The sequence below is a fragment of the Equus asinus genome, chromosome 15 (genome assembly GCF_041296235.1).
Source record: "Equus asinus isolate D_3611 breed Donkey chromosome 15, EquAss-T2T_v2, whole genome shotgun sequence".
Classification (NCBI taxonomy): domain Eukaryota; kingdom Metazoa; phylum Chordata; class Mammalia; order Perissodactyla; family Equidae; genus Equus; species Equus asinus.
Genome location: NC_091804.1, coordinates 23,143,446 through 23,196,626, shown reverse-complemented (window position 1 = coordinate 23,196,626; position 53,181 = coordinate 23,143,446). Strand labels below are relative to the sequence as shown.

At 49.4% G+C, this 53,181-nt stretch overlaps 1 protein-coding gene and 1 long non-coding RNA gene across 12 annotated transcripts; one reads left to right on the top strand and one right to left on the bottom strand.

The window, feature by feature from the left end:
* The first annotated feature begins 5,340 nt into the window (after positions 1-5,340).
* BCL2L1 (BCL2 like 1) lies at positions 5,341-51,682 on the top strand. 11 transcript variants are annotated; one of them, XM_070485713.1, is made up of 4 exons: positions 5,361-5,590; positions 6,588-6,706; positions 6,980-7,673; positions 50,025-51,682. In XM_070485713.1, the coding sequence occupies exons 3-4, from the start codon at positions 7,110-7,112 to the stop codon at positions 50,160-50,162; spliced, it is 702 nt and encodes a 233-aa protein (XP_070341814.1). In that variant the 5' UTR covers positions 5,361-5,590; positions 6,588-6,706; positions 6,980-7,109; the 3' UTR covers positions 50,163-51,682. The 11 variants fall into 11 exon arrangements, with proteins under 11 accessions (XP_070341818.1, XP_070341819.1, XP_044604699.1 ...); XM_070485716.1 differs by having other exon boundaries at positions 5,366-5,476; positions 6,998-7,673; XM_070485715.1 differs by having other exon boundaries at positions 5,376-5,590; positions 6,998-7,673.
* On the bottom strand, positions 37,603-43,942 carry LOC106833715 (uncharacterized). Its single transcript, XR_006514379.2, has 2 exons — positions 43,807-43,942; positions 37,603-40,970 (listed from the first exon to the last, which is right to left on the bottom strand). It is a non-coding gene; the product is annotated as an uncharacterized lncRNA (long non-coding RNA).
* Positions 51,683-53,181: the final 1,499 nt, after the last annotated feature.

Sequence of the window (53,181 nt, the reverse complement as noted above, 5' to 3'; positions counted from 1 at the left end):
TTACCACATAGGTGTATATCCCTATATTAGTTATTTATTGCTGCAGAACAGATTACCCCCAAATTTAACTTAAAATTATAAACATTTATGGGGCCAACCTGGTGGCGCAGTGGTTAAGTTCGCACGTTCTGCTTCGGCGGCCCAGGGTTCGCTAGTTCGGATCCCGGGTGTGGACATGGCACTGATTGGCAAGCCATGCTGTGGTAGGCGTCCCACATAGAACGTGGAGGAAGATGGGCATGGATGTTAGCTCAGGGCCAGTCTTCCTCAGCAAAAAGAGGAGGATTGGCAGCAGATGTTAGCTCAGGGCTAATCTTCCTCACACAAAAATAATAATAATAAACACTTATTATCTCATAAGTTTCTGAGGGTCAGGAATCCAACTTAATGGAGTGGTTCTGCCTCAGGGTCTCGAATAAGGTTGTAGTCAAGTTGTTGGCTGTACTCATCTGAAGGCTTGACTGGGGCAGCAGGAGCCTCACGTGACAGTTAGCAGGAAGCTTCATATCCTCACCACACACGGGCCTCTCCAGAGGGCTGCTCACGACGTGGTAGCTGGCTACCCCCAGAGCGAGCGATGAGAGGGAGAAAGAGAGAGGTGACCCTAGTCTTGGAAGTGACATACCATCATCTCTGCCATTTGCTATCAGTCACACAGCACAACTCTGGTACAATGTGGGAGAGGACTATACAAGGGTGTAAATACCAGGAGGCAGGGATCTGGGGGGGCATCTTGGAGAAGCTGGCTACCACAAACCCTCAACAGTATGTTGATTAGTTTTGCCTGTTTTCAAACTACATATAAATGGAATCATACTGCACTATTCTTTTGCACTTTTTTCATGCAAAGTATTTCTGAGATTCTTTCATGCTGTGTGTAGCTAAATCCACTTATTTTCTCACTATATCATATTACTGTGTATAAACATACTATTATTTGTTTAACCCTTCTGCTATAATGGACACTTGGGTAGTTTCCAAATTTTTGCTGTCACAAGTAGTAATGCTATAAACATTCTTATATCTGTGTCTTGCATGTGTGCAAGAGTTATTTTAGGGCATATATCAAAGAATAGAATTGCTGGGTCATAGGTCGTGGTCATCTTCAACTCTATTAGGTAACAATAAATTTTTTCCAAAGTTTTCACGTTCTTGGTCCACTCTTGATTTGACCAGATTTTTTCATTTTTGCCATCTGGTGCGTGTGAAATGGTATCCCACTGAGATTTTAATTTGCACTTTCCGTGATACCTAGTGAGGTTAAGGATCTTTTCAGGTTTATTAACCACTCTGGTTCTCTTCCTCTTTAGCATCTGTGCAAAGGTCTTTTCCATTTTTCTTGTGTCTTTATCATATTAATTTCCCAGCCTTTTTCCTATGCATGGTATTTAGAGTTGAGATCACATCACACATCTAACTCGTATATTTTTCTATTCTTTCTTTTCTTTTCTTCTTTTTTTTTTTTTGAGGATGATTAGCCCTGAGCTAACTACTGCCAGTCCTCCTCTTTTTGCTGAGGAAGCCTGGCCCTGAGCTCACATCCATGCCCATCTTCCTCTACTTTATATGTGGGATGCCTATCACAGCATGGCTTGCCAAACGGTGCCATGTCTGCACCCGGGATCCGAAACGGTGAACCCCGGGCCGCTGAAGCGGAACGTGTGCACTTAACTGCTACACCACTGGGCCGGCCCCATGTATACTTTTATTTTCACTTAACATTACACTATAAGCATTTCCGCATCATCTAAATCTCAGCAAATGTTTTTAAATAGTGTTTTCCAGTTTAAAAAAAATAGTCATGTTAGATGATACAGAAAAGTATAAAAAATAAAATAAAACCATTCATAATTTAACTACCCAGCAATAATCACCTTTTTGCAGTCTATAATTCCTTCTACTATATTTTGCATGTAAATGTACGTTTTTAATAAATTAGAATAATTCTCAACAAACCTATTTTTTTACAAGGTGTTATGTTTTGAGCATTTTCCCATATCATTAAATATTCCTCAATTACAATTTTAATGTGTGAATTTAACGCATGTAAACCATCACTCTATTTGTTGAACTTCTCAGTTTTAATTCTTCTTTCCTGTATTATAAATAACCTTGCACAAAACATCTCCGTGGATAAATCTTTGGCTGCATTTCACTTCTTAAATTAGATTCCAATCAAAGGCCATTTCTCAATGATCTTTTCAGAGTTGTTTTTAAGGCTCTTGATAAATATTGTAAAGTTCCTCTCCCAAAAGACTCTCTCCATCTTTCCAGAATATAAACTTCTTTACGTCCTTTCTGTACAAAAGCTTTCCTCCAGTGCCTCTTTAGTGTCCTGCACACTCAAATACACATTCACATTGTCTTCTCTGCCACACTCCCCTCTCAGCCATGCCAGTTTATTTCCAGGACACACCATGGGCTCTCACATTAAACCTCCATGCCTTTGTTCAGGTGGTGTCTTCCACCTAAAATGCCCCTTACCTCCTTTCTTTCCCAGGCAAAACCCTATTCTCCTTTTAAGGGCCAGTTCAGTAAAGCCCATGTCTCTGGGCAGAGTTGATCTGCCCTCTGCTGGGCTCCCAAAGCATGCCATAGACTTCCATAAGGGTAATTTTCACCTTCAAATAATTGTGGCACACAGCAGATCTTGTCCTGCTCCAGTTTAAAACCCTTCCATGGAACATAACAGAAAGTTCAGAAATTGACCCAAGTACACCTGGGAATGTAGATGATGATAATGGAGACGTTTCAAATGAGTTGGGAAAAGATAATAATATTCAGATAACTGGGTAGGAATTTGGAAAAATTTTTCAGATTTTGCTCTCACACCTTACACCAAAGTGAATTTATGATGGAACAAGGATTAAAATGTAAAATATGAAACCATGTAAAAACTAGTGGAAAACAGAGAATTATTTGTATAATATCAAACTGGAGAGGGTCTTCCTAAGAATGACCTAGAACCCAGAAGCCACAAAGGAAAAGACTGATAAATTAAAACATACAAAATAAAAGTTTTTCCATGGTAATAAATAATAAATTGGAAAATTGTTTACAACTTATATGTAGAAAAAAAGGATAAAAATTCCTGTAAATCAATGGGGAAAAAGTTCATCAGAAAGACCAACTGAAAAAAGGGCAAATGAAATGAACATAAAATTCACCAGGACAAAATATCCCCCCCCCAAAAAAGACTCATAAGTGTGAAAAATTGTTCAATTTCACTTTTTTTTTTTTTTTTTGGTGAGGAAGATTGTCACTGAGCTAAGATCTGTGCCCATCTTCCTCTATTTTATATGTGGGACACCATCACAGCATGGCTTGACGAGCAGTGCATAGGTCTGCAACTGGGATCTGAACTTGCAAATCCTGGGCTGCCAAAGCAGAGCGTGCAAACTTAACCACTACACCAGCAGGCTGGCCTTCAATTTCACTCTTAATAAAAAGAAATGAAAATGAAAGTGGCTCTCAGTTTTTATCTATCTGATGAGCAAGGATAAAAAGGTTTGATGACACTCTGTACCGTTCAGGATGTGGGGAAATCGGCACTCTCATATTTTATTGGTGGGAGAACAAACTGATACAACTCTTATGTAAAGCATTGTGCCAATATCCATTAAAACAAAACAAAAACAAATTCATATACTCATTTGTTGGTAATTCCACTTCCAGGGATTTACCTAACAGATAAACTCCTACATGCAAAACAACGAATGGACAAGTTATAACCTTATTTGTAATAAGAAAGGATTGGAAACTACCTAAGTGTTCCCGAATAGGGGATTGGGCCAGGAAATTATGGCATGTTCTTATAAAGTTGTGCAGTAATTTAAAAAATTGAGAGCTCAGGGAAAAAGCAAGACGTAGAAGTGTTTATAGCAAGCCACCATTTGTGTAAAACATTTATACACATAAATGTGTTGTGAATACAGCAACCATCTCTGAAAGGCTACAGAAATGATGACCTCTGTGAGGGAACTTGGGGGTGGGAAGAAGACCCACCGTTTCATCCCAGGCTCTTTGGTATATTTTTAATATTCAGTGTTCCTGTATACGTAGCTATTTTTAGTCAATTAAATTAACATAAAATAAAACACCTTTCAATGTTTAGAATCAAGTCCAACTCACTTCCATGGTCAGCTTTCCAACTTCCTCTCACACTGTATTTGCCATCCCTCACTACCTTCCAGTCACACTGCTTCTCCTTCAGCTTCTGGAACATGCCAAGGTCTTCCTGCCTCAGGACATTTGGCACAAGCTGTTCCCTCTGCCTACGCTGATGTTCTCTAGGCTCCTTCCATGAGTTGGCATTTTCTTTTCTTTAGAAATTTAAAAAAAATGTACAGCTTTTTTTTTCCCCCTTTGGCTAGGAAAGGTTCACCCTGAGCTGTTGCCAATCTTCTTCTCTCTCTTTTTTCTTGTCTTTTTTTCCTCCCCAAAGCCCCAGTATATAGTTGCATATTGTAGTTGTAAGTCCTTCTAGTTCTTCTGTGTGAGCCCCCACCGGAGCATGGCTACTGACAGATGGGTGGTGTGTTTCGGCCCCGGGGGGACCAAACCGGGGTGTATGGAAATTTAACCACTAGGCCACCAGGGCTGGGTCAAGTTGGCATTTTCTGATACTTCAAATCTTGGGTTCTACGTCATCTCTTCAAAGAGGCCATCCTTGGCTACCCTGCATAAACAACTGTTGAGAAAATGCCTCTCTCTCACTGGGCAGGGAGGGTGGGCTCACCTCCCTGACCACTCAGTCTAAAACAGCGCCTCTCCCTTCACCCTCTTCATGACAATACCCTGATCTACTTTCTTTATAGCACTAGTCACTATGTGAAATTGCCTTGTTCCTGTATCGTCTTAGTTGTTTACTGTCTCTCTCCATCTCAAGGGTTTGTCTCCATGAAAGCAGGGACCATGTCTTGTCTTGTTCCTAACTCTACCTTCAGCAACCCAAACAATACACATTTGCTGAATAAATTTATGCAGCATATACTACGGACTGTGCACTCTTCTATGGACTTTACAAATAACTCTTTTAATCCTCAAATAACCCAGTGAGGGAGGTTGGTTTTTACCCATTTTAGAATTAAGGAAACTGAGGCACACAGCAGCTGAGGAACCTGCCCAACTAGCAGAGTTGGAATCCCAGACACAAGGTGGTTAGCCACAATGCGATGCTTTTTCGACATATAAACTGACCGGTGGATGAAACTGACTGATTAAATGAATGAATGAATGGGTATGTGAATGTAAACGTGGATTTTTTTTGCGTCTCCGGAATCCCCCAGCTCTACCGCAAGGCGGCGCTCTCTCCCAGGTCTTGCCGCTGGTCCTCAAGGCGCGCACTCCCTTTGCGTCTCGGGCTCGCGCGCGCTGCCGCGGCACCGGAAGTGACTGAGCTTGCAAGTTCCCCCGGTCTCTTCAGGGGAAACTGAGGCCGGCTCGTGCGGAAGAGACAGCGCGAGTCGTCAGCCAGGTAGGCCGGCCTGGGTCCGCGGCGCGGAACTCGGCCGTGAAGAGCCCTCGCGTCTGGAAACGACTTGGCCGATGAAGGGGGGATGTGGCCCCCCACGGCTGGCGGGGCTCGCAGGTGAGAGCGCCGCCTCCCCTGTGCGTGGCAGGCGGTGCGCCCAATGGGAGCCCTGCCGTTCCGCTTCTGTGCCATCTGGGCTCGCTGATTGGCTCCGCCTGGGCGGGCCGCCGGGGGCGAGACCCCTCCTCCCAGAAAGGTCTAGGGGGCGCCCCTGAGGGAGAGCGGTTGCCTAGCAACGGGGCGGTGGCCCGGCGGGTACCCGGCCTAGCGCGCGCGCGAAGCCGCGAGGCCGCAGCCCACCCACTCCGGGCTCCGGAGAGGTGCAGCCCCCGGCCCCCGAGCCCTCCCAGGGGCGCCAGGAAGCTGCTTTGGGCCCGCTCCCAGGAAAACGTGGTCTCAGCCGTGGGGGGCCCAGAGCAGGCCTCGACCCCTCTCCCTGACCGGAGGAGAGGCCCGGCGCCTCATCCTCAGCCGGTCTTTGTGCAGGGTGCCGGCGGCCATTGTGTCCGTGCGGGGAATGGAGGACCCGGCAATCCCCCACTGCCACCGCCACGTCCAGGGCCTTTGGGGAATTCAGAGAAAACCGGCGGCGTTTCTGGGGGGTCCCCGGCCTTCAGCCTCCCAGAAAGGCCCGGCGATGGCCTTTCCGAAGTCAGACCGCAGATCCGAGGCAGCTTCCCCCTCCCTCCGTCCCTCATTGAAACCTTGAGCCCCATTGAGAAGTCCCTTCAGGGTTTCGGAAGCCTCACTCTGGGCTGGTACTTAAATAGGAAAGAAAGAAAGAAAAAACCCTAAACCCCAGACCAGCCACCTCTAGGAGAGTTCTCCTGCCTCCCAGTAGGAGGCGGAGAGCCAAGGGGCGTGCAAGAGCGAGGGGGCTGGGCTCCCTCGGGTGGCAGGAGGCCGCGGCTGCGAGCGGCCGCCCTCGATCTGGGCGATGGAGGAGGAAGCAGGCGAGGGGGCCGGTTCCTGAGCTTCGTAATTCCTGTGTCGCCTTCTGGGCTCCCTGCCTGTTGGGTCGCATGATCCTTCCAGCCGCTGCTTTTTTTGCCAGCCACCGCGAGGCCGGCTGAGTTACCGGCATCCCGGCTGCCACCTTCTCTTCCTGACCTGTGATACAAAAGATCTTCCGGGGGCTGCACCTGCCTGCCGTCGCCTGAGAGGGATTTGAATGTAGGTTGTGCGGAGGCGGGGGTGGGGGACCGACTGCCCGGGGAGTGACTTTCCGAGGAAGGCATTTCGGAGAAAAAGAGGCGGCTGGGGTTAAAAAGGCCGGTGTGATGATTCAGAGCCCGCTGGTGCTTTCAATTTGACTTCATTGAAGTCTCCTGGAAGCTAGACCCAGACCTTGATGAGAGCCACAAAGAAACCAGTTCTGGTACCTGGAGGGGGAATGGGATGTTGTAGGGTAAATGGCATGCACATTAATTTTTTTTTTCCCTGAAGCTCTTTCTCTCCCTTCAGAACCTTATCTTGGCTTTGGATCTCCGAAGAGAACCACTGAGCAGAGACCAGACTCTGTGAGTGAGCAGGTGTTTTGGACAATGGACTGGTGGAGCCCATCCCTATTATAAAAATGTCTCAGAGCAACCGGGAGCTGGTGGTTGACTTTCTCTCCTACAAGCTTTCCCAGAAAGGATACAACTGGAGTCAGTTTAGTGACGTGGAAGAGAACAGAACTGAGGCCCCAGAAGGGACTGAATCAGAGATGGAGACCCCCAGTGCCATCAATGGCAACCCATCCTGGCACCTGGCGGACAGCCCCACGGGGAATGGAGCCACTGGCCACAGCAGCAGCTTGGATGCCCGGGAAGTGATCCCCATGGCAGCAGTGAAGCAAGCGCTGAGGGAGGCAGGGGATGAGTTTGAACTGAGGTACCGGCGGGCATTCAGCGACCTGACATCCCAGCTCCACATCACCCCAGGGACAGCATATCAGAGCTTTGAGCAGGTAGTGAATGAACTCTTCCGGGATGGGGTGAACTGGGGTCGCATTGTGGCCTTTTTCTCCTTCGGTGGGGCACTGTGCGTGGAAAGCGTAGACAAGGAGATGCAGGTATTGGTGAGTCGGATCGCAACCTGGATGGCCACTTACCTGAATGACCACCTAGAGCCTTGGATCCAAGAGAACGGCGGCTGGGTAAGGACCACGCCCCTTGTGTATTCCTTTTGCTTGGCCTCTGGTCAGAGAAGTTCCCCAACAGTCTCTACCCTGTAGCTCTTTCTGTTGTGCTGGGTGATTATTGGAGATGTTGTTTCTTAAGGAGATGTGAGTGGCCTCATTGCACAGCAAGAGGTTAACTGTTCTGAAATACGGATGACCTAGATCTTGAAGGACCAGGCATCTTTCATTCTGGTCACCCTCATGACCCCACTCTTTCATACTTGTGTTCCAGTTTCTCAGCAGAGGAAAACAGCCTCTGTGTTCGTTTGGCCCAAAACCTTTGAGAGTGGGAAGTTAGTCCGGTGTTCCCCTCCCCTTGATATACAGGCCCACCATGCAAAGGGGGATGAGTATAATGCCTGGAGAAGGCAGTGAGCATCAGTGACCCACAAGCCCCTCCAGTCTTACTCCCCAGGGATGTCAGTCCTGTCCTGGGCTTCCCTCCCCCAAGTCAAGTTCCCTTTATTTCAGGGTTTGCACACAGGGTACTCTCCTCTCACAACAGGGCATGGCCAAGCAGGAGATCCCCCTGGCTTGGATGGCCGAGGATGGCCTGATTTTAGGGCAGTGTTAGCTGTGCCAGTGGGCCAGTTGTGTTTGTGCTGCACCCCTATGTTCATTTGCTGTAAAGTGTGCAACTTTCTGCATGGTTGGCCTGTTTGCGGAGCTCTTGCTGTGTCACGCATTAAGCTCGGGGACTTTGCACCTCACTGCCTGGGGTCGGTTGGGGAGCTCCAGCTGTTCCGCCTGTTGCTTTCCGGCCAGGGCCCTGGGGCCTCTTCACCAAGCACCGTTTGCTGGCAAAGCAAGAACCTGGTCTGTGGGCCTCTGTGGGACATTGAGATTCAGTCACAGACTTAGGAACCAAACTGACACACAGGTGTGAGTCACGTAACTAGCTGTGTGACCTTGGACAGGCCAGTTTACCTTAAGCCTCAGTTTCTTCCACTAAAAAAATGTGGCAAGCCCTCCTTGCCTTGCAGAGTCTTGTCAGTCTTGTTGCTAACATGAGCACAGTGACTGACACCAGCAAGTTTTGCTGTAGTAGTTGTTATTGGTCCCAGACACACTTTCTGGGCCCAAGAGTCACACCCCACCCCTTTCCCTGGGAGGGAGAGTTGTCTTGCCCGTCAGCAAGTCAGGATGAGACAGTGGTGAGAGATTCTTTGCCATGATCATTGTAGGCAATTTTTGCTCTTCTGCAGTGGACTCAGTCCTATTTCCTTGCTTATCTCCCTGCCTCCTGCCTGGGGGAGGGAGGTGCAGGGCTTATGAGAGGTATGCTGTCCCCTCAGAATACCCAGGATATCGAGCAGCATGTGGAAAATAAGTCATCTATTGAAGGAGCTGAGGTGGAAGGGGGCCATTCACCATGGACTCAGGAATGTCAAGAATGCAATTATCCATAGGCTGGGCCTAGGGTGTGGCAGGCACTTCAGTTTACCACTGAGCAAGAGACCTCCAAGTAGGCCCTGGACCCCACCCCCTGTCTTATTTCCCATTTCTTTGCAACTTTATCAACTTTTCCCGCTGCCACTTCTTGTAAGAGGGGTCAAGTCAGTAGAGGTCAGATGACTAGGGTGGGGTTGGGGGAGCTGAAGGCCCAAAGCTCTCTTGAGCTAAGGCTGACAAGATTTGAAAGCCATTCTGTAAATGAACTCCCTGGGGGGATAAATGATTAAATAGTTCCTGTTGGTTTGTGCAATGACCTCTCTTATTCCCTCCTGCTTTGATTCTCTTTGGGGGCAAATATTTGTTCAGCTGATTACAGGAGGGACAGGATTCCAGGCCTTCAGACACACCCTCTGAGGCATCTCCAAGTAGAGACTTTGGCCATTTGCCAGCTTTGCCTGACTATTGTCTTTGGCCAGTGGTCCTAATACCAAGTGGGTTGTTGCCAGCTATTAACAAAAGGCAATCTGGGAGAGGTGCCTGGTCTGCCAGCCAGCCTCTGCAGAGGGCTACCTGGACCAGAGGATTGCCCGTCACCCAGTGTTGCACGTGGAAAGAGGTTTTAGACAGCAGTGCTGGGCAAGTTCATTAGATCACTGCTGGATTGAAATTCCATCTTCTCTCTCTTTGCTCAAGAATTGTCAGAGCCCGTTGAACAACATACCATATGTTACTTCCTCTTGGTGACATAGGGAATGTGTGCAGAAGAGCCAGTTAAGTCAGAACCATTTCTGGGCACCCATTCTCCCTGAGGCCAGGAGGTAAAGAACATTTGACTTGGTATCCTTTGGGTAGAAGGTACCTGCCCACTTCCCTCTCAGGTACATTCCTGTTTGAGTTGCACAGACTGGCTCCTGCAGTGGCATCTCATAATCTTCCTGGAGGCTGTGGCTAGGGCTCTGTGGGTGTAGGAGTTATGGGCTATTCCACTGTGGAGTATGCTCTAAATTTAGCACCCCTACAGGAAAGGGAAAGGAAATGAGCCTGTTTGGAGTACATCTTATGTATGAGTCATTGAGTTAGGTTTTTTACTTATGCAACCAAAATTTACTGAGCATCTACTATGAGGCAGGCACTGTGCTTGGTGCTGGCCATAAGCCAGACATGGTACCTTCCCTCACGGAAATGATATGCTGTTTCATATATTCCACACAATAACCTTCCAAGGTAGATGGGTTTTGTCCCAGTTTACATGTGAAGCTCCTGGTAGCTAAGTGGCCCCAGGTGCCCCTCAGCCAGTTAAGTGACTGAGTGAGAATTTACACTTAGGTTGGCCTCACTCCAAAGCCTGAACTCTTTCCATCCACATCAGGTTGTCCTAGGAGTAATAAAGTGACCCAGACATACTGGCACAGAAAAGCAGAGATGCTGTTGGGCCAGGCAAAAAACGCCTGTGAAGGTGCTCACTCTGGTCTGTCATCCCGGTGTTGTTCAGATAGCTGCAGGGAGAACAGTGCCTTTGTTGGCAGTAGCAGGTTCCCAAAGGCATGTATGTAGCCTCAGATTCTGGCACTGGTGAAACTCAAGTAGGTATCAGGGTTTTGCCCAGTCAGGGTGGGTTTCTTGTTAATTTTTTCATTGTTAAAACCCTCCCTATCTTACCAATAGGTAAGAATCATTTGGGTGTGTGGTGGCCTGCCCCTAGGTATGTCTACTTAATTGTGAGTGATGCTCCAAAGACTGGAATGCCAGACTCATAGTCACACCACCCCCTGCCTGGAGTCACCTGGCAAGATGCTGAACCTGTTTGTCTCTCCTGTCCATCCTTCATTCTCACGTATAAAATGGAATAATGATAGCCACCTGCCATAGCTTGACTCTAGTAAAGGATCTAGAACAAAGGCGCTTCCGGGGCCTTAATTGCAGGGTGGAAGCGCCCCTTTTAATGAATAGGCTACTTGCCTCAGAAAATTGAACTTTACCCCGAGAGTTTCTTAAGAAACAAAGCCAGCCCCTGAGATATTTACCTAGAATCGTATATGATGTGACCCTCCTCGAAGGGACAGAGTGTTTCTGGGGCTTTCCAATGGGAATGTAGACCGTTACAGGGCAAGGACCCAGGTGGGCCAGACCATTTTGGGATCGCTGTTCTTGGGAAACCCCTCAGCTTGATGGAAACATCATCGTTGAGAGCAGTGGACAGAGTGTGGGGGAGAACACATAATTTGGCGTTTTCCAGGCTGCGTGGCTCTGTGGTCTTCTAGTTTCTGTAGGTTTCTTCTTGCCTGTTCTGGCTTCTTTGACTTGGATGTATGCTTAGCTGAAGCACCTCAGCAATCTTTGCAGATCTCAACAGCTGTTGGCAATTCTGCGGTTTTCATGGGGAAACCCCATTAGAAACCCCAAACGTGGAAATTTTTAGTAATCTCATTCAGGTCCTAAAGTGGGGTAGAAGTGTCTCAGGGGCTCCCCCCTCAAAACACCCATTTCTTCTAGATGTACATTTGAGGTTGCTCTTAAAACTCTGTCACCATCACAGGGGTTTCCAGACTTCCTAAGACTGATTTCCCCAGTAGCCCCAAAGAGCCCTCAGCTTCTGGTAGAAAATTACCCAGGTATTTTTTCAAGGGGCCCCAGCGGAACCCAGAGGGTTTTCTTGACTTTTGTGTAGGTGGTCACCAGATTTGTCTGGGCGACAGGAAGCAGCAGTTGTTAGCTGTTGCTTCCCCAGCAGGTCTCTGTCCTGAAACCAGTGAGCTTGAGCATCCTCCTCCGTGCCCAGCCTCCCTGGTTTTTCCAGTGCCCTCAGCCTTCTATCATGGGGCTTTCTTTCAGCAACTGTGGTTTTTGTCTGGGTTTAGCATGGATAGATTCGTGGGTGATTTCCAGTGAGCTGCTCTTCCGCAGAAACATAATCTCCTGCTACCTTAATTAGCAGGGCCCTGCCCCCACCCCCAACCTCCAACCTAATTCCACGGAGTCCTCCCTAAGGACTCCCTCTCTTTTCTTTGAAGGAGTACTCTGCTCTTGGATCCGCTTTTCTTCTGTCCCTCCAGCTGACAGTCTGTCTTCCCTGTTCCCAGCTGGCAGACCTGAGTCAGACAGTCCCACTGGGTCTTTTTGTTTAGCCGGGGGAAGAGAAGACCCAGGAGAGTATGCTCACTGGGTCCAAACATCTGAAGGAAGAGGGGCTAAGCCTGTTTTATTGGTACAGTGCCCAGCAGACTTGGGATCCACCAGAGGAAAATAACAGTGGTAGAGTTTAAATTAGTTTAAGGAAGACATTTCTAACACTGCCATATCTCTCCCAGGTTTAGGAGCCTCCTGAGGGTGGAGTCCACATCTTGTCTGTACTTGTTTCCTCAGCACTGAGCAGAGGTCTTGGGCATAGCAGGTACCTAATGAAAGAGACACCCACTAAATTTCTGGAGAAACAGACACTTATCAAACCAGAATGATAGTAATGAGAACTGACCTTTACCTAATCATTTATTCATTGGTTCACACAATGTTTATTGAGCTCCTACTATGTGCCAGGCTGTCTTAAGTACTAGAGGTACAGCTTTAAATAAAACTAAGTTTCTCTCCTTGTGGAGGTCACATTCTAGTGGGATGAAACAGATGATAAATATGTAATTATATATATATAATATATAACAGGTGATAGTGCTATGAAGAAAATAATGCAGCTTGAGGCATAGGGCATGCCTAGCTAGGGAAGTGGGGCTGCAATTTTCAAAGAGTGGTCAGGGAAGGCATCTCCAAAAGGTGATATTTGAGCCAAGACCTGAAGGTGAGGTGATAGATGATACAGGTACCTGTAGAAAGAGTGTTATAAGCAGAGGGCATAGACTCAGGAAGGAGTAGGCTTGGCATGTTCAGGCATGAGCAAGAAGGCCAGGGTGGCTGGAGAAGAAACAGCATGAGGGGGAGTGGTAGGAGTTAAGAGGGCAGATGGTGGGAATTGAGCCGGGAGAGGTAGCCAGAGGCCAGATCACATAGGGCATTATAGGCCGTGATGAGAACCTGGCTTTGGTCGAATGAGAGAAAGGCCAGGAGCAAGTCTGGAGCAGGGATGAAGTGATATGAATTCTGCAAGGTGGCATCCTGGGAGCCCAGTGAAGGGGCTAGTGCAACTGCCAGGTAGAAAGAAGAGTGGCTTAGATCAGGAGGTGGAGGTGGAAGTGGAAGTGGTGAAAAGGGTGTAGAGAATAAGACCAAGCTTGCACATGGTGTATTGATGTGTCCAGCCACCGTGGAAGCCACGTTTTTTAACCACTTGGAGGTCATAGAATCAAGGCTAAATAAGCTGGATGTTCTTCAGGGATGGTCCTCCTCCACTCTAGCAATATTTCTGTCTGAATAACTGCGCCATGTCTGGGTTCAGGTCCCAGCCCCCTATGTCTAGCTGTGTGACCTTGAGCAAGCTCCTTGACCTCTGAACCTTGGGGCAAATAACACCTGCTTCAACAAGGTCATGACGAAGACCTAATGAGGTGTGCCTGAGATGTGCAGAGCCTGGTGCGTGTTGGCATCGTAATTCTTGCCTTCTTCGCCACAGAACTCACATCGGACTTCCATTCACAGAATTTTCAGCAGCCATTCTCCCTTTTTTGGACTTCATATAGTGACCCTCCAGCATCCCCTAAGGGCTGGCAGGCCCTAGCAGTGTTCCTGTCATGGCAGCAGCTCCATAGTGTTCCTGTGACATGTTGATACAAGGACTGCTCTGAGAGTCGGGACCCCAGTTCTACTCTCAGCCTGCTCCAGTTACTGTCTCCCCTCGGCCGAGTCATTTCACTCCCAGGCCCCAGTTTCCCCGTCTGTGAGATGGAGAGTTGAATAGACAGTCTAGGGATCTGCTTCTCACTGGCCTTAATCCTTGTGGCAGATCCCACCATTACGGCATAGTTCACATTAATTATGTTTTAGGAGGGCTCTTTCCTATCAACAGCTGCGGCATTTGAACCGCAAAAATTAGCAAATCTCACTGTCAATGTAGGGTAGTTTATCACTAACCTCATAATAATATTCCACATTTATGTGGCACTTTACAACTTAGAAAGGGCTTTCGTATCCACCTTGCCTTTTTGATGCTCACAGCCACCCAGGGAGGTGAGCAGGAGGGAAATCAGGCCCAGAAGGGTGAAGTGACTTGCCCAAGGTTACATCAGGAGGAAGATGCAGGGTTTCAACTTTCAAATCTGGATTTTACCAGTTCCCTACCTACTGTGTGACTTTGGGCAAGTCTTTTAACTTGTAAATGGCTATAATTCGAGCACCTTGTTCTGAAGGTGCAGTGAGTTAATTCGGGTCTTAAGGCTCTCAGAATAGTGACTGTTAGTATCAGCAGCCAACAGCAGCCGCGTCCTAGGGCTCCTTCAGTCGTGTCATCTGGCTTCCCGTCTATTACATATTGATTTTTGCAGAAAGAAACTGCTTTGGGGACCTTCTGCTACTTCGTTTCATCCCTGATGAGACTCTCAGGCCAAGGCGGAGCCTTACAGCTAGCTCCAAGCTACAGTGCTTTTTGGGCAGACTCCAGAGCTCCCCTCGGAACTAGAGGTTTTTCTCTCGCTCTTCAGGAAATGCCATTGCAATGACTTCCATGGACTGCTTCCTGTCCCAGCCCTGCAGCCGGATTCCTGCTGGTGAGAGTGTAGAAGCTGGAAAGTAATGTCCCTAAAGGCTCCCCGCTACAAACTTTTTTTGGACATGTTCCCCTCCCTTTCCTCTTGTGAGTCACTTTCTTTACTCCCTCTCCCTCCACCCTTCACCTAGCTTCTCCCTCTAGCCTGTGATCATCCCTTTAAGATTTAGAAAATGTATTTCCACTTAGTTCTGTCAGACGTTTCCCCCACCTCTCACTGGGGGTTTGGTCACAACTCCTGAGTTTTCTCTGTGGTTCCATCACTCAGTAGCAGTTTCAGTCTTACACGCCCCCTAGAGGAACATTCAGCCTGTCACTTGCAGTGCCTTGTGTCATCCATTAACCCTGAGTTCCCGCAGGGGCCCCCACCCCACCCCTGCACAGGACAGAGACTCCTGAGAGATCTTAGAGGTTTGGCACATATAATTCCTGTCTCTTGGAGATTGATGACAAAGGGTAGAGTGAAGTGGAGCCTGCCACCCACTCCCCCCGGTCACCTTTCAGGAGACGGCTAGAAGGTTGAAACCTTGTTGGACAATCATCTGAGGAATGGGAGCTAGCTTGGGAGGGGATTGGAACGCACTCAACTATGCCTCAGATCCTTTGTTCCGCTCTTGAAAGGGAAACATTCCCCTCCCTGCTCCGTGGCCACACACACGTGCCTTTGTTCCCCCGAGTCAGGCAGGGCCGGCCCGGGAACACAGTGTCCCTTCCAAGGAGCCTGACTTGCCTCCCCAGAGGCTGGCCTCCTGGTCAGTAGGACTGGAATTCTTGCTCAGGAGCCCCCAGGCTCGTGTGCTGTCCGTAGAAGAGTGTCTCTCAGAGGCTGAGAACTTGCCTACAAACAGCTGCCCAGGGACTCCCCTGGAATTATTCCACGGGATGCCCATGTCCCAGGATTAAACAGTCCCTCCCTTTTATTCCACTTGGTGATTAATATTATTGTTAACATTACTATTAATAGCACCCAACATTTATCAAGTGCTTACTCTGTGCCAGGCATTGTTCAAAGTGCTTTACGTGTATTAATTTATTCCATTCGCACAGCAACACTTCTGGAGTTGGTACTGTTATTATCCCCATTTTACAAATGAAGAAACTGAGGTACAGAGAGGTTAAGCACCTTATGCAAGGTAGCACAGTTAGTAAGTGGCAAAGCCTGGGTGGCAAGCCAGGGGGTAGCTTCCAAGCTCCCACTTTTAAATACTATACTGTGCCCCTCCCCCCACTATACTAGTATCTGGATAATTGTTGGCATTTATCCAGTGCTCACTATGCGACAGGTGTTTTACCAACATCCTCTCTGTGTTACTATCCCAACAACCTTGTCATTATAGGACACTGAGCTTTGGGAGGGCTCAGTTCGCATGAGGCCGAGTCAGGATTTGAAACCAAGTCTGTCTCACTCCAAAGCCTGCGTTCTTTAATCTCTAATTCTTCTTAAAAACCCTACAAGGTAGGTGGTGTTTTATGGTTGGGAAAACAGGCTCAGAGAAAAGTGACATGTACAGGAGGACCTTGCCAGGACGACCTGGGGTTCCAACTTGAGGTGTTGGACTTCACAGCACTTTACTACCTTAGTAGTCTGTAGCGTGACGATAATTGCTTTTATGTGCGTGGTAACACTTTATAATGTCCCGGACTGCTTTGTATACATCATTTCACAGTGAGGTAAGTGAAGTGGGTATGTTCAGTCCCAAGTTAGGGAGGAAACTAAGGCAAGGGGGTTTTTCCCATAGTAAATGACAGAGTCAGACTTAAAAAATCTGTGTTCTGGCCTTTAATGCAGTGTTATTGTTGTTGCCGGCCTGCCCTGAGGCTGGACTCATTGCTCAGAGCTGTCCTCAGAGTTTTGTTTCCTTTGTTAAATCAGCAAATACTGATGAATGCTTTATATGGGCCAGGTGCTGGGGATGCTAGCTCCCATCCCTCAGTGGTCTGTTTCCATGCCCCACACCTTGGGCCTTGCTGATGTCCTTCTGTCATCTGAATCAGGCTGTGTGCATCACCCATCAGTCCCCTCACCTCCCAGCCACACCAGGCACCATTCATTATTGTTAGCATGTATTGATCACCCTCAACAAGCCCATACATAAAACTCTGGACTCAGATTTGAAGCTTAGCTTGTTTTCTTGCTGGTGGCATAACACTAGGCAGATCACCTTCAAATTCTCGCCCATTAATCTGAGAGAATAATACCAACCTCCCAGAGTAAAGCGAGGCCTAAATGAGAAAGTGAGATGCAGAAGTGTTTTTGAGTAATGATAACAGATACAATGTGTTGAGTGCTGCCCTGTGCCAGGACTATGTTTATGCCCTTGACGGAGTCATCTTGTTTGGTCCTCACAACTGCTCTGGTGTGAAGATGGAGAATCCACAGCTTCCAGAGGCTCTATAATGTGTCCACAGTAACACACCTTGTAAGAGGCAGAGCTGGGTCTTGCACTCACATGCGTCTGGTGCCAAAGCCTACCCTGAAGCCACTGTGTCATTGCTTCTTTGCAGGCCTGGACTGGCTTATTTTACCGAGTACCTGGCACAGAGCCTGGGGTTAGGCAATGGCTCCACGAGGGTCTGCTCAGTGAACATGAAGGGTTGTTATCATTAGGTGCAGGTTAGGCTACAAAAATGTCTCTGTCCTAAGGAAGCAAACTCATTTGAAGCAGTAGGAATAGACCCAAAACTCTTGACGAATGGCTCCAGGCAAACTGTGCCAAATCTGTGGTGTAGACTCCAGAATCGGAAGAGGACAGACCCACTGGCTGCATCCCACAGGTGCCCTGGACCTCTGCCAAACCAGCCCACTTCCACCATCAGCTAGTCAATTGATGACTGGGCCCAGAGGCCTCCATCCCAGCCCGTATCATCAATATGTATCTTCTCCCTTGCCAACTGTATCACCAACCCAGACCCTCTTCTGTCCTGGTAGTGGAAAGTGTCAGAAAGAGGAAAGGTCCCTAGAGGCTTGAATAATAGCCCTCTCAGCACTGTGGCTTTATGCAGTTGACACTGAGTCCTCAGTTTCCTCATCTGTAAAATGAAGATAATAGTAGTAATCTCTTTCTCATAGGCTTGCTGTGTTTCTTCTGCCTGGATCATTCTTCCCCTAGAACTGATCAAGGCTGTCTTATCATTTAGGTCTCCGCGCAAATACCACCTCTCCAAAGGCCACCCGTGTTTACATGTTTACTGTCCATCTCCAGTAAAACCTAAGTTCCCAGAGTATAGGGGCTTTGTCTCATTTTTTCCGTCATCTCTAGCATCTAGCAGAGTTGGCACGTAGGAGACACTCAGCAAATATTTGTTGAATGAGCAAGTGAGTGACTGTAGCCCACGTAGCACAGTGCCTGACATACAGGACGCTCAGTCAGTGTTAGGCATCATTATTACCTGTTAGGAAGATGTGGATCATGAAGGCTTTCATTAGGTGGAAAGAATGTGGCAAGGGCAGACTCAGTGGGTAAGAAACACCCAGCCAGATCTGGAGAGTGGAAGTGTATGAAGCATTCGGGAGACAGTGAGGAGCCAGATCTGGAGAGTGGAAGTGTATGAAGCATTCGGGAGACAGTGAGGAGCCAGATTGGCTGAAGAGGGTCTAGGTTGTCAGTCAAGCTGCTCAGGGGAAGGGAGCAGTGACTGATGGTGGAGGTCTTTGGGCAGAGGGGTGAGAATGGTTGACTGTAGGGTGGGCCCAATGGGGAGAGGCCCAGCACCAGAGGGATGCCACCAGGTCTCTGGTAATCCCCGGGAAAGAGAATCCCTCTCCAGCCGGGGCTCAGCAGGCAAAGCTGCAGGGAGATAAAAGCCAGAGGCACCTGCGACCTGCAGATCAGGTAGGCTGCCCTGGTTGTTATTTTGGGGCTCTGGGCCAGGTGCAGATTCAAAGGCTTGATTGAAGCCTTTTGGCAGCTCTGGTCCCAGCAGGGTAAACATCACCTGTCTCCTGCCACCTGTGGCAACAATGCCAGGAAGGTACCCTGGGCAGGCCCAAAGGGGCCCAGCTTTCTTGCTGCCCTCATGGAACAAGAAATACCCTCCAGGAGAGGCCACTCCTTCCCTGCTCCACAGCTCCCTTTCTGAAGGGCTCAAGTGGCAATAAGGTGCCTCCTGCCCAAAAGGCCCCCATGGTTCCGGCCCATGGAAGGCAGGGGTGGAGCATTGGGAGCCGTTGACAGCTGGGCCCAGCTGGGGGGAGGGGTCAGTTTGGGAGCAGGTGCAGATTTCGAGGAGGGCGGGGCCTGAAGGGAAGTAGGGATCTTGGTAGGCTGCAAAATTTCCCTCCCCATCCCCCATCCCGCAGCCACAGCTGGCGTCTTCAGGAACCTGATGACCTAGTTACAATGCCTAGAAATTGTTAGCTTAGTTTGCAGTTCAGGGCTGTGCCAGTCTCTCCTCTCTGAGGCTTCTTGGGTCCAAAAGGTGCCCTGGCATTCCCCCGAGGGGGTTCCTCGTGAAGGACACGCACCATATCACGTGTAGAGGCTTCTTGGCCAAGAAAGGAAAGAACCAATCAGGCTCCTTCCCTTTTTCCCTGGTGTGCCCCCCCCATCCCAAGGAGAAAAGACTCCTCTGCCCCTGCCCTCGCCCCTTTCTGTTTCTCTCTGGGGGGTTGGTGGGTGGCAAGTGGAGGTCACAAACTTCTTCCCTGGAGTTTCAGCAGAGAGGGAGAGACTCCTGTTGCCCTAGGGATAGCTTGAGCATATCTAACCATTCCCTCACCTCCCATCTCTGTGTGATGTTCAGACCTGCTGGAAGGGGATGAGAAAGAATCTCTTGGGGGCTCTGGAGGTCCCAGCCCTCCCAGGCAGCAGCTGCTCCTGATGTTCCTGGTGTCTGCCTCTCCAGTGCCTCCCTGGGAGAAATTCCATCACTGTAAGAGTCAGGTACAAAGTTTGACAAACCAATGCTGAATCCTACTTGCTCTATTGTTATCTTTGGGCAGATTTCTTAATCTCCCCCAGCTTTAGTTTCCTCACCTATAAAATGGCGATAATAATGTATAGTGCTTTTCTTGAGAGCGTGAAAATAGCTGGTAAGATACGTGGAGCACTCAGCATGGAGCCTGGCATATAGTAGTTACTGAGTATGACAGCTGCTATTACTGCTATTTGATCACTGTTGGAAATATTCTCCAAGAGCAAACTTTTAGGCTGACAGAGTATGTAGATACTCTTTGAACCAAGAGCTTGGAGATTTTGAGATTCCTGAAGCTGGGGACTGTGGCTCATAACCTTGTCCCTCGCCGCCTCCACAAGGGCCCCAAGTCATGCTGTGTACGGGTTTGACCGATGTTGCTGACTAGACTTCTGGCAATGGGGCACATTTTCTTTAGTTTTTACCAGGTGCCTCCAAGAAGGCAGGGGCTTCCTCCTCTGCTGTATTCACTGCTGTATCCCTAGGTCCTGCCACAGAACCTGGAACAGAGAAGGTGCTCAATCGCTATTGTTCACTGAGGAGGAGACTTAATAAGTCGAATACTTAAAGTGCTTAGGAGCCTGCCTAGCACACAGTAGGTGCTTGACATGTGTAAACAAGGTGTTGTAGGACTCCGGAGTTTTTCTAGGATGGCCCCACTCCTTGTTTGCACATGGCCATACGCCTCTTGCCCAAACTCTGCCTGTTGCCTCATCTGTTGAAGGAAGATAAGGCCTGCTTTGCCTCCCTCATAGGCTAGCTGCGAGGCCCGAGGAGCCGATAGATGAAAAAGCACTTTGAAGACTATAAATGTTTGGTCATGTTGCTGCTCTTTGACTGAGGTCACAGCCACAGCTGTGTCATTCATTCCATTCATTAATTCATTCAGCCAACCAGCATTTTTTGAGTGGAAACAATATCCCAGCTCTCTCACATATCTGGCTTCATGAATTTGGACAAATTACTTTACTTTACATCTCTAAGCCTGGATATCTATAAAATGGAAATAATCCTCATTTCACAGGATTTTTGGGAGAAAGACTAAGCAAGGTGCCCTGAGCTTCTTGACGGTGGAAAGTACGTCTCATTCACTGTTATCTCTTAGGTCTAGCACTCGCTGGCTGAGTGTTCAGTGACCGAGTTAACCAGCGTTTGTAACAGTGAATGGTGTGTGTAGAGTGCCCTGCGCAGGGCCTGGTGCCGAGTAAAAGCTCACCAAGTGCTGCGTCTTTCCTTTTCCTCTCACTGTGAAGTTTGGTCATTCATTGACTCAGCTATTGCTTGTGTTCTGCAGTCAAATTACCAGGCAAGGCCAGATCTCTGAGTGTGACGCAGATGAGAAGTAGAAATGAGTATTAGCTCCTAACCCCAGGATGTCCTCACCTGCCTGGGCTGGATGCTGAGTGGGAGCTCTAACCCGGCCTGGATCAGTGCTGCTAACATAAAACTGAGGCGCAACAGGCCTCACCCCACGCTCACCTCTGACTCAGAACAAGAGTGCTACCCACTCTCCATCTGCTACTCAGTGAGGAAAATTTCCCTTTGCTCACAGCACCCACATTCATATGGAACCTTAGGGGTTATCATATCAAGAAAGTCCCTAGGGAGTCACTCAGAAATGGCCCTTTGGGGCAGGGTTCAGGGAGGGAGCCCAAGTCTAAGGCTCAAGGTCTCCTGGGACTGGGTCAAGAAGCAGGTGCAGGCATGAGGCCACAGGCTGGTGGCTGAGTGATGAAACTGAGAGATATCTAGGGCCAGACAAGAAGTCACCCCAGAGGAAACTGCCCGCCTGTCCATGCAGGTGTCTGGACACCTGGGGGCAGTTTCTGGGTCTGATTTAGTGGTAGAAGTTGGGGTTCCAAATTAGTACTCCAGGCCTCAGTGAGAGGAACCCATGGAACTCCAGAGCAAGCCTACAGGTGGCACCCAGGTCAGTACCTTTGAAACTCTCTCAGACCTCTTCAGGGTGGAAGAGGCCCTTCCTCTGGGCTCCACAGCACCTATCCCTGCAAGAGCCCCAGGGCCAATGAATAATAACCAGAGCGCCCTTTATGGGGCCCCTGTGGTGTGCTGCGCACTGTGCTGGGGGCTTTTTAAGAGAAAGGGATCATTTCCTTACTGGAAGGAGGGCCTCTGGAGTTGGACAGAGCTGAGTTAGAATCTGCACTCCATCGCATACCAGCTGTTCGATCTTGGGCACACTCCTTCCCCTTTCTGAGCCTCAGTTTCCCTCTCTGAAAAATGGAGATGATACCTGCCTCCTAGGGTTTTTGTAAGGATGTCGAGCTTGGCACAGATGTTACAGTATTTTTAATAATAGCTAACATTTATTGAGCACTTACACTTAAGTGTTTCGTGTATATTAGTTCATTGAATTTTCCAAACAGCACCACTGAGGTAGGTCCTCTTCTTATTCTCGTGTTACGGAGGAGAAAGGAAGGCATAGGGAAGTTGAGGAATTTGTCCAAAGATGCACAGCTATTAAGTGGTGAAGTCATGATTTGTACTCAGGTGGTCTGGCTCCAAAGCCCACATGTTCCGCCTCTAGATGAGGAGGACCCAGCAAATGTTGCTGCTGTTACTCTTGTATCCAGCATCATAGCTCTCTGTGGTTTTTGGTCTTTCTGCTGAATTCTGAGCTCAGTGAAAGCAAGAAACCCATCTTAATCACCTTTCATCCCCAGAGACCAACAGAGGACTCATAATACTCATTAATATTTGCTTAATGGCTGACAGCATTCCCTCTCTTCATTAATCAATCAGTAGCTCTCTATCGACCTTTTCCTGTGGGCTAGATTTGAGCTAAATCCTGGGAGGAATGCAAAGTACAACTGTGCCTCTGTAAACGGAAGATTGGGTGTGTGTCTGTGGGGGTGAGCATTCCAGAGCACTGTGTCATTGACAGAAACTTCCACACAGGAGGCAGAAACAATACAGGTGGCTTGGGGATGTTTTCCAAACTGGGATTCCCACCCCTCCCTGATTGGGCCACTCCCCCTATATCCTGCAGAACAAGGTGACACAGATACCCTACTCCTGCCCAGAGCAGAAACCGCTCCTTCTCTTTGCTCCCACTCTAGTGAGGAAGATGCATCTTTCTTGCTCAGGCAACCAGTTCACGGGAGCCTAAAATGATAGGGAAAAAGTCAGAAGTTTGGAACTGGGAAGGGAGCTTAGAAAGTCACGTCTGCCCCAACACTGCAGGCAGAGTGGTCTTTTAAAAACCAAGTTCAGATCTTATCACATTCTTGCTTACAGGTCCTCCACTCACTCGGAATAAAACCCTGCATGATGTGGTACTGGCCACCTCTCCATGTTCCATCACTCCGCCCCTCCTTCTCTGCACTCAAGCTATGGGGCCCTGCTGTTCCTGCTTCCTGGCACACTTGTCCCTGCCTGAGGGCCTTTGTAGTTGCTGTTCCCTCTGCCAGGGAGGGACGCTCTGCCCTGGTGTTTGCCTTGCTGATTCTTGCAGTTGACTCAGCTCACAGGTCCCCTCCTCGCAGAGGTTTTCTCTGACCTTTGCTCTAAAGTAGCTGAGCTGCTTCTCAGTCACTCTTTAGTCTGTTACCTTTCTGTGTTTTTGTCATAGCACCAACCTCTAACTGAAATTTTCTTTTTGTTTGCTTACTTGGTTTTTGTCTGTCTCTTCTACTAGAATGTAAGCCCCATGATTATAAGGACTTTGGTTTGTTCATCATTATGTCTCTAGTGCCCAGAACTATTTCTTACAGGTAGTAAACATTCATTGAATGATTTTGGAATGAATGATTGAACAAATGAACAAACCTAAATATGCTGTTTTCATTTTACCTGTGAGTAAACTGAGGCCCAGGAAGAGAGGCTAATAAAAGTTGAGAGTGTTCTTTCAACTTACCTTTTGAATGCTCACTACCTGCCAAGCACTGAACTCAGTGATTCACATGCATTATTTTTGTCACTTATCTTTAATTGTTATAGTGACTTGTTTGGAACATCATTTTCTGTACACTATGTAACATTCAAAAGAAAACTGGACCAACTCTTATTTTTTATTGAAATCTCACTCTGTTTTACAAAGATTTGGAAGCAACTTAGCAAAATTCATATAACCAAAATGATAAAATAGTTAGGAGAGTCAGGTGAAAGGGAAGTCTGGGTAAGAAGACAAGAGCCGGAACTAAGGTTAGCTCACAGAAGTGGAGACCACACAAGTCCCTTTGAACTGAGCACAGTTTTTCTGTATTCTTTATGATTGATAACTAAATTGTGCCTGGATGCTTGAAAATGGTGATTTTTTAAAAATCCAATCACACACATGACCTGGGGATTGTCCCAGACTGCATGTGACAGTCCAGGGTTTGCCGGCTCCCTCCCTGCCTCATCAGCTGGGCCCCTTGACTGAGGCGGCGTGATCTCTGCCTCCTACTTTACCAAGGGACCAGTCGAGCAGGGAGGAACCTGGCACTCTCCCCAGCCCTCTCTGGACCCAGCCAACTTTGTTTCAAAGAGAGCCTTTTTCCCAGAAGGTTTATTAATTGAGATATCACCATTGAAGACCCAGTTCTGCTCTCAAGACACTTCCGATTGCATTAGAGAGAAAAGACATAGCGCGCATGAAAAGAAATCTTGTGAAAGCCAACAACAAATGCTAAATGCTGAATTAGAGGAGCATTTCACCAAAGAGGTGAGATTTGTGCTGGGGCTGACCATAGAGACAGGGAAAAGAGGGGCAGGTGCTCCCAGCAGGGAGTCCATGTGAGCTAAGATGTGCAAGCTGGGATAGATGCTCAAGAAGAGACCCATAAGCAGCGGCAGTCCAGTTTGGAGTATGTGTGGAAGGGTCTCTCTTGTTAGGTGACAAAGCTAGAAAGGTCAGCTGGAGCCAGAGTTGTGGGAGCCTTGAGTGGCAGGGAAAGATTCTGAGGCCCTCCCTCTGCAGCCCTGGTATCCCAAAAGATGAATCATTGCCGGGCACGGATGCCCATTCTGGCTGCCTGTCGGTCCACTGATTCCTAGGTAGAAGTAACAGCATCTGAAATGGGAGCTACGATCTTTTTTTTTTTTTTTTTTGAGGAAGATTAGCCCTAAGCTAACTACTGCCTTTTTTTTTTTGCTGCCTCCTCTTTTTGCTGAGGAGGACTGGCCCTGAGCTAACATCCATGCCCATCTTCCTCTACTTTATACATGGGTCGCCTACCACAGCATGGCTTTTGCCAAGCAGTGCCATGTCCGCACCCAGTATCCAAACTGGCGAACCCTGGGCTACCAAGAAGCAGAACATGCATACTTAACCTCTGTGCCACCAGGCTGGCCCCGGGAGCCAGGATCTTGAACTGACAGTGAGCAGAGGAGTAAGTGTGGGGCCTTTGTCAGTTTAGCCATTGGCCATCCCAGGTGCATTCATTCATTTGGTGATGTTTGTTGAGATGTCAGCACATGTTTGTTGAGCACCAAGTACATGCCAGGCCCTGTGCTAAGTGCTGAGGGTGCTATGATGAACAAGACAGTCAAGGACAGTGCTCTCATAGAATTCTTATATTAGTGGGAGAGACAGCTAGCCTGAGAAACAGACATATAAGATGATTTCAGATAGAGAGTTAAATGCTGTAAAGAAAATGAAATTGAGTAATGGAGTATCTAGGGAAGCAACTTTATACAGGGAGGTCAAGGAACGCCTCTCTGAGGAGGTGACACTTGACCTGAGAGTGGATTAAGGAGAAAGAGCCAGCCTGGGAAGATTTGAAGCAAAGATTTTGCAGACAGAAAAGCAAGGTGGGATGGAACTTGGGTCATCCAAGCTTTGGGCCCATGTAGATAGTCAGCTCTGACACTGGTGGGCCCAGTCTGGGCCTTTGTTTCCCTTTGTGTTATAGATGAAGATGATCTTTCACACCTCTCTCCCAGAGATCCAAAGGGAATGATGGTGACTACCATTTGTTGAGCACCCGTCTCATGTCAGGCACGCTGCGTGCATTTTCTCATTTAATTCTCCCACCCAGCCTGTGTGGCAGGTGGTCTGTTGGCCCCAGTTTGTTTCCAGTGAGGAAGCTGACGTTTGGAGAGATGAAGTTCCATGTCCAGGCTCTGCAGCTTGTACATGGTAGAACCTGGATTCAGACTCAGATTGGTCTGGTGACAGAGCCAGGCTTCTTTCCACTCCTCCACCCTCGGAATAAATGAAGCATTGTTAGTTCAGGATGTGCAGAAAGCTGCTTAGCAAAAGGAGAGTTGGGGAAGCATCTTAGAATGAGGGTCTTAGACGCCTACTGTCCTCCCAACTGAGAAGACTCTTTTTGCTCATCTGCAGGAGGATGCCCCCAGAGCCTGGGGTTACTGTTGGCCTTTGCCAGAGGCATGTTCAGACTTAGCCAGTTGAGTATCCCCCAGTTTCCTGCTTTTACCATCTCAGCTGCTGGTCAGGAGGTTTGGGAAGGTGACATCATCTAGCTGAATCAGCTGCTGCTTCTAGACACATTAACGGGAACTGAAAGTCATTGCCCCTTCCTTCCCACTCTGCAGTCTTTTCAGAATGAGGCTGGGGTATGGGTATCCCACCTGTCTGCTGGGTCTTGGCTGAAATAGTGCTCCTCGCTTTGAAAGAGCTAGAAGGTGCATTTTCTTGGAGAAAGCTATCCTCAAGGCTTCTCAAGCTAAGGAAACAGAGTACCGTTGCGGGACAGAAGGATTCACAGGAGGACTCCTCTCCCTCTCTTCCACCTTCAGTTAGCCCTTGGACCTTGGCAAGAACTCCTGACCCTTCTGACCTCCTTTGCTCAAGTCCAAGGCTCAGGCCCAGCACTTTAGGATGGACAAACAAAATGTTATTTGTGGGCTTTGACCTGAAGGCATTTAGAGCCTGCTCAAGGGACAAAAAGACAGCTTAGGTTTCAGAGCAGAGCAGCCACTACACTATGATCTATTGGATATCCCCCCTTGACCAATGACCAGGAAGGAAAAGAGAACAAGTGAAATACATTAAAAGAAGAAAGAAAACCAAAAGAAAGTAATGAAAAGGTGGCTCAGTGTGAGATGAGTAGGACAACAGATAGCTTACTTGCTCTGACTTTGCCTCTCTCAGCAGCACTGTTTTCACGTGTAAAATGGATGTCACCAGGGTATGTGGCTCTGTGGCTCATTGGAATATTATATAACACATGTAAAGCATTCAGCAGTGCACCTAGCACCCAGGGAGTGTGCAGTGAATGGTAGCCCTGTATCTAGGTTCTCAAAAGAGACACAGCCCATTGGGTAAGGTCAGGGCAGGCTTCCTGGAAAAGTTGGGCTTGGAACTGGACTTCGGAGCCTGGATAGGCTGTGGATGGATGCTGGCTGGAAGTAGGCTATTCAAGTGGGAAGAGGACAGACATTGGATGCTGACAGCCTGCTGTGTCATCTGTGAAGGTGACTTTACCTCTCGGAGCCTCAGTTTTCTTCTCTGTAAAATGTGGGTACTACTAGAACCCACCTCACGGGGCTGTTGAGGGAGGTAATGAGGTGCTAAGTGGATGATGGAAACCGCTGAGTAGAGTCCCCAGCGTGGGCTGTTTTGTTTCTTATTTGGCAGGGGAACCAGCCTGGTTAAAGGCTGGAAGTAGGGTGTGAGAAGGCACAGCTATTGCTCATTCCCCCCTCACCTGGACGACTCTCCCAGTTGTCTCCCTGCTTCTGCCTTTGCCCTCCTCTAGTCTGCTGTCCACATAGTACCCACTGATCCTTCTAAAATAGAAGTCAGATCCTGTCATTCTTCAGTTCAAAATCCTCCAGTGATTCTTCGTTCATGAGAATAAGCGAAAGCATAGACAGTGCAGGAACAAACGGAGGACAGTCCTCTGGAAATAAGTGTCCTGGGTTCATTTCTTCTCAGAAGCAGCCCTCTTCAGCCCCCCCGCCCCTGCGTATGTGCATGTGTGCAGGCACAAGTGGATGACACAGTGGTGACACTATGCACTCAGGATATTTCATAATAGGGAAGGACATTGACCACTGCCTTGCCTGCCAAAGGTCATCAAGGCTGAGAAAGCTAAGGGCACTCAGGCAGGCCTTCCTCCCCTCTGAATCTGAGTCATTTCCTGAGAAATGTTGGTCATTCATCCATTTGTTCATTAACAAATACTTATTGAGTGGCTGCCATGTGTTAGGCACTGAGCTATAGGTTGGGCATACAGTGTGAACAAACCAAAGTCCCTGTTTTCACTCTAGGAGCAAGGGCGGGAGCAAGAGACCAGTAAGAAGCTGGGCGGGTGATGGTGGTGGTTTGTACAAGGGTGGAGACACGGTGGCAGTGGTGAGCAGTGGTCAGAGCTTCAATATAATTTGAAGGTCAGGCCAACTGGATTTGCTGATGATTGGATAAGGGATGTGTGAGAGAGAGAGAGGAGTCCAGGTTTTTGGACCAAGCAACTGGAAGGCGCTGGCTCCCATTTAATGAGAAGAGGAATAAGTGGTGGCCAGGAGTGGTTTCTGCAAGGGCTGTGGAGTTGGACTGCTTGCATTCAAGTCCCGTTTTGCTTGCTGTTTGACTTTGGGCAAGTGTTTAACTTTACCAGGCCTCAGTTCCCTCAAATGTAAACCTACTTTCTAGGCCATGGGCAGTTGGGTGCTATGAAAATTATTTAGGGGTAATTTGTGTGAAGGGCTTAGGACAGTGCCTGGCACATAGTAAGGGCTCAGTAAGAGTTAGCTCCATCATTATTGTGGAAGGCAGGGAATCCCATGACCAAGCAGGCAGCAGGTCCCACCCCACCTCCACCACTCCTCAAGGAGCCCGCCCTCCAAGAGGCAGCTCAGACACCATCTGTCTAGCAGAGAAAAGCCACAGGGAGACAGCTTTTGGGGGGGCATTAGTTAGATGAGCCCTTCCCAAGAAACCTAATCTCATTCTCAGCAGGTGTTAATCCCAGCAGCCTCCCTTGGTATCTGAGCCCAACCCACGCAGTTCCTCCCTACCCCCACCCGTGAGTCCCAGACCCTCTTCCCCTTCTCACTAGCTCCAAGCTGCCCCCAGTACACTGCTTTACCAGCTGGAGGGGCTCCTACAGGGCGAGGCCACCATCCATCTGACAGGGCCCAGTTCCTCACATGTATCATGTCGCCAAGGGCTTCAGGTGCCACCTGTCCAGAGCCCCCCATCCCCCCACAGGTGCCAGTTCCTGGGTGTGGTGCTTGATCCAGGCAGATCCAGGCTGGAGCCAGCTGGAGCCAGGGACTCCCACTGTGCCCCAGCTGCTGCCTGCTCTCCCACCACAGGCCAAGAAACAGGCTTAACCCTTTGGACACCACACGTGTAACCAGAGTTAGTGGTTGCAGTTCTGGCTCTGAGGATTGCACTGTTCCAGCGTACTTTTTTTTTTTTTTTTAAGAAATTTATCTTAAATACAAAAGAGAATATCTAATGAGTATGTTAAATTTCAAGAATAGGAAAATGATCACCCAGTTTAAGAAATCAAACATTTATTAAAACCTTAGAGCCCCCTGTGTGCCCCTCTCCAATCACAGCCACCCCCTACCCATTCTCCTGAGATTTGTGTTTGTCATTCCCTTGCCTTTTTAGAGAAATAGCGTTAGTGCATGTATAGAGTATTCTTCTGCATGATTTTAAACTTCCTTTAAATATCATACTGTGTGTATTCGTCTGCTGTTTGCTTTTTCCATTAACGTTGTGAGATCCATCGATGTTATGTGTACAGCTGTAGTTCGTTCATTTTCATATTGCTTTGTATGATTATGTCTCAAGTTATGTATCCATTCTACTTTCAGTGGTTATTTGGGTTGCTCCTTTGTTTTTGCTATTTCAAACAATGTGGTTTTGAACATTCTCTGTGTGTCTCCTGCGCATGCACATCTTCAAGAGTTTCTCCAGGGCAGTGGTTCTGAGATTTAGCTGCTAGAATCGCTGGAGGGCTCCTTAAACCACAGATTGCTGGGCTCCACCCCCACCAGTGTTTGGTTCTGTAGGTCTGGGTTGGGGCCCTGAGAATTTGCATTTGTAACAAACTCGCAGGTGATGCTGCTGCTGCAGGCCCTGGGACCACACTTTGAGAATCATTGCTGTAGAGTTTATATCCAGGAGTGGCATTGCGTGTTGGAAGATAATGCCCGATTGTTTTCCTCTGTGTCAGTAAGAATTTATGCTGCCACCAGCAGCATATGAGTTTCTGTTGCTTTACTTCTTTGTTAATACTTGACATGGTCAGACTTTAAAATTTTTATAGAGCTGGTGGATATGAGATGCTATCTTGTGGTTTTAATTTGCATTTCTCAGATTACAAGTGGGTTGAGAACCTTTCCTCACATCCATTGACCATTTGTGTTTCCTTTTTTGTAAAATAGCTGTTCAAGTCTTTGCTCTGTTTTCTTTTGTTTTGGCTTTTTCTTATGGGTTTGTAGGAATTCTTTATATAATCAGAATCCTACGCTTTTGTCTACATGTGTTACGAATATAGGCTCTCGGTTTGTATTTTGTCTTTCACTTTTATATGTGATGTCTTTCGTTGACTAGAATTTCTTAATTTTAATCTAGTTGAGTCTTGTCTTTTATGATTTACGCCTTTCATGTTTTGTTGAAGAAATCCTTTCTTAACCTCTGGTCCCAAAGACATTTGTCTGTATTTTCTTCTGAAAGTTTTAAAGTTTGCCTTTCACATTTAAGTCCTTAATAGAACTGGAATTGACTCTCATGTCATCTTATTATTTTAGTTGGTGGAATACCTTTCTGTCAGTAGGGTTTAAATGTCTACAAATCTGAATTATTTATAACTTGAGTTGTACCTAGAGCTTATTATATACACTGCATTAATGCTTCATATTGAACAACTCTTTGGGAAAGAGTTTTGATCACATTTAAAACCCTTCCAAGATTTTCGTTGGATTTTTCAAATTTTAGATATGACAACGGTGTTGTGGTTGTGTTTTATTTTCCTTTTTAAGATTCCTTATTTTTTAGATATCTGGAATTTGCTTCAAAATAATACAGGGGGGTAGGGGCTGGCCCCATGGCCGAGTGGTTAAGTTCCTGCGCTCCGTTGCAGGCGGCCCAGTGTTTCGTTGTTCGAATCCTGGGCACGGACATGGCACTGCTCATCAAACCACGCTGAGGCAGCGTGCCACATGCCACAACTAGAAGGACCCACAGTGAAGAATATACAACTATGTACTGGGGGGCTTTGGGGAGAAAAAGGAAAAAAATAAAATCTTTAAAATAATACAGGGGTGACAGAGAGTGCTTGGGGAACAGATAAAATCAGGTTGGTACTGAGTTGATAATTGTTGAAGCTGAGTGATGGGTACATGGTGGTTCATTTTATCATTCTGTCTACTTTTGTACATGTTTAAATAGTCTCATCATAAAACGTTAAAATATCCAAGGGTTATTTCCAGGGTTACTTATGAGGTAAAGCATCTTTTTAAATATTTTATGAGCCATTTGTATTTCTTCCAGAGCCACTTAGGTCTCCATCTACTTCCAGGATTCCATGATAGAGTGTTTTAGCATGCAGTCAGGAGATTAATTGTTAAGGAAAACAGGAGGAGGAGTGGTAGGGGGGCCTAGGGGAAGAAAGGTGAGTGGACAGGGTTCTCATGCCTAGTTGCCTGCCCTTCCCCTAGAGCCTAACTGCCCCCGCTCCCTCCAGGACTAGGTTCCCTCGCTTCCATTTTTTCTTCCAGGGCTAGCAGGGATAATTTTATTTTAACCAGAACCTTCTTTCCCTATTATTCTACCTGGACAGACTTAACCTAAAGGGTAGAGGAACCTCATCCTAGATCCTGGTCGTTTCCTAGCTTAACAGCACCTAGAGATAAAGGGTCAGAGATGGTGGCGACCCTACTGCGGTTGGTCACACAGTAGTGGTGTTACTGTGGTGTCACAGGATGCAAGTACTGGAGTTGTCATTTTTCTCTGGTAGAGCAAGAACTCGCCAAGAAGTCTGTCTCTGGGGAGTCCCAACTGCTTCTCGTGGGAGAATCTCTCTCTTTTTCTCTTTTGTACCCCCCCCCCGCCTTAATTTTTTATTTATTTTCTTGGAATAGGTAATATATTCATGTGGTTCAAAATTTGAAAGGAACAAATGTTTCCCTCCCACCCATGCCTCCTAACCACCCAGTTCCCTTCCTAGGAGAATAAACTCTGTGGACACAAGCAAACACATATATGTGTCCCCTGATTTTTATACAGATGGTTGCATGCTATACACAGTTTGCTGCCTTGATTTTCTCACTTAACAGTGTCTCTTAGAGATCATTCCATATCAGTCGATCAACAGCTTTCTCATTCTTTTTTATAGCTGCATAGTATTCCATACATAGTACTGTCTTCTACTTTATTTAACCAGTTCCCATCCGTGGACACTTTTTTGCAGTCTTTTGCAGTTATAAAAGTGATATTCAGGGGCTGGCCCCGTGGCCGAGTGGTTAAGTCTGTGCACTCCGCTCCAGGCGGCCCAGTGTTTCGTTGGTTCGAATCCTGGGCATGGACATGGCACTGCTCATCAAACCACACTGAGGCAGCGTCCCACATGCTACAACTAGAAGGACCCACAACGAAGAATATACAACTATGTACTGGGGGCCTTTGGGGAGAAAAAGGAAAAAAATAAAATCTTTAAAAAAAAAAAAAAAGTGATACTCGGTGAACAGCCCCATATATTTGTCATTTGGCCTAAGTGTGAATGCAGGGTATCCGTGGGGGATAAATCCCTAGAAGTGGAATTGCAGGGTCAAAGGGTGTGTGCACTTGTGATTTTGATAGATGCTGCCTGCCTGGGCTGTAGCATGGTGCCAGTTTACAGGAGCGTCTTTCTCTGCACGCCCCTTCTACCCGGGCGGGGTTTGATTCAGCGCATTTATTGAGCGCCTTCCAGTGCCAGACCCTGGATACAAAGACAACACTTGCATGTATCAAGTGAAATTGTTACTGTGTGCCAGGCACAGACTTGTTATCTGGTAATACTCATAGCCACCCAACAAGGAAGGTTTTTAGATGAGAAAACTAAAGCTCAGAAAGGTTAAATAGCGTGCCATGGTCACTGACCCAAGCTAGTAAGTGGCAGAGCTGAGATTTAAACCCAGTTTGAATCTTCTAGTGCCTGTGCTTTTAAAGAACACCTTTGACTGCCTCTCAGGAGGAATAACATATAGTCTTAGAGTCTAAGACAGATGAGGAATCAAGCTCGGAGAGACTAACTGGCCAAAAGAATACACAGCCAGGAAGCTATGGAGTCTCCAGGGGGAACCCAGATATGTCTGATCTGAGGCCTGTGGTCTGTACTGAGCTGCCTCCCATCCTTCCCTGGGAAGAATTTCCAACTCTAATTAGGATTCTGTCAAGAGAACTTTCTCCATCCAGAGCTCCGGTTGCTATAGAGAGCCGTAAGTCACTGGTCCTTGATTTGCATCTGTTGGTCATCAGAGGGGCCCATAGTCATAACCCGTCTGTGAGTAATATACTAGTGACAATGTAGTTGCTGCCATTAATTGATGCCATTGCATCAACATATGCAGGATGCTGTAAGGTGCACTGTGTTGTATTTTTAACCCTCACATTAGTCCTGCTTGGGAAACATCATTGTCCCCATTGTCCAGACGAGAAAACTGAGAGTAAAACAACTTACATAATAGTCCCAAGTCAAATGCGAATAAGGACGGAATTAAATCCAATCTGATAGACTCAGAAGCCCTCACTCAGTCTCTGACTCACTCATGTGTCCGTGGGTTTCCCTTGGCTCTCTCTGCTTCTTCCTCTTTTCTGTATTGTTCAGTGCTCTCTCCAGAGGGTGAGTCTGGCTTCTCCACCTTACATTGCCTGTTTTAGAGGAGAGGGCTTATAGCTTCCATTTATCTCATACTGCCCCTACCCGCCACCCACTGCTTAACACAGGGTAGCCAAAGAGTGGACTGCCACGTGATGCCTGGGGATTGGTGGGCAATCACTGGCGATGGCCCCCACTGATACTACCTCAGAAAGGACCCATCTCCCAATCGTGTAACAAGTGCTCTTTGTACACATGTCATGTGCTCACTGCTCCAGTGGGGAGAAGAAAAGTATAAAGTACAGGCCTAGCTCTCAACAGCTTAGACCATGAGACTGTAGGTACCAAAGTAAATGGAAGACTACAAGGGTTAGAGGAGTTCAGAGGAGAGAGGAAGCATAAGATAATTACAATAGTAGCAAGCATTTATTGAGCACTATGGGGTAGGTCTTATGCCTGTTTTATAGGCGTGGATCCTGAGACTCAGACGTGGATCCACTCAGACCCAGTGGGTGATCAGCCCAGGGTTGCACAGCAAGTAGGTCTCAGAATTAGGACTCTGAATCACTCCATGGCCTCTCTGGGAGAGCACTGTGGACTCTGTGCGTAGTGACTTGGAAGCTCCAGTAAAGGGAGTCTGGAAGGATGGGCCAGGTATGGACAAGAAAGGAGATGCCAAAATGTAGGACGAAAGGCTGAGAAGTGGAGCTGTGATATTCTTAAGATGTGGGAAAGCCTTTAGAATGTGGAGAAACCCAGGCTTTGATCACAAAGTAAGAGCACAGGATCATTAAGGTTTGTCTGTGCTTTTTTGTGTCCATACATTATCTCATTAAGCCTGTGATTATGCTAGAAGGTAGAGGGGGTTATCCTCTTACCATGGAGGGAACTGAGGTCTTCTAACTTTAAATCTCAAGTCCTTTCCACCATCCATGCTGCCTCCCCATTTCTCTAGTGGGAGAACACAGGCTCTCCACTCAGACAGACCTGGGTTTGAACCCCACCTCCTCCGTTTTGTGTCTCTAGGATCTTAAGGTTTGCAAGCTGGGGCAATTTCAGTTAAAGAGCAGGCCCTGGAAGGCAGGCGTATGCTAAGGAGTGAACGACATAAGTGAGGTGTCATAACACCAAGGTTCCTATAGTACTTTTTTTCAATGCACTTTCAAGTCTTTGGTTTACATATGAAGAAAGTGGGGTGCCCCCAGAAGTGAAGTGACTTGCCCAAGATCACACAGTGAGTTAATAAATGGCAGCGCTGGGATTAGAACTCGAGTCTCTTGTCTCCTAAGAGAGCTTGCTTTTTCCTTACACAATGCTGCTCCCCTGAGGGGCTGCGGGAGGAAGGCCTAGAGATAGGATCATAGCACTTTGGAGCTGGAGAGGGGGCCTTAGAGATCATTGAGTCTATCCTCCACACGTAACAGATGAGAAAAGTGAGGGGCTGGCCCCGTGGCCGAGTGGTTAAGTTCGCGCGCTCCGCTGCAGGTGGCCCAGTGTTTCGTTGGTTCGAATCCTGGGCGCGGACATGGCACTGCTCATCAGACCACGCTGAGGCAGCGTCCCACATGCCACAACTAGAAGAACCCACAACGAAGAATACACAACTATGTACCGGGGGGCTTTGGGGAGAAAAAGGGAAAAATAAAATCTTTAAAAAAAAAAAAAAAAAAAAAAAGAAAAGTGAGGCCCAGGCTGCCTGAGTGACATGTCCGTAGCCAGATAGAGCCACCGCAGAGCAGGAGCAAACCCATGTGTCTTGACTCTAAGGTCCCAGGTCCTTCTCACACTACCATGCAAAACTTCCGAATTGCCTCTTTTCTCTGCAAGTCTAAAGCCTCACTCCAGGGGGCCGGCCCCTTGGCCTAGTGGTTAAGTTCATGCACTCCGCTTCTGCGGCCCAGGGTTTCACCAGTTCGGATCCTGGGCGCGGACATGGCACTGCTCATCAGGCCATGCTGAGGTGGCATCCCACATGCCACAACTCGAAGGACCCCCTACTACAAAAAATACACAACTATATGCCGGCAGGCTTTGGGAGAAAAAAAAAATCTTAGATTTACTATTAAAAATTTTTTTTAAATAAAAAATAAAAATAAAGCCTCACTCCAAATGCCAGCAGTTTACAGTTAGAACAGCTGTTGAGTTTGGGGAGTTTTTTTTGCAAATTAGAGTCTTGTTTTCTCTCTCTCAATTCTTAGTAAGGATAATGTACTAGAAAAGGGAAAAAAAAAAACTTCAGTGGAAGACCTTGATAGAACAAAGATAAAAATTTGATAGAGTCTCTGAAATCTAGGGGGATCCTCAAAGCCAGGAAATAATTTCAGGCCAGCCCCCTTGCCTATCCCAGCCAATTCACCACTTGTCCTTCTCTACTCACAACAGGCCTTCAAAAGGCCCAGCCTTCCCTTGGCAGCTGCATCTGGTGAACACCAACGGAAATCCCTGGTATTTTTCTTTGCATGCAACCAACCATGGAGACGTAGGTCAGGCATTGCTGGCCTGGCAGTTAGAACAGCTCCGCTTTGCCCACTGCACCTGCAGCCATGTTGCTGAGCCCCATGGGGATGGGAAAAGGATGTTCCCCTCCAAACAGGGATTGAGTCCTCAAGGCCCCTTGTGGGCAGAGCTGGCTAGGACTTGGGGGGGTGCTAGAAAAGACCATCTGGAATATGGGGACTAGGAGGGTGGCTCTGTTTCTTTCCCCCCTTAATGTCTGCTGTGACCAGTAGCAGGGTTGGCAGTGTCTGCTCAGCTCAGCTTAGAGTCATCATCACTGATGGACAAGACTGGGAAGGTCTCATGCTCCCCCTGGGCTCAGCTGGGCCCCAGGCCTGCACCTGAACCCCTATGCCTATCTAGTGTTTACAGGATTGAAGCTGCCACCCGTTGGGACCTAGCCTGTTTTCATTTCTCCTCTCAGCTGTCTGGTCTCCATGGACCTCACCTACAGGTTTGTGCGTGCCCGTCCGCCACGATGCAGCCCCACGAGGCTCCTCTAGCCTGGCACACTCCTCTTTGGCCTTTGTTCTCTTCAGCAGAGCTGCCAGTTCTGTACCTGGCCCAGGGGAGAGCTTTCCTGGCCTCTCAGAAAGGCTCAGTTGCTCCACCCTAGCTGCACCCTTCGCAAGATTCAGTCTCTTTGTCTGCACTCTGCGGCCCGGGCTGTGGTTCCAAGGCACTGAGGGGGCCCGTATGTGGCCGCTCTGGACTGGCCTCCAGTTGGCTGGCTGATTCTGTCCTGAGCTTTCTCCTGCTCTGGGCCTCATGTGTCTCTTTTGTAAAGGTGTAGGACCAAGATTGGTACATGTACCATTGATCTTCAAGATAACTTATAAGTGATATGCAAATGAACTGTTTTAAAATTTTAATAGTGTTTTTATTTTATGTTGATTTTCATCTGTGGCAAATGATACTGGCTTTCTACTTATAGTAATAATATAATAAGTTGCCTTTTGGTTTCATTGATTCATTTAGCAAATACTTACTGAGGGTCTAGCTACTGGGGATATCTGCCTTCATGGAGTTTACATTCCAGAAAGACAGAGAGTGATGGTGGGAGTGGAGGGTGGCTACACAGCTTTTGGTATTTGTTTTTTAATGAAGAGTGATTGGGGAAGGCTTGTCTAAGGCATGTGAGCAGAGATATGCATGACCTGAGGGAGCAAACCATGAAACAATCTGTGGTAAGAACATTCCAGACAGAGGGAGCAAGTACAGAGAGCCCAAGGTAAGAAAGGTGTGCTTGGCGTGATTGAGGAAGAGCAGAGGAGGTGAGTGTGGCTAGAGCAGAGTGAGCAAGTGGTGGAACGTGAAGGTTTGTGTGGGCCATGGTGAGACACTGCCTCTTCCTCGGGGTGAGGCGGGAAGGCAGTGGAGTGTTTTGACCAGACAGGATCTGACTGCTTCCAGAAGGACCCTTCTGGCTGCTGTGTGGTGAGGGACCATAGTCGGGGGTACGAAGCTGGAAGACCAGTGAGAAGGTTGTTAGGATACAGGCAGAAGATGGTGTTGGCTTGGAGAAATGATGGCAGTGGAGGTAGTGAGAAGCACTGGGATTCTGGATAAATTTTGAATATAGATTCAAAGGAGTTTGCTGACAGATCAGGGCTACAGAGGATTTAAAGCTGGTTCCAAGATGTTCAGGCTTCGGCACCATTTACTGCAAAGGGGAAGGATGCAGAAAGAACAGGTTTGGGGGAGGAAATTAAGAATTTTCAATACATTTAAGTGAGTCAATTGATAGACAGATTTTAATAGTAATGATGATACATGGATAAGGCCCAAACAGTGATAGCTGAGATTGTGGGTGGAGCGGACCAGGTGTGACTACTTCCTTCCGGCTCTAAAATTCCACGTCAGTGACTTCAGACCTCGCAGTCTCCCATTCATGAAGAAGGGGAACCTGAGACTCCGCCTAGAAAGTAACAGAGCCACAAGGAATGACAGGAGAGGAATCCCTTGGACCAGGCTCCCCTCTTGTTCATTTGGAAGGACTTGAGAAGTCCTTGCACACAGCCTGGCCTCCTGGCGTTGCCTCATTCATTCACTCGCTCTCGCTGAGTACCTTCTGCCAGTAGGTCCCGGACTTCCTCCTCTTACTGCCATTCACCATTCAGGGGCTGGAGAGCAAATGACTTTGCTTCCACGGGAGCATAAATGTTTTTGTCTCTTTCTTCATCCCGTAGGGTTCCCATAGTTATCAAGCTGGAAAAAAATCCTCAAAGGCCTCCTGCCCTGGCTTTTGTAGCTGAGAAACGGGAGGCCAGAGAGGCAAGCAACTCCTAAAGTTCACATCCAATCCACTAGCAAATCCTTTCAGCTCTACTTTTAAAAATAAATTCTGAATCTGACTGCTTCTCACCAGCTTCCCTGGCGCCCTCCTGGCTAAGCCACCGTCATGTTTCTCCTGGATGACTGCATCAGCTCTTCACCGGACTCTCTTGCTTCCACCTTTGCACCTGGAAGTCTCCATCCAGCAACCAGAGGGACCTTGTTAAAACCAAAGTCAAATCATGTCCCTCTCCTGCTCAGAACCCTGCAGTGTTCCATGTCACTCAAAGGACAAGCCCAAGTCCTTAAATGGCCTTCAAGGCCCTGCACATCTGGCCCCTGGCTATTGCCAGACCCCATCGCTACCATTCTTCACTCATTCACATGGCTTCAGCCACCCTGGTGTCCTTCCTGTTCCTGGAGCACCCCAAGTATGTTCCTGCCTTAGGGCCTTTGCACTTACTGTTCCCTCTGCCTTTCCTCAGAACTTCGTAATGCCTGTTTCCTCACTTCATTCAGGCCTCTGGTCAAATGTCACCTCCTCAAGAAATTTCCCCTGACCACGGGTTCTAATCTTGCCCTCTTTCATGTTTCTTCCTAGGCCTTTTCTCTCACTTATGTTTCTTTTTAGCACTTACCACCATCTGACACATATATTTATTGCCTATCTCTTCCCATTAAATTGTAAATTCATGCAGGTAGGAGTTTTCATCCGATTTAGTCACGGCTTTATCCCCAACGCTTAACATAGTGCCTGGCATTTAGTGGGCACTTGATAAAGTTTTAAGGCATGAATGAATGTCCAGAGCTAAGCAGGGCTCTTGACTGGTCCTTCCTGCAACCCCACAGGTCAACCCACCAGGGGTCACAGTCTGTCTTAGAACACTCAGCTAACAGCTCCACTGAAGCTACTTGTCATCACTTTTGTTTCCAAGATAATGACCAGATGGAAGGAGGGACTTTTTCTTCAAGGCCTTGTGAGGGCTGGGTTGGGGGTAGGGAGGAAGCACAGAGCAGCCGTCAGCACACCTCTTCTTTTCCCACCCCAAGGGTACCCCGGGAACCTGGAGGCATGGCTCTTCCCTGTCTTCAGTGATTTCTGATTTCCAGGGGCCAAGAATAGCAGATCCTCAGTAAACAGTGGGTGGGTGGGTGGTGAAAGGTGAAGGAAGGGTTTGGTAACATCCCTCTGCATCTGTCCTGTTGCACTGGCAGGTGAACGTGCTGTGGAGTCAGACGCCCTCACTCAGTAACTGGTGAGCTCATGCAAAGCCTCATCGCTTCTCTGAGTCTTAGTTTCCTCCTTGGTAAAGTAAAGACAACACCTACTTGCAAGATTTTGAGACTGCAAGCAGGGGCTCAGTATACATTAGCTGTTATTTTTTTGTTTGTAGCTACAAATAATGAGATATACCGTGAGAATCACAAATGGGGCCACTCATTTTTAGCTATAAAAAAATATCAGCTAACATTTCTTGAGCACTTTCCATGGATCATTTAATCCTTGCTGCCAAGCCTGAGATGGAAGTACAGTGTTCCCGCTTTATAGACAGGACTCCAGGCTTGGAGAAGTAAAGGGTCTTGCCCCAGGTCCCACAAGTAGGCAGCCATAGAGGTGGGGTCGGAACCCACACTATTGGACTCCAGGGTCAAGAGGCCTTGCTTGCAGGGGAATCCCTTCAACTCCGCTGGGTCTCAGTTTCCCATCTGTTCAGGGAGAGGGGTTGAACTAAATATCTCTGTGAACCACAGGTCATGACACATGGTTTCTGGGTGGTCCACATGCCATATCACATGGGACAGTGAGTTGCTTCTGGGCCTCCTTGTGGTGATGGTGGTGGTGGTCTTCTGCAGTTTATTGGCGCTCTGGGTGTTGAGTGTGAACAGCAGACCTCCAAGTGGCCCCTCCCTGGGCATCATCAGCTACAGAGTACTCCAGCTCTCCTGGCACCATCTCAGGCATCTTGCTATTCTGCACCTTGAGGAGGCTGGTGGACTGGGGTAGAGATGAACCAGAAGACTGGAAGGAACCGGAATGTAGGAAATGCAACCCCGTGGGAGCCTTCAGCTGAGGTTTTGGTTACGAGGGTGTGTGTGAGAGCATTCATATGTACAGGGGGAGGGAAGGGTGTTGCAAGGATTTGCTCCGTCCCCAGATCCTCCAGAGCTGTTGGCTTCTGTGGAATTCCAAACATTTCCGATCAGATAAAGGTGGCTGAAAATACCCGGGACTTGTCTGGACTAGTTGGAGGCAGTGCTGGGGTGAGGAGGTTGAGGCCACAGGGGCAGAGCCCAGCAAGGTCTGGCCCCTCTGAGGAGCTTGCCCTGGGTCACAGATATACCCATTGCCCTTTTCTCCTGGAACCTGTAGGTTTGAGGGCAAGGCTCAGCAGTATTTGGGGTGGAGGAGGATCAGACCCTTTTGTGACACCAAGTCCTTCTACTCCGGAATGTCCCCTCTCACCTTCCACGCTAATTACTGGATCTTTTGGATACCCCTGAGAGAGAGAACCCAGGTTGTCACTCCTTTGTCCATATGTGAGTTAGTTTCATCGTCCTCATGCTGTGGCACTGGTGGGAGCCCTTCCGCTTCATTTTACGGGTGGAGAAAGTCCCAGACTTTCCCAGCATCCCAGACAGGGGATTGAATTCACCCCAAGGAAGCCAATGATAGAGCTGGGACTCAAAACCCACATCTGCTGACTGTCAGCCAGTGTTCTTTTCTTCACAGCATGCAGCATTGATCAGCACCAAACAAGGGAATGGGGGCATCTTTGGGCAGAAAGGAGGAAGGAGTGGCTGCTTTGGACCATGGAGTACCTGGAGGCATAGACCCCAGAAGGAAACAGAGTTTTAGGGAGAGGTTTAGCCCCAGAGACCAAGCCCCTCTTCCTTGTAGGTTGCTACCCCCATCCCTCCTGCCTGTTGCCTCAACACAGTGCAGAAGATGCCTTTTCCAAAACCTTCCCATAAGCTTTCTGTCCTCCCTCCTGAGCCTGGGAGAACTTAGTGTCTGGAGAGTCCTGAGCACCCTGGCCAATCTCCTGGTGCCTTGGGGCCTCCTCCAGGTCTTGCCAGGCAGTGAGGAGGGGGATGAAGAGAGAGAGAATTGACCTTTCTTCCCTTCCCTTCTCACTGTCCATCAGTCAGCATACTCACCAGAACCTTCTCTGGGCCCAGCACTGGGCTAGGCCTAGGGGATAGAGCTCATGGTCAAAAATGAACAGCTCAACAAACTGACAAGAGAGCTGAAGGAGACTTGGAGGCAGAGAGCAGGAGGCCTCCTTGAAGAAGTGGCCTGTAGACGTAAGAGATAAGTAAGAGAGAGTTCAGCAGAGGGACCAGCATGGGCAAAGGTCCTGAGGCTGAACAGAGCGTGGCATGTGAGGAATGAAGCAGCCTGGCCCTAGACAAAGCTGAGGAAGGCCTGCAGGGTCTTGCAGACCAAGGAGAAGGCTCTAGGACTTGGTCTAATGATCAGAGCAATAATAGTAACTGCTACGCATCATGCACAGTTCTAAGAGTTTTACATGTGTTGCTATTGAATCCTCACAGTGTTCTTGCGAAATAAGTACGTTTTTAATCCCCATTTTGTAGATGAGGTCCAAAGCTAAACATCTCAGTCTCATTGCAAGACTTATTGGGTACCTGCCTACTCTTTGTTCTGGCAGCCCAGCTTGGTGGAGAAATAGAAGTTGATTTGTCACTAGCCTTGGCCTCTTCCAGAAAGCACTGCCATTTTACAAATGAGGAAACTGACGCTCGGAGAGGAGCAGGGCCTGGTCCAGGGCCCAGAGCGAGGCCGGCAAAAATTCCTCTGCCAGCTCATGTTCCCTTCTCGGGTAGCCCTTGGCACAGAGATGGAGGAGAGCAGCAGAGGAGAGAGGACCAGAGCTAAGGTCAGCCAGTGGAGGGAGGTAGAGGGAAAGAGGCGAAAGTTTTCCAATAGAACTATCCAAAAATGAAAGGCTCCATCTGGGAGGGAGGGAACCCCTTATCACAAATGTGTAAGCAATGAATGCCCTAGAGATGCCTGTGAACTCCACAGGTACGGACCATGTGGAGTGAACCAGACCCACTATATGACCTGGGCACTCCTCCCTTCTCAGCCCCATCTGGGAAATGAGGATGTTAGGGGTGAGCTTGAGCATCACATGAAGGTTGGCTGGGTATGTTGTAAGGTCAATTTTGAGTCTCTGAGTCTGTTTCAAGGGTCCTTCTCACGCTGAACACTGGGAGATGAATGAAAGGCTGTGGCCATCTACTTGTGAGAGAATAGGGAGTCAGCAGGGTTGAGATGAGAGATGGTTGAGATGAGGGGAGGCCTCGGGATTCCAGGGAATGAATGCATATGAGCCTGGAGCAGCTGCCCAGGAGACATTAAGTGCTTGAGCTCTGGAGCCAGACTGCCTGGATTCAAATCCCAGCTGTGCCGTTTAAGAACTGTATGACCTTGGGAAGGTCGCTTGACCTCTCTGTGCCTGTTTCCTCATCTGCAACATGGAGAGTAATAATAGCACTTACTTTATTGGGTTATTGTGAGGATTAAGTGGATTCATATACACATCGAAGCTCTTAGCCTCATACCTGGTACATTGTAAGTGCTCAGTAAATATCAGCCATCACTCCCAGGGAACGAGGTCGTGAGCCCCTAAATGAGCATCTGTGCCCCCACTAAATGCATTTCTGAATTCTCTCTCTCTGCCTCCAAGACTAGTTCCCTAGTTCTGAGCCGAGGAGGTGGAGAGCCCACGCTCACACTGCTGGGCCCGATAGCTTTCTCGAGTCCCCAGCGGAGGTATTATCTCCTCCCAGCACAACCACTTCCTTTTCTGAGAAATGAGCACATCTGTCAGGCTTAGCTTCTTAGAACTAATGGTGGGGGAGGAGGCGGGGGAGGAGAGGCTGGCAGCTGACGGGCAGAGTTAGAGAAAGATTAACATGAAGTTTGCTGTGAGGATGCCTCCAAATATTCCTAAAGCCCAGATGGCTTGGGCCTCCCATAACACCCTCTTCAGCCAGTAACACCAAGGTCACCTAGCTTTACCAAGTGCATTCATCCCCTGTCTCACCACCACTGCCTGGTGAGGTCAAAGCAGGAGAAACTGAGGCTCAGAAGGAGAGAGGCTTGCTATGGTGCCCACAGCTGGGCTCGCTAGACTGAAGTGTTGGCCCCCGCACAGGCTGGCCAGCCTTCTCCTTGCCCTTGCCTCACTGAGCTGCCTCTCTGAGTTGCCCACATCCAGGCCCATGTTCCCCTGGCGTAGAGAGGCTGTGTTCCTCTCACGTTGCTGAGGCCAACAGCTCCCCTGGGAAAGCCGAGGGAAGTGGATTCCAACCACAAACCTCACTTCTTCCCAGTCTCCGCCTGCAACTCCCTGCCAAGAGAACGATAAGGCCTCTCCGTCTCCCCACCCCCTCTTCCTCCCATCTCCCAGGGATCTTCCTGCCATCTCTCAAGGCCTCATTTGTCTACTCAGCAGGCATTTATCAGCCTCTCCCTCAGGGAAACTGAGGCCAAGAGCAGAAAGTGACTCTGCAAGTGACTCACAGCCTGCCAATGCAAGGGCTGTGAGAAGGCCAGGGCAAAGTACAGTCCTAATGTCCCTGGCACTTTCCCTGGGCTGCTAGGAACCCCTTCCTCTTCTCCACCTACCTCTTTCTCGAAATAACCAAGCAGGAAGGAAGCAGTGGGCCTGGGCCCTCCAGAGTCACTCTAGAGGAAGGAAGAGCCTGTCTGGCACAGGCACTTGTTCCCCACTGAAGCCAGGACGGAAGGGTTTCACTTTCCCTCCTCATCTTCGTCACATCCTTTTCCTGTGGCACCCAGTTCCCCTCAGCTGGCTGGGGGCCAGAGCTCATTCATTCAGCTGGTGGCCTCAGGCCACCTTCCCCCTTCTAGAGGGACTCAGGGCTGTAGCCCTGGCCCAGAATATGAGATTTGCTGCTGTATATGCTGGGGCTTGAAACTGGCTTCCCCACTTACCCACTTTGGGTAGGACTCTTGGTATCTCTGAGCCTCAATTTACCTGGGCTTGGAATGAGGACCTCCTTCAGTAACAGTAGTGCATGCACCTGGCCCACGATGGGGCCTCAAGAAGTATTGTCCTTTTGAAAGTGAGCGGAGGTTAGGAGCAAAGGCAGTGGAGCCAGATTGTTGGTGCAGGCAACCCCGCCAGGTCACCAGTTCATTGTGTGACCTTGGGCAAGTCACAGATCGTCTGTGGGCCTCAGATCCATCAGCTGTATGATGAGTTAACAATAGTACCCACTGACCGACAGAGTGTGGAGACGGTTAAATAAACTGACCCATAAAGAGTGCCCTGCGGAATGAGTGCTCGGGAAACATCAGCTGCTGCTGCCACAGAGGAGGGTAATTCTCTGTGAGTAAAGATGCAGAGACTGACATGGCAGGACTGGACATCAGAATGAACACGCAGCCGGAACTCAGACAAGTCCCAGGGCCACCACTTCCTAGTTAGAGATTGTGGGTGCGCCCCTAAAGCTGACATTTCCCCATCTGTAGAACAAGGCTACTGATAAATGTTATGAGGATTAATGAAAGTAGTCATTCCTTTGTTCATCTAAAATAGATTCATTTAGAAGGGCACCTGCTGTGTTCCAGGTACAGCAGCAGGTTCTGGACATACCAATGACAAAACCACACACAGTCTAGTGGGAGAGACAACACGAAGAATAATCATTCAAGTGAATGTGGTTGTGCATGTGATCAGGAAATACGGCCCAGTCAGGATAACGCGCTTTAGCTCAGTGCCTGGCACAGGGAAAACATTCAAATGTGGAATAAAGGTCAGCTGCCATAATAACAGTTATGATTATTTTATTGTTACTTAAGAAGTAAGGACGCTATGGCAGGGAGGTGAAGTAACCTGCTCCAAGTCACACCTCTGGGAAGAAGCATGGAAATGTGGGAGATGAGAAAGGAGAAGGATGGGAATCGGAGGACTGATCAGATTCAAGTGGGGACCGCACTTCAGCCCCTGGGAGGGTGGGTGGTCTGCTGGCTCTTGGGCTGCTGCCCCAGGGGCATTGTTGTGACAGCCTTTTCCTGACTGCTGCAGGGTTGCAAGTGGCTGCAGGGTGACCTGCACTGTTGAGTTGGCTGCCTCTGGGCAGAGACCTAGCTGAAGTCGGTCTGTGCCCGTCTGGATGGGCCCCTGGCTTCAGACCTGGGTCAGACTTGGTCCCTGTTTACACTGAGCCCCCAGACTGGTGGGAGAGACCGACACACAGACAGAGGGCCTCAACCTAGGGACACCTTGCCTCTCCTTCCTGCCCCAGGACCTTTGCATTTGTTGCTTCTGCTGGAACATGCTCTTTTTTTACCCGAGATTTTTTATCCTCCCCGCTCATCACCACCGTGTCATTCAGGTCTCAGCTCAAACCTCACTTCTCCAGAGAGACTGTCACTGACCACTCCACTTAAGTCAGTCCCCAGGTATTCCCTGTCATCTCCCCATGACTTACTGTATTCAAAACCTCATCATCTCTGAAATTGTCTTGTTTCTTATTATTCTCTCTGCTTCCCACTAGAACAGTGTTTCTCAACCTTTTTTTTTTCCTTATCACCACTCCCCTAAGGAGTCTTTTTAGACATTCTTGTCTTAATTGCCTTCCCATGACGTTTGAATACCACAGCTGTACTGTGTATCTCTTTATGTACTGTGGCCCCGTGGAGAGCCACAAATCATTGTCATATTTAAGAATTTTTGCATCACCCCGTTGGAGGTGGTTTCAGCTCATTGAGAATGCTGGACTAGAACATAAGCTCCATGAAAACAGGGACCTTGTCTGTCTGTTCACTGCTCTGTCTCCAGGGCGGGGCTTGGGGCATGCTCATTGCCCAATAAGTATTTATGGTGTGAATGGAAGTCCAAAAACGCTGGGAGCACAAAGGAGACAGTCGTCCCAGAGTTAAAGGAGGGACAAGTAGGGAAGGCCTCTTGGAAGACAGGACTCCAAAGTAGAGTCTTGTAAGCTGAGTAGGGGGTGGCTGACTGAGGAAGGGAGATGTGGGGAGGGTGCCCAGTTAGGGGAGGACACGGTGTTGGCAAAGGCTAGGGGCACGAAGCACTCCGGAGTATGTGGGGTGGGGCCATTCCACAGGTGTGACCAGGACTGTTGGAGGCAGGACCTTGACAGTGGTCCCAGCCTTGGCTTCTCCTGGGCACCCTCTGGAGGGCCCGATGCCAAGTCTGGAGGGCCCCTGATTCCTAGTTCAAGCTCCACCATGAGCCAGCTGTGTGAAACTGTAGACTGGGCGCGGGGGTTGGCCTTGCTGATTTGCCGGGTCTGCCTGGCTGGAAGTCCATGCTTCTCCCATGGAGCCGAGTAGCCACTGCCTGTCCCCAGTGGCCCTCAAAACCTCCACCTGTATCTCCATGATGGTGGTCACAGCTACAAAGGAAACTTCTCCCACTTAGCTCTAACCCAACCTGAGGATGCTGACAGGCTCTCAGGCCTGGGTCTCCTGAAAGCCTGTGTGACATCAGAGACCTCCCTGCAGCCCACTCTTGCATCTCACCCCTTGCCCAGCATGCCAGCTCTGGCTAAAGCCAGTGGGAGCCACTGAGGAGTAGTGGGGTCTTATCGCTACTTTTCCAGACTGGGGCTGCTCTGCAATCCTGTTTATTTATCCAGAGCAGCCGCCCACTGAGAAAATGGCTGTGTTTGTTTCCAAGTGTGTCGTGTGAACCATGGGCTAAATATAAATATACCCACACCACTGCCTCCCCGGCACCCGCCCTGGAACAACACGCCCCATTTTGTTCGTGCTCCCTCTGCAAAAGCAATCCCCAGAATCCAGGCCCTTGGAAATCCTACTCCCCCCTCCCCAAGAGGAGCTCCTGAAATGGAGATGAAGGCCATCCTGGCCAGGAATGCGTGCGTGGGGGCTGGGCGGGTCAGAGCCTTGTTCTCTATGGCACCAAGATGAGAATGTTCCCTCCACCCTGGAGTGACTGTTCCTGGACAGTGAGTGCTTTGTGCCCTTGCAAGGACAGGGCCTGTTTACTCCAACCCAGCCCCAGAGCCGAAAATTTCCTGTGGCTGCCAGCCCTCTGCTTCAGGAAAGTTCCCATCAAGGGAGCCAGGCCTCTCCCATTTTGGCTGCAACCCCAGTGTCCCTGGTTTCTTGTGGGACATTTGGCCCCTTGGGATAACTAGGGCCACCTGGCCATGGCCTCACTTCTCCCAAGTTCCCCACACCCCAGGAGTGTCCCCCATCACAGATCAAACTTTTTTGTGGCTCCACCTGGGCCTGCTTCGCTTGGGAGGAGAAAATCCTGTAACAGTTTTCTTGTCCGCTGACCACAATGGAAGCTAGCCAGGATGAAGGCAGAGAGACAGGGAAACATATCCACGCCAGCCATGCCTGGGCCGCAGGGAGGCCAGAGTTCAGAGGCTGCTGCCGCCACTACCCTTCTCTCCCCAGACCTCAGGCTCCAGCCATGCCTGGGCCGCAGGGAGGCCAGAGTTCAGAGGCTGCTGCCGCCACTACCCTTCTCTCCCCAGACCTCAGGCTCCAGCCATGCCTGGGCCGCAGGGAGGCCAGAGTTCAGAGGCTGCTGCCGCCACTACCCTTCTCTCCCCAGACCTCAGGCTCCAGCTCAGCCCCACCCCTACATCCCTGTTCCTTGGGATCCATTCAGCACTAGTGACAGGATAGGTCCTCCCTGGCCCCTCACACAGGGCAGTGTCCTGCTGTAGCAGCACTCCCTTTGGAGCTGGCAGTCCTGGGCCCTGGTCTGGCTCTGCCACCTGTTAGCTGGGTGAACCCAGGCGAGGTCTTTCCTGTCCTAAACCTCAGTGTCTCGTCTGTGAAATGGGGCTCAAATCTCTACCTCTGGGGATTCTGATGAGGTGAAATAGGATAGCAATGCCTGGCACTTAGTAGGCATGCAGTACCCTCGTTCTACTTGTGTGTACTTTGAGCACCAGCTATGTGCCAGACGCTGTTCCAGGCACTGAGTGTATAGAAACAAGGCAGGGTCTCTCTAGTACAGGAAACAAATCAAAACAAAAGCAAAGTGTCGACTTTGGTTATGAAAAGTGCTGAGAAGAAAAATAAAGCAGGGTGAGGGGAGAGGTAGAGAGAGGTGGCAGTGGCTACCATTTTAGACAAGGTGGCCAGGGAAGGCCTCTCTGAGGAGATGATGTTAGAGTGGAGTCAAGACTGAAATGAGGGAGGCGGGTGATGATGACATGGGGTCAAGTGCCCCAGGCAGCTCCGAGCTCAGCAGATGTGCAAGGAACAGCAAGGAGGCCAGTGCACTCGGAGCAGAGCGGGCAGTGGGGAGGGGCCAGCTCCCACTAGACCTTGCTGGCCATGGTAAGGACTTTATTCCAGGCGTGATGGGAAGCCTTGGGAAGAGTGAGAGCGTGGAGTGACCTGGTCTGAACGGAGGGGCTGCCTGCTCTCCCCAGTGCCTTTTCCCCAGGACATGGTAAGCTGTCTGGGAGGGCCTCTGACTTATGCATCACTGCTACCTCCCTAATGGCTTAATAAATGTGGAGGATTCTTTGAGTCCCGTTAGCAGCTCAGTGCACGTGGCGCTCTGCTAGGTACCAGGGATGTGAACAGAAATGACACTGGCTTTCTAAGTGTGAGGGAAAACTGTTGGAGGGCTTTAAGCACAGGCATGCCATGATCTGATCTACATTTTTAAACATCTTCTCTGTGTGGAGCATGGACTGAGGGGGGTCGTCAAGACTAGAAGTGGGGCTAGGCAGGCATCACAGTGAGCAAACTGGCCAGGAGGCACCTGGGGCCAACTGGAGTTGGCAGGTGCTGTCTGAGGGAGCAGCCACTGCTCAGCCAGTTGGGACCAGGTGGAAATGTGGGCCCAGGCATGAGCCCTCGGTGGAGAGGCAAGAACATGGGCTCTGGAACCAGACAGTGACCCACTCCCTCCCTAGACACACACAGCGCACTTACTTCTAGGTGCTAGACACCAGCTTTGGACTCTGGTTCCACTACTGACAAAGCTGGGTGACCTGATAAGTCCCTGGGCCCTGAGAAACTCAGCTGCCTGGTCTGTAAGTGGGGAAAGACAGCCCGTATTGCAGCATTGTTGGGAGGATTAAAGGACAGATGGGGTGCGAAGCTCACTCATTAAAGGGTACTCCACACTCCCCTCTCCCCGCCCCAACGCTGGCTCTGCCCTGGGCTGGGTAATTCAACCCACAGCCCCTCCTTCCCGATCATGTGCTTCCCTCCTGACTAGCTTCAGGGCAGAGGGCTGTTGCTCACCTCCTCCAGGGCTCAGAGTCATGCCCCCCTGGGGTGGGGGACAGGGCCAGGGCCTCAGAGGCTCCCTCCAGAGTCCCCAGACCTGCTCTTCCCCTGAATCACTCTGGGGATTTAGCCCTGTCCGTTTCCTCTCCTTCCCTCCCCATTGTAGCAGCGGTAAGGCTGAGGCCTGGTGGTTCCTCACTACTTCAGACTCACTCCAAGCTCCCCCGTGCTTCCAGAGCACACATGGTCCAGCTCTTACTCATCTCCCCTTCTTTCCCCTACTCTGCTCCAGCCACCTGGCCTCCTTTCAGTTCCCGGACCCTGCCCATCTCTTTCCCACCTCAGGTTCTCTGGTACCACTTCCTACTGTCTGACCTTGGACAAAGCTCTTTCTCCACTTTGCACCTGTTCTCTCTGTAAGAAAATGGGTTGGTCATCCCCAGCTGGGGCTCAGGAAGGAGGGCGGCCCTCAACCCTTTATCTGGCCCAAAGTGGCATGGAGGGCTATGGTTTTTCAAATCACAAGGCCATTGCACACAGATGGCTCCCTTCCACCTACCCTCATTACTCTTTGAGGACTCAAACAGCACCTTCCCTTCTCTTCTCTCTCCCTGCAGGACACCTTTGTGGAACTCTACGGGAACAACGCGGCAGCCGAAAGCCGGAAGGGCCAGGAGCGCTTCAACCGCTGGTTCCTGACGGGCATGACTGTGGCTGGTGTGGTTCTGCTGGGCTCGCTCTTCAGTCGGAAGTGACCAGACACTGACCACCCACTCACCCTCCCACCCCGATCCTGACGCCACCATATCCCTCCATCTAGCCACCATTGCCACCAGGAGAACCACTACATGCAGCCCATGGCCACCTACCCATCACAGGGTTGGGCCTAGACCTGGTCCCCTGCAATTAGTTTTCTAGAATCTACCATGCTTCTGTGAGAGCCACCTTCCCCCACACCTCAGTTCTCCTGACCTCAGATCCCACAGTTTCCCACAAAATCTGCCCCATGGAAGCTGGCAGGTGTGGGGGGTTTGTGGCTGGGGGCTGGAGGGCCCTGCCTGATTGGTGGACCCCCTTACCCCTTAGCCTCCTGAGAATGCTTTCCTGCCAGGGAGCTGGACAGTTTTCTGACGCTTTTCCCCAGAAAGACTAGATTGCCTTTGTTTTGATGTTTGTGACCTCAGAATTGATCATTTCCTATCTAGCCCCAGGACCTGGGCTTCCCTTCCTTTCATCTCCACCCTCCAAGAGCCACTTAGGGGCAACTTCTGACTAATTAGGGATTCAGGCTGCTTGGGATAAAGAAACAAGGACCAGGACCCCTTCCCCACCTCTGGCCTGGCCAAAGTCCCTGCCCCCAGTCCCAGTGTCCTCCAGAGGCCTCTGGCTAGAGGCCAGCCCTACCCGGCAGGGAGTGGGCTGTAGCTGCAGGAAGCACCCCATGCCAAAGCTAGGGTGGCCCTTGCAGTTTAGCACCACCCCAGTTCCCTCCCCCTCCTTCTCCCCTGGCTCCCATGACCACGACTGAGGGACCAACGGGGCCCAAGACAGGTGCCCCAGAGCTGTTAGGGCCTCAGCTGCCTCACTTCCGGCAAGGAGATCAAGCCTGTGGCACCTTTACCTTGGGCTGCTGCCTATGGGGTCCAGGGGTTCAGGGACCTTGGCCAGAGGTGAAGGGGAGCTACAGGGAGCAACTGTGGGAGCCCTAGGGTCTTCCCTACCTCAGGCAGGAAGGGCAGGAAGGAGAGCCTGGTGCACGGGGTGGAGGTGGGGCTGGCTAGAGAGGCCAGTCCTGCCTGGCCACACAGATTCGTGCCCTACCCCTGTTTAGCCTGGGCAGCCGGGCTCCCAAGGTCAGAGTAGCCTGGCCAGGAGCTCTTCAGGCCTCCCTGTCTCCTCTGCTCCACCCATGGCCTGTCTCATCCCTGGGGTCCCAGCCTAGCACTGGCCACCCCGGGCTCTCTGCTGTACATATTCGAGACTAGTTTTTATTCCTTGTGAAGATGATATACTATTTTTGTTAAGCGTGTCTGTATTTATGTGTGAGGAGCTGCTGGCTTGCTGTGCGTGTGCACGTGGAGAGCTGGTGCCCAGAGATTGAACAGCCTGATGCTCCCTCCCCTGCCCTGGTCCGGGGAAGCCAGCCGGGGGTCCTGGCTCCTGAGGGACACCTGTCCCTCCCCCAATCCCCACCCCACACTTGTTCCAGCTCTTTGAAATAGTCTGTGTGAAGGTGAAAGTGCAGTTCAGTAATAAACTGTGTTGATTCAGTGAATGCAGGGCCTGGGCTCTTGTGTGCTCCAGGATGGGAATGGCGTGGCGGCTGCCAGAGAGGCCGCAGGACGGCCGGGGACTATGCTGCCTCTGCTGCCCTCCGGGGAGGACCTTGGGTAAGCCCCTTCCTCACTCGGGGCCTGAATTTCTCCACCTATACATTGAGGGGGTTTTTATTGAGCACCTGCTGTGTGCTGAGCACTGGGGCTGTGTGTGAATAGGACAGACACAGTCCCTGCCCTCGAGCTGACATTCTAGTGGAAGAAACAGCCCAGTAGCCACTTGGCAAGTATTTACTGAGCTCTGCTCTGCACAGACAGCTCCAGGCACTGGGAGTTCTGCGGTGAATAACCATTGTTCTTCATGGAGCTTCCATTCTGGTCGGGGAGTCAGGCAGACAAATAGAAGGATGACCCTGGCTGGGCCAGGGCAAAGGTGGTAAGAGGATGACCATAAGAAGCACGGCAAGACCTGAATAACCTGATGGGCAAGGAGGTAAGAAGGGGTCAGCCTTCAGACAACGTTTTAAAGGTAGATTCCACAAGACTGGCTGATGGATTAGAGAACTCTAGAGAGAAAGAGGAATCAAGGATGATTCGAGTTTTTGGAATAGTGAGGCATGCCATTATAATTACAAAATGAAGCACATGTCTGAAGCAACCCAAGAGGCTCATCATGAGTTTTCCAACAGCACTTAATGTGGCACCTGAGCTTGACTGGGAGTCAGGAGTCAGCGAGGGCTGCCTGGAGGAAGTGACCTCAGAGCCAGGGCCTGAAGAGTGAATAAGTTGCCATAAGTGTGTAAGAGTTATATACACAAATGCACAGGATGAACGAGAGCTTTCTTCAGGCCAAAGGAAAACTGGTGTGTCTGGAATCGAGAGGGACCTCCTGCATCGAGATGATGCCTGAGAGGTGGGGTGAGGGGACCAAACTTGATCCTGAGGGCAGTGAGAGCCAGACGAGGGTTGTAAGTCAGGGAGTGACATGGCCCCTTAGAGCTCCTAAAGTGCCCTCTGGCTGCTCTGTCAAGAAGGCTCTGGAAAGAGAGCAGAGGGAAGAAGGCACGGTTTGGTTAACAATCCATTTCTGAGGGTGGACAGGCCAGGTGTGTGTCTTGGGTCACCATTCCTGGTCTTTGGGCAAGTTACCCAACCTCTCTAAGTTTCAACTTTCTCTTCCATGAAATGGGTGTGATGGCAGTACCATCTCACACGATTGTGGTCAAGATTGAACAAGGTAACCCAACAGAGCTTCGGGGAGGACTGGATGTCAAAAGGGAGCCTTTAGGCAGGCTCCCTCGGAAGAGGGAGGAGATGCTCCTCACGGAGTTCCACGTGACTGCGGCCAGAGGTCGAGGAGGGGTCTGGGAAAGCCAGCAAGGACTCCAGGGACAAGAAGTCCAGCTGGGGGGCGGGCCTGGAGGCGGGGCCTGCGTTGGGTGCTCTGTCCCGCCCGCTTTCAGGGGCGAGCTCCACTGCCCCCTGGTGGCCGAGGGAT

Coding starts and splice junctions, on each gene's coding strand:
- BCL2L1 (XM_070485717.1), top strand. CDS start 7,110: ATGTCTCAGAGCAACCGGGAGCTGGTGGTTGACTTTCTCTCCTACAAG. Junction 7,674..50,024: donor TCCAAGAGAACGGCGGCTGG/GTAAGGACCACG, acceptor CTCTCCCTGCAG/GACACCTTTGTGGAACTCTA.